The 60,948-nt window shown below is 51.1% G+C and overlaps 2 long non-coding RNA genes across 3 annotated transcripts; one reads left to right on the forward strand and one right to left on the reverse strand.

Annotated features, from left to right (window-relative positions):
• Positions 1-16,834: 16,834 nt before the first annotated feature.
• Positions 16,835-23,188, forward strand: LOC103887508. Its single transcript, XR_004176985.1, has 3 exons — positions 16,835-16,922; positions 17,730-17,771; positions 23,107-23,188. It is a non-coding gene; the product is annotated as an uncharacterized LOC103887508 (long non-coding RNA).
• A 720-nt stretch (positions 23,189-23,908) lies between these two features.
• Positions 23,909-46,662, reverse strand: LOC103887507. 2 transcript variants are annotated; one of them, XR_002524312.2, is made up of 3 exons: positions 35,765-46,662; positions 26,199-33,255; positions 23,909-25,248 (listed from the first exon to the last, which is right to left on the reverse strand). It is a non-coding gene; the product is annotated as an uncharacterized LOC103887507 (long non-coding RNA). The 2 variants fall into 2 exon arrangements; XR_002524311.2 differs by lacking the exon at positions 23,909-25,248 and having other exon boundaries at positions 29,080-29,924; positions 30,843-33,255.
• Positions 46,663-60,948: the final 14,286 nt, after the last annotated feature.

Genomic DNA, 60,948 nt, shown 5'->3' on the forward strand with positions numbered 1-60,948 from the left:
GTAGGGTGGCAAACCAAGCCCCACCCCAATGCCCACCCCTGGTGGCAAGCCAAGCCCCACCCCAGTGCCCACCCCTGGCCCCTGAGCAGCCTCTGGGCCCTTCCTTGGACCCCTGGCTTTCCTCCAAATCCCTGGTTCTGCTTTTTGTTAGATTCCAAGTGGTCCCAAGGACCTCGGTTCCCACTTGTGCCCCACACACACCACACACACCAACTCACTGCTTTGCCAGTGCCTTTCCAATCATGGTCTTGCTGAGCTCCATACCTGGGTGCTCACTACCCACTGTACACCTCCCCTAGAAAGCTGCAGGCATCTCACACATGAGCTGCCCAAGCAGATAAACATTTCTCCCCTCACAAGCCAGCTCCCACCCTCATGTTCCCATCTCTGGATGAGGGGCCCCAGCCACTGTGGCATCCAAACCAGAAACTCTGCTCGTCTCTTCCTCACAACTGCCCCAACCAACCCAGCGTCATCACCGTTTTCAACCAGCCTTTCCTTCATCTCTCAGTTTGTTGTTCTGGCTAGCTCACCATCATCACCACCATCTCCATCATCATCACCACCATCTTACATAGCCATCATCATCCCCACCACCACCCATCATCATTATAACCATCCTCACCACCATCCCACCATCATTATAACTATCATCATCTCCATCATCACCACCATCATTTAATCTTCACCACCGCCATCTTACCATCAGAACATAACCATCGTCATCCCCTCCACCACCATCACCACCATAAATCCCATCCTCACCACCATCCCACCATCAGTATAACTATCATCATTTCCATCACCATCACCACCATCTTATCATCACATAACCATCATCATTCCCACTACCACCATCATTATAACTATCATCATCACCATCATCACCACCACCATCACCATCACCATCACCATCACCACCATCATCTTATCATCACATAACCATCATCATCCCCACCACCACCATTACCATCATCATCATAGCCATCCTCAACACCATCCCATCATCATTATAACTATCACCATCACCATCATCACCACCATCATTATAATCTTCATCACCACCATCTTACTTATTATATAGCGACATTATTCTCGTATTTTACTACTTCATTACTTTCATTTTCATATTATATAAATTTATTCCTTTACGCATTTATTCAATTTATTGCCTTTATTATTACTTACGACATTACGCATTTATTACGCATTACTTATCTCTTTACGACGGATATTATAGTTCCATTTCATTATTTCATTTACTTTATTATTATTATAACATTCACGCATTTATCTCGACATTATATATAATTTATTACGCATTACGATTTAATTTTTATTTACTACTTTATTTACGGCTATATAGTTATTATTACCTCACACATTTATTACTTATTTCATTATTATAATTTATTCTGCCATTTATCTTAATTTATTATTTAGACATTACTCCAATGCATCACTCACCATCACCATCACCATCCCCACCATCTTATCATCACATAACCATCATCATTCCCACCACCACCATCAATACCATAATCATAACCATTTTCACCATCATCCCACCATCATAACTATCATCATCACCATTACAATCAAGATCACCACCATCATTATAATCTACCACCATATTACCATCACATAACTACCACCATCACCATCACGCCAACATCTACTATTACTCACCATCATTCCCACCACGAACATCAACATCATTATCACGATCATCTTTATCAAATTATCTCACCCAATCCTGGCAACTGTACCATCATCACCATCACCATTATTAGTAATTAGCTTCACAGCCAATACCACCCTCACCATTTTAGCACCGCCACAGCCATCATCATCATCACCATCTTCACCACCATCACTATCTTCATCCATATTATTATTGTCCATGCCTCTTCCATCACTGTCTTCATCCATGCTATTATTATCCCTGCCTCTTCCTAGGTCTCCCATCCTCTGTACATGCCCTTGCTCGCCAACCTTCTACCTGGCATAGTGGCTGTTCCTGAATCCCAGACACAGTCATGATCATTATTTTTTGTAACTTCCCTCTCCCCTCAGAGCAAAGGTTAAATACTTTAGCATTTGGCCATTTACCATCTGACTCCAACCTAGTGCTCCAACCTCATCTCCCACCAAGCTCCACCCTTATCCCAACAACACAGAGCTCAGCCCCACCCAACACCTTCATGGACATATCACATCTTTCCCCTGTCTCAGTACATGCTCTTCTCTCAGCCTGAAATTCCCATCCTCTTCTCTGACTTCTGAATCCTACTAATCCCTCAAGGCCCAGATCTTCCCTAACCCCCACACAAGTATCCAGTCACATGAACACTCCCAATAATCTTATGATTGCAATAACAACCCTCCAACCATTAGACAGACAGCATGGTGGTCCATGAACAGCATTGCTCTTCTTGATACCAGCCTTGCCACTGTGCCATCCCAGGGCTGGTCTGGTACAGGGCAGGAGCCTAAAGAGAGTCTGATAAGTTGGGATAGCTGACAAGAACAGAGGCAGGGGAAATGAGAAAGGAATTATTTTTAACCGTGTAATATCAGCCTGTGTATCCTTCAACCAGAGCCCAGCCCACATCCAAATCAGCCATTCCTCTGTATCAAACTCAGAGGACAGAAGAAGCACAGTGCCCACTCTGTGAAAAAAGGAAGACCTCTCTCTCCTGGTTCCTCCTCGAACACAGCCACTTTTACCTGGCCCTCCCAAGTTGTGCTGCAGGAGACAGCAGAGAAGTCATGGCACCCAGAAGCCTAAGCCACGGTGCTGCCTCCCAACGCCTGAGCTCCCCACCTTTGGTGCCATGTCCAGACTATCCAGATGATGGGTGAATCTGTTCACTCACTCACAAACATTTACTGTGCCCCCACTAAGTGCCAGGCTCTGTACCAGGCAGAGGAATTCAACAGAGGTTGACTTGGGCTCATTCTGCTTTTTGAGTTGGATTTGGGGCTGAAGATCAATGTCATCATTTTCCGCCTAGACCTCCCTTCCACTCTGCTCTGAGAATTCACTGTACCCAGTACCACCATGTTTCACTCCTCAGGAAAGGCATCCCTTCGTGATGAAGCAGACCCTTGGAGCAGGCCACTGTCCTCAGTATTCTCAAGTCAGATGACCAGCATTTGCACCCCGGCTCTAGAAAACATCACCTTGCAGCATGACCTTGGGCAGGAGATACGCCCTCTGTGCTCCCTGTTAAAGAAGGGTGGGAGGTTCTTCCCCAAAAGCCAAAAGGGTAGCTTAGCTCCTACATTCCTACACCCAAGGGGTCCAGCTCCCTCCAGCCCAGACTAGTACTGACTGCCACATCTTGGGGGGCCTAGAGCCTAAACAGGGGTGGGCAAGAAAGAATAACACGTCCCTGTAGCCCTGCTTGCAGAGGTCTGACCACCACGTGGGCAGTGAGGGGGCTCCAGCACAGAGGAGGAGGGGTATTGTGACCTTCACCAACCCTACTCCCATTCCACTTTCATGATCTTAGCATGGAGTGCCAGCCAGCCCATCGCAACTTGACGTGGATGCTTCACTCAGCAGGGGCCTCCCCTTTATAAACAAAAGAACTCTTCTCTCCAGAACTTCAGGGCCCAGACAACAGCCAGGTAGCTGTCTTGGGACCTAGAGTCCAGCCCCTTCTAAACATGATACTGCCCTTCAGGGTCACCAAGGGTCCCAGCCTTTTTTGGGCCAAATATGGGGAAGAGACACCAAGTCAAGGGATTTAGGGACAAGTAGACAAAGGCCACCAGCACAGAAAACAGGAACTGGAAAGACAGGTAAATGGAACCTTAAAACAATTACAGCAAAATGGGAAAAGGCCAGGATTGCCCTCATTTAAGGAGACAGAGCATGAAACCAGACTGCCTGGAAATCTGAACTTAGTGTCAGCCACACAGGGCTATAGCACCTATTTGGCAGAGGAGAAACCGAGGGCTAGGAGGGGAGCTTGGTGAAGGCCCTTGGCTGGTGTGATCCAGGGGTTGATCCACTCCAGACAAACTCAGCTCTCAGGCCCACCTCTGAGGAGGCTCCACCAGGGCCAGAGCTGGCCTCTTCACTTCAAAGCATGAGGCTCCTCCTTGAGCCTCTTTGGAGAGCAGGATTGGGGCATGTCCACAGCAGCAGGCCCAGGGACAGGGTAGGACTCTTTCCCCAGGAGGTAGGCCTAGAAGCCCGGCTCCCTGCTCTGAGCACGCCCAGCAGGAGGGGTGGAGGGCCAGAGGCTACAGACACCCCAAGTAGCCACAGGGGCAAACTGTCAGAGTGGGTCCCTATCCTATGCCCACCCAGCCCCACTCTGACCCTGCTCCACTCCCTCCCCTCACTCACCCCACCTCTGCTCACTCACTCTTCCAACCTCTTTTTTTTTTTTTGAGACAAAGTCTCACTCTGTCAACCAGGCTGGCGTGCAGTGGTGCAATCTTGGCTCACTGCAGCTTCTGCTTCCCGGGTTCAAGCAAGTCTCAGGCCTCAGCCTCCTGAGTAGCTGGGATTACAGGCACACACCACCATGCCTGGCTAATTTTTTGTGTTTTTAGTAGAGACAGGGTTTTGCCACGTTGGAAAGGCTAGTCTTGAACTCCTGACCTCTGGTGATCAGCCCATCCTGGCCTCCCAACATGCTGGGATTACAGGCGTGAGCCACCGCATCTGGCCCGTCTTCTTTTCTTTTTTATCACTTCTTGATTTCCCCCAATTCTCCCTGTCCCCCTTCTCTCCCAGAAATCTCTGCTCTCTCAGTTTTTCTCACTCTGCTTACCTCTCCCTCTTTTTCTGTGTGTCTAGGTGTCAGGCTCAATGTTTCTGTCTTTGTCTGTCTTCCTCTCTGAATCGCACTTTCTCTGCATCTCTCTCTCTCTGCCTCCCTCTCTCCGTCTCTTGTGCCCCACACACACCACACACATGAACTCACCCTCCACCTCTGTCCACCTCCCTCCACCTCTGTCCACCTCCCTCCACCTCTGTCTCTATCTGAGGGGTGTGTGGTGTCAAGGCTTCCCCTCTGTGTACATTGCTCAGGACTTTGTCTTTCTGTGTCTGTCTGTCTCTCTCTTATCCCCCACATCGGGTGTGATGTGTGTGTGTGTGTGTGTGCATGCATATGTGTAGTTCGCCTTCTCCATCTTGCCCGTTTCTTCCTCCTACCTACAGTTCCTGTTCCCATCTCTTGGCCCAGCCCACGCGCAGGCCAGCCCTCCAGGGTGCAGACGGCCCAGACAGGCAGCCAGGGGAATGAGCTGTCCCATGTTGCCCTCCAGTGTGTGTTTTTGTTCACCCACGGGTGTTTGTTTACCTCTCACTTGGTGTTGCCTATGCAGTTGAGAGCTCACTTTCATGTTTATTACCTCGTTTGCTCTTGACAGTGACTCTGTGAAGGAGGCAGAGTGGGGAAAGGCAGGAGCTATCACTGCTATCTGGATGCATGGAGAAAGAGAGGCTCAGAGAGCTCAATAGACCATCTAAGGTCACACAGCTGTCAGGGCCATCTTCCCGACAGGAGCATTAGCAAGTATTGATTGGGGCATCTGTGCACTGTGTGTTCCAGCCTCACACAGTGCCCGGCACTGCTCAGCCACCCCCTTATGTGGCTACAATGAGCTGACTGAACCCTGAACTTTTCTGGGCTTGCTCTGACCCAGATTTTTCCAGATCGGCCAAGCTGACTCCAGGATGGGCAGCACCGCAGTCCTAGGCTGTGCCAGTAACCCGAAGCATGGTGATTCCCGGAAGTGAGTCTCTGGGGACCGTAGCCTGGCCCTGTGGAATGGTGAGCGGCAGGAGGTCCCAGGCGGTGCTGATGAGTGCCCCAAGCCCTCTGCACAAAGCAGCCCACAACGGATTGCAACGGGGATCCTTTGTCCTAGACCTGGAGTGCAGCCAGCTGCCCTGCAGCCTGGGAGGGATCTGCACAGTCACTGGGGAGGTGGTGCTTCCGAGGACAGAGCTGCACCTGCTGGGCAGCTCCTCGGGCATCCCACAGCCACCTCCAACACCTCATGTCCCGCCCAAGCTCAGCATCTCCTTCTGCCACCCACTTCTGACCTGCTTTCCCTCCCGGATATCTCTTGGGAAACAAAGACCACCACCACCACCCATCAGCATCCCTGCCAGCAACCTGGAGTCATCCGTGGCTTTCAAAAAACCTTCACCCCTAAGCCAGGTTCTGGACCAAGTCCCAGGAAAGCCACCTGCAACTGGCCTTACTTTCTGAGCATCTTGACATCAGTGAGCTTGCTCTCCTGCCTCTGTTCTCGTGCTCACCAAGTGACCTTCTAATTAGAAATTGAACTTCCTTATAGAATCATCTCCCAGAAGAGAATCTGCTGAGTAGGATGACAAGGCTATTCTACTCAACATAACTCTTGTCATTCTCTTTGTAAATGTACTATTTGGAATTATTTACTAAAAAATAAAATGGACTCTAACAAAATGTCCAAACTTCATAGAGAAATCTGAGGACATTCACTTAACAACAACAACAAGACACGATGATGACCAAGAAAAAACAGGTGTGTGTGACTACACAGCCTTCAAACTCCAAGAAGGCTATGATGAAAGAAGGGGTATGTTCATTTTTGCAGCCTTAAGGCCCACATGTAGACATATTTAAACAGAAGTATTACCTTTCTAAACAGCAGGTAGTGAGCTGCCCGTCACTGGAGGCGTGCAAAACGAAACTGCAAATCTTGGCAGGAATGTTGTAGAGAGGTGTCATTCCTGAGCCTTCCCTCTTTTTTCCACTGTTAACACATTCACTCAATCACAAAGCTTAAATGACTCTTAAATCTACCTGTCCCCTTCCCTCCACACAGCCACCGTCCTGGGCCAACCCTGCATCCCCTCCTGCCTGCTGACAACAGCGTTTCTGAGATGCGCCCTGGCATCCAGCCTCGCTTCCTTCTCCTCACTGTTTCCCACACAGAAGCCAGAATGATGCTCCGGAAACAGGAATAAGTTCACTCTGCTCACCTAACACAAACCCCCACCAGGCCTCCATGGCCCCCGGGTAGAATCTCCACTCCATAGTGTGGCTACCAAGACCCATCTTCCCCCATCTTGACTCCCAGTCCAGGGTATCTTCACCACCCACACCCCCACACATGATGCCCAGCCAGGGGGGAATGCCTGCTGCTGCCCCTTCTCCTCCTGCTTCTCTCTTCCTCCTCCTTCTCCTGCTTCTCTCCTCCTCCTCCTTCTCCTCCTTCTTCTCCTTCTCCTTCTTTTTCTCCCTCCTCCTCTTCCTCTTTCTTCTCCTCCTCCTCTCCACTTTCTCTCTCTCTGCCCAACCCTGCTTCAACTCTCTGGCCCTGCAGGCATTGCCCTTTTGGCCTGGGACACTATCTCCCTGCCATGCCTGCCTGGCTGACTCTTATTTGTCCACCCCATTCAAGCTCCCATCTGCCTGTCAGAAAGCCCTCCTGGGCACCCCACGCACATCCAGCCCAGGGAGGCTCCTGCCCACAGCCCATCTCATGCTGCATCATGCGTGGCTAGTGCCTTCCCCTAGAGAATAAGAACCAGAGGTCAGGGACTGTGATGGCTTCAACACAGCAGGCCCCCTAGCCACAGTGGATGGGATCAGGAAAGCCTGGTGGAAGGCAGAGAATAGGGAAGAAGGCTGCTTCATGCAGGAGGGGATACAAGCCGGGGTGCCAGCTGCCCTTGGGGTCCTGCCTGACCTAGCTTTCTAGGGCTCAGTTCTGACCACAAGGAGGAAGAGGACAGCGTATCAGACAAGGCTGGGGCCCCCCAGATACATTTCTGCTCTGTTATTTGCACTGCTGGCTTCCTAGGGAGCACAACCCCACCACATGCCAGAGGCCAGGCCAGGAGTGGAGCAAGCAGGGACCAGCAGCCGTGGGCCCTGCAGGCCTCAGTGCTCCTGCAGCTTCTCATGCTACCTCAAGGCACAGTCCCCACACACCGAGCTGCTCCTGAGCACCAAGGCCTCCCTGAACCATTTGAAATTCATTGCAGCAAGAGCTGCATTGAGCACCAGATCTGGCTAACACCAGTGCAGAATTTTCAGGGTCTCACATGGATTCTTTATCTGGTTCCTGAGAACCGAGGACACAGAAATGGTTCTCCTTGCTCTCCTTGTGCTGTCAGAGGCAGCCATGTAGGACTGAGAGGAATGGAAAGGTGGGACAGGCAGGCCCCCGGACCATAGCTCCCTACCTGGGCTCCAGACCCTGAGACTTGCAGCAGGAGAAAAATAAAAGCCAGTCCTCCCTCCTCAGCCCCAGTGCACTCTGCTACATCTACCTCCACTAGTTCATGCTTACAATGCGCCAGAACCAGTTTGAAGCATTTTATGTACATCATTTATTCAGTCCGCACAGCAACCCTGAGTGGTGGGCACTAGTGATGGCTTTGTTTGACAGAGGAGAAAGCTGAGGCATGGAGAGACTTGGAAACTGACCCAGAGTCCCACAGATATACATATAGGTCCAGGGTTCAAACACTGCTTCCAGAATATCTCCTGAGCCCCACAGCCAGACATGAAGCCTGCGACCAATGTTGTCCTTCAAACTGGGGCAATGAGTTGCGTTTGTGCCACAGCAGGAAACAGCTTTTTCTGCTGCTCCACTGTGGGATCATCACCTTCCCAGGTGCTGAGAAACTGAGAAAAATATTTCAGACATGGGTGAAGTCAACAGACCAGTAGATGCCATGGAAACCATTCGGGAGCCCTCGTTCTTCAGGAGGAAGGATTAGAAGGAGACTGTCAGAGTGACAAGGGAAGAAGGCAGTGGGTCTGGGCCTAGTCTTAGCTCTGTCACTCAGGTTCACAGCCCACTGAGCCTCAGTTTCTTCCCTTGGAAAATGGGAGGATAAATCAGCCCCACAGTGGAAAAAGAGAGGATTGAAAGAGAAGGAAAAAGATCTTTTTTAAGCATAAAAAGGACTTGGCCCAGGGCCTGACACACGTAGTAGGCCTTCAGTAATGGAGCTTAGGTGTGTATATAAAAGCTAAGCAAACATGCCCCCAAGGAGAGCTGGGGGCTTCAGAGCTGACAAGAGAAGCTGACAGGCCAGCCAGAGGGAAAGGGCAGATCGGGGACCATAGAAAATGTGTACGCCTTGCAAGGGGAGGGGACAAGCCCTCGAGGGACAAAGGCCAGTGTGGCTGTGAGCCCACAGGTCCCCTCTTGGCTCTAAGCCACCTCCGAAGGGTCTTACGAGAGCTCATTCAGCCGGGCGGTTTTATCCTGTGGCAGCTGAGGGAAGGGGCTCGGGTTCCATTATCCTCCACCCCACTCTGAAGTCACAAAGAAAATACAATTTATCTGGATTGTAAATCAGGGGCTGGGGACCGGGGAAGGGAGCAGCCTGAATCACAATTCCCAAGGAACATTTCACAAAATCTGCAGAGAGAAAGTCATTTTCTGCAGCCATGGACTGCCTACAGAAGGAGGAGGCATCCAGAGCTGAAAGTGACTGTTGCAAATATAAAATGCCCCCCAGTACTGGGCAAATGAGGGAACTGGAACCACAGAGTGGAGAAGGGCCTTGCCAGGGTCCCTCGGTGACATTGGTGGCAGAGCTGGACCTAAGTCTGAGGCTCCAAGTTCAGTGCTGCTTCCTCTCACCTGTGCCAGGCAGAAATAAACTCAAGGGTGAGAACCCTACAGCATAGCTCAAGAAGCGAGACTGTGGACTGAGAGAATCCCAGTGCCCCCTTCCCAAAGCTAGGAGCCATGGACCCAAAAATGAGAGGTATCCAGACAGTCCCCTAAGTCCCTGAGGAGTCAAAGCCATCACCACCTTCAGATTTGCTGGGCATTAGAAGACTGTGCTCAGTGGCAGAGAAATAAAGTAGACATCAAACCCCTGGTTCAAAGCCTGCTTCCACCCCTACCGTGAATAGGGGTGAGCCTAGAGTTTACCAATCCAAGCCTCAGTTTCCACATCTGGTAAAGGGGGAGGAGGCTTTTTTTGCTTTGGAAAGTTGTTGGGAAGCTTCATGGGATAACTTGCACCAAAGTGCATCCGTGCCTGGCACCTAGTGGATTCTCAGCCCATGCTTGGGGATACAACAGATCCCTAGTCAATGGTTGTGAAATGCCAAGCAGAGACTGGAAAGTTCTACCGAGTGCTTGAGCAGAGTGTGGTGTCTGGGCCTGGCATCTACCACGGCCTGACTGGGCTCTTTCTCCTGAAGGCCCACATGTGCCCAGGGATGGACATGGCCACTCCAAGAAGAAAGAACAGGGCAGTGGAGGGCAGTGAAACAGGAGGTAGGACACAGTCACCTGTCTAGCTCCACCACTCATCCAGTGCACCCACCTGGGAGAGTTGCTTCCCCACTCTGGGATCACATTTCCCCATTGCAAAATTAAATCTTTTTCTTTCATCCTTTTAAAGTGCCATTGATGCCCTCACATCACTGCTCCTTCCTGAGCCTCAGTTTCCTCCTCTGTGAGATGGGGATGGCATGGCCTTCCACTCGGTGAAGTTCAGGTCCCAGCGTGCTATCGATTTGCTGGGGAACCATGGCACTGTCAGCATGTGTCTTATTATCCCTTTCTTTCTAGATGCCATTCTTAAATATTTCCTCAAAGCTACAGGCAGAGATGCAAGTCAAGCAAGATGAGCCTGCCAAGGAACCGAGGCATCCTCAAGCCACTAGACTTCGGTCATTGACAGACCATGGCTTTGTACCTCTGCTCCCCTGGGGCTCCTGATGCCAGTCGGGCAGGCAGAGCATGACACGGTGTGACCAGTGCTGTGAGGACGGAGATGATGCATCATGGGGAGAACAAAGGATGAGCAGACATTGCCTGTGAGTCCTGCCTGGGGGTCAGGAAGGCTCACCCAAGAGGCCACTGCCACCTCAAGGCCTTGGTGCCAGGCAGTCAATGTCAGTCCACACACTTCCTGAATGCCAGACCCGTTCTCTCACTCCCAGTGGGCATCTCCTTCCACAGGTGCATGGGCACCTCCAGCCTGGCTCATTCTCTTACCATCTGATCCCAACCTGTCTCTCTACCTTCTCCACCTCAGGGGTGACTCTACCACCCACACATCCAGAAACTTGGCTTCCCCCCTTGTCTTATACCACTCCTCACTGAACTGATCCCTAATTGGGGTCCACCCGTTTTCCTAAATTCTCTTTATCCCTCCTTCTTCATGCCCACCTAAACCCTCATTTAGGCCTCCTCGTACACTGGCCTGTTTCCTCCCTAGACTGGGGATTCTGTGAGAGAGGGCACTTTCTCTCTCAGCAGCATATCCCAAAGCCCAGGATATTGGTGCCTGGTAGGTGTTGCTTAAATGTTTCTTAAATAGAATAGATTAGGAAGTCTTCACAGTGGAGGAGACTTCTGGGGGTCATCTGCAAGCCTGAGTAGAAGTTAATCAGTGGACCCAGAGGAATGGAGTGTGGAAATGATGCCCCTGCCTCGTTCCACAGACAGAGAAACCAGTGGGTCAGAGGCTGGGAGGTGTGGCAGAATGAGAAAGTGGTGAGGCCAGGGCAGGGCACCCTGGAGAGGCACTGGGGCCAGATCCTAAAGGGCTTTCAATGCCACATTAAAGAATGTGGTTTGAGGGAGGCTGACTTTATTTGCTTTTCTGTGAGATTTGTCTTTTAGGCAAGGAGCACTCTGACGGCCCTTGAGGAAGACAAATCGTGAGACCAGCCCAACACTTGGCTCCGAAAACCTTGCCCCGGCCTCTCATGAGATCAGATTTCCCTGCTTTGGGCCAAACTCTTTAAAGCACTTTGGCATCGGGCGAAAGATTGTCAAGGCCAAAGGGCTGGCAGGGGCATGTTGGATGGTGCCCAGGGTTATGCTGGTCCTCTGTTCAGTTCCTGCTCTTACGCCCTAACCTGGTGGCTCCTTTGGGGCAAGGATACAGAGCAGAGGTGGCCAACCGGAGTAAAGGGTGGGTTGGGGACCAAGGAGACCACCCTACAGAAGACATCTGTTGCTACAGCTGTGGGTTGGGGGCCACAGCAGTGGGAATGCTCCATTGTTGAAGATGTTTGAAACGTGCTCCTGCTGGAGCAGGCTTCACGTGCTGGGACCCCACCTCCAGGATGTCATGGCAGCCCCCACCCATCCTGCTTCCTGGAGGATGGAACTCCTTCTGGATGCTCAGTAACCAGGGCTTCTCCATTGAATCACTTGGAATGGAGCACATGCAAACTGTGACAGACATCCGGACCATGTTAGTGGCCTCAGTATCCCTTTTTCTCCTCTTTCTCCTCCACCGCCCCAGCTGGACTTAACCTGCAGCACATGCACATAGCAGGGGCCTCCCCTGAGGTCTTGGGCGCACAGTGGCTACACACTATATATAGTCTTTTATTTGGAAATTAGTTGAGTTATTCATTAATGCATACTCATACTCCTCCTTGAAGGTACAGTGACGGCACCATCTCTCCCAGGAATTCTCCCTGGATTCCCCCAGTCGGTGGGGTGCCCCTTCTCTGTGCACTATCCACCCCTGCTCCCGCTCCCCACTTCCCTCTATCAAAGCATCAGCCTCTGCTTTGAAAGAACAGAATGGCAGCGCTGGCTGTGCCCTCACTAGACTGAGTTTCTTCAAAGTGTGCCTCATTCATGGGAGTGCCCTAAGCCTGGGACCAGCCAGGGGCTCAGTCAAGTTCACAAGCCCAGGCAAAGGAGGGTGGGAAGGGTGGTCAGGGGAAAAGAAGCAAGCAGAGGGGTAGGGGGTGATCGCATCAACCAAGGCTTGCATGGAGAAGGGGGTACAGGTCGGGGGTACTCACACTTGCTCACACATCAGAACACCTGGAGGTGCATCCAAGCTCAAAGAACTGGGCCCACTCCATGCTCCTGATTCAAAAGATCTGTGCTGGGGCCCAGGGACAGGCATCTTCAAAAGGTGCTGGGTGATGCTGATGCTGCTGGTGCTGGGACCACACCTTGAAAACCCATCTGGTCTGAATGATGGTGAAGCCAAGAGTAGGAGGAGGATGAAGAAACTAGGAAGAGAAGAGGGCTGGAGCCACGCTGTGCAAGGTATTCAATGGTGGCTCAGAGGAGTCACAGCCACGAGGAGGGACAGTGTCCAAAGGCTGGGAGACGGAGACACCAGCAGCCCCCACCCTGCCCTGACTTTCTTCCCCATATCAGCCAGCTCCCTCCTGGGGCGCTGAAGTCCCCTCCTGTGTGAAAGGCACACAATCCCCGTGCCCAGCCCACCTCCTCGAGAGGCAGGTGTGCCTCGCGGGAAGAACGGCCACGAGAGGGTTTTGCAGGCTGGAAGGCCCTCAGCAGATGTGTGACAGTGATTATTATAATCTCCCCTCCCCCAGATGGCATGGTCCGGGTTGCCCCCTCCTCCGCCTGCCAGGCCCCTCTCAGCGGTCCCTGGGGACATGAAGGGCCCGGCTGCCTCCTGGGGGGCCCCAGCCCAACCTCAGCATGGGCCCAGCCTCCAGCTCACAGGGCCTTTCTTCAGGTGCAAGGACCCAAGTAGCTGTCAGCGGGCAGCTCCTCGGCGGGGCACCTCAGGCGGGCGGGAGGCGGTGGCGGGGGTGGCGCAGCGCAACCAGGGAACAAAGGCCGGCTGGGAGTTGGCAGGGCGCCATCAGGGTTCAATGCACAATGGCCCGGGGGGCTGGCGGCTTCGCTCCTGGCCGGCATTTGCATAATGTCTGGGGCAGGAACAGGTGCCCGGTCAATAGGCGATTGTGAGACTGTTCTGTCAAAAGAGAAGGGGCCTGTATTGAAGGCCAGGCTCGCCTATTGCAATGCAAATAGCATTCAAAGCAGACCAGCCCAGCCCGGACTCCCGGGAGCTCAAGCTTCATGAAAGCCACCGAGCCGGCCCGGCTGCTGCCGCTGCTGGTGCCCGCTTTGTCTGAGGCCAAAGGGTGGCATCAGCAGCGGGGGCTGGGAGCCGCAGCAGGGAGTGAGCAGACTGGTCCACCTATCCAGGAGGGCTTCCTGGAAGAGGAGCTTTTGTCGTTGAACTTGGGCCAAAATATTAGAATGAAGCTCTGCGGCTTCTCTAAAGAGCTCCAGACTAAAGGGGCTACCCCAGCTGGGTGTGCCACAGCGAAATCTGCAAGGGCCTTGCAAGCACCTTGCCAAATCAGTCCCCACTTCTCTTTGCATGGCTCCAAGCCCCAGGATTCTGACTCCTTTCTCAGAGTATATAGTGAGTACTGCGTGCTCACAAAAGACCAGTGCCGCTCTAGTTGCTCCATGTGGATGAACTCATTCAATCCTCACAGCAACCCTGTGAAGTAGGGCGTATCTGTGTTCTCATTTAACAGATGAGGAAACAGAGGCACAGAGAGGTCAAAGGTTGCACAGCTACTATGAGGCAAAGCTGGGGAAAGAACCCAGGAAGGCTGGCTCCAGCAACCATACTCAGCCACCATGCCCAGGCTGCCAATGTGTTCCCTCGATGCTTCATGAAGGAACTCAAGTCCGGAGGGCAGCAACTCCTCCTAGCTGGACCAGAATCCTGCTTCCTGGTTTCCTGCCCTGCCTGGTTCCTACCTCGACATCTGAGAGTACGTCAAAGAGGGAAGGTCTGATGTCCACCTCAGGGATGGGCACACGGAGGTGGCACTGGGTGATAACACTGAGATTACACTTTTTTCCAACACTGAAGACAAGGAAACACGCTTTATCTCACAGAACTATTCCAAATTGTAGGGACTTTTGACTGGCAGCTTTTGTGGGTTCACTGGAAAAGCAAAGGCCTCCGAAGCTGGGTTCAGGTCCTTGCTCTGCCACTTACAAACCAGATGACCTCAGACAACTGACTTCTGTTCTCCAGTTCTCAGTTTCCTCATCTGTGAAATGGAGGGTTATGATAATTTGCATTCCAGGGATGTGGGAAATACATGGCAACAGCTCCTTGAAGTGGTTCTCAGTGGTATCTGTTCCCTTCCCCACACTGGACTCTCTTTGGAAGTGAGAGCCTCAAAAATATTCCACCCCACCCAGTTTCATGCCGAGATGAAGAAGCACAAGCATTTGTGTGGGTGTGAATTTATTAAGTCACTTGCTTGCATTCCATTGACTCTGCAAGATTCTTTTTTTTTTTTTTTTTTAATTTCTTGAAAATTTTCAGGGAACTCCCCAGGGGAGGCCATTATCCACCACACAATGGTTGTGATGCCTGAATTGGATAAGAGGAAACTCCCTACTGTACTGGGACAGGTTGAGGGACTCTCCAAGCTTTTCACCAGGGCCTGGAACCCTGGGCTCCTCTCACCCAAGCAGTCAGAAAACATCAGCGCTCACCCCCTCATCAGTGCACAAGAGCTCTCTTCTCCCAGCCACTCTGCTAGATCAGCAGTGGCTACCTGCAGGCTGTGTTGAGCAGGGTCTGGAGTCGCATCCCGGCACACCAGGAAAGAATGTCATGGTGCTCCAGTGATACCCGCTGGATGCAATGGAGTCAGTGACTTCCGTTACACATTTGTCAGCCTCAATCTAGTGGTGGGGAAATCAAACCCAGAGAAGAGAAATGGTGTTCCCAAAATCACAGGGTGACAATCTCAAAGGTAGAAATAGCTATTTAAAAAAAAAAAAAAAAGGTATTTTCTGAATGTTTTATAATGAACCTGTATTACTTTTGGAATTAAAAAACCAATAAGGTATTTTCAGTTAAAAAAAGTTTTAAACACATCGAAATGACCCTACTATCACCATAAGAAAAAGGGAGGTAAAGGGTGGTTGGGGCAAAGCCATGGTGTTCAAGGTAGGATTTATTCAGGACAGGAATGGCTACGTTTTGAGCAGTGTCAATGCATGCACTTGTACAGTGCTTTACAATTTCCAAACTGCATCTCACCCGCTTATCCAGTTGATCCTCCCCAAAACACTTTGGAGGCAGGAAACATAAGCATTATTTACTCCCACTTTGCACGTGAAAAAAAATAAGGCTGAGAAAGTTGATGTGAGTTACCCAAGGTCACAGGGTGAATGAGTGGTTGAACTGAACTGTGACGCCTGGTGACAGGCTCCGGGAAAAGTTAGGAGGAAGCCCGAGGGAGCTCAGAGGGAGCCTCAAGACTTTCCATTCCATTCCATTCCTAGCCAGCGAGAGTCACAGCATTTGCGGAGGCAGCTGACCTAGAAGTCAGTCCCGCCATAGCCTGTCTGCGGGGACCTGCTGGCGCTGGGAGTGTGGGCCACCCCCAGAGGTAGCCAGAGCATCTTCTGGTTCCCGGGCCCTCCCAACCCCCCTCTGTGACCTCATCAGCTCCCTGCAACACAATGCACCCTTCTTCTCTTCGGCGCACCCCACCCCCAGCTCTTAATTAAACTAGCCGAAGGATACCCTTCACAACAGAGGCCTCAGCAGGGCCTTGTCCCTGAGCTTACCATTGTCCTGCCTTGGCTACCAGGACCCACCCTCCTGGAGGCTCCCGTGAAGCCCCAAGGCCCTGCGTCTGATAGGTCTGACACCTGGACACAAATGGTGAAAACATCAGCAATGTAACAAGAAGAACCCAGAAATCACAAGCCATGTATGTACTTTTTCATGAAAAATCAAATAAACTCATACTCATGGTAAGAAAAGGACGTATGCTATGGAAGAAAGATACAGAGTCCTAGCAAGGGTTTCACACCTGATTCTACCACTGACAAACCAAGTGGCCTTTGGTGAATTGCTGCCTGTGTGACTCTCAGTTTTCACAGTTACAAAATGGGAGTCATAGAAAAATGCAGGTGAAGAAATGACAGGAAAATGCAAACCAAATGACCAGGAAATTAAAAGGCTGGATGTAATTGGAGCCAAATGTATCTCCCCTGGACCCCAGCAAGAGGAAACCTCCTTCTAACTCTTCCTGTTACAGCCTGTTAGAAGTCTGCCAGTGATCTTTGATATGTCCTTAGAAGAGGAAAGCAGGTCATCAGGAAGTCTGCTGCTTCTATTCCAATGAGTAAGTTTCAGAGACGTATGCAGTGACCCCAGCTCTCTTGATGAAGGAGCAGGCAGAGGTTTGCAGTGAGTTGGTGGGAGCTGGCTGATATAAGCAAATCTTATGGTTGCATCCATTGTCCCAACTGGCCATATACTTGAAGTTAAAGGGACACAAGGCTTGGCCACTGGAATCACAATTTCTCACAGAACTATAAGCACGTACAGAGCAGTGTGACTAAAAGGCCCTACATCGTAGGGCTATATTCGGAGCTCAGGCTCAGGAGACAAGCAGACCTGAGTTGAAATCCTGATATCCAAACTTTGAGAGCTTCAACCGTTACATAACTTTCCTGAGCCTCAGTTTTCCCATATGTAACAACTTTCTCCTACCTATTAGAATTATTGAAGATGAAATGAGCAAATGTCAGAAAAGGCAAGGTGGAAAATCAAGCACATTCATTGTTCCCAAACCACTCCCCATGCTGCTTCCAGGAGTTCTTCCTAAAATATAGCCTGACCATGTCCAATCCCTACTTAAAATCCCAATGGCCTCTCACTGCAATGAAATCCAAACTCTTTAACATGATACTTCCCCTGTGTTTCTCACCAGCCACAGTCTTACCAAAACTCCCCCAAACCATGCTCCAACTACACCCAGTCACAGGGTCCACGCTTTCGTCTGGGCACCATCCCCGCAGGTGCTCGCCCTCCCACCCTGTAAGCCCTTCCCAGCCTCTAGCCCCAGCTAAGAGAGCCAAGGAAGGCTTTGCCTTTGATTCTTTCTTTTTTGAAACGTTAATGATATTTATTTATTTATTTTGAATAGGCAGAACATTCACAAGATTCAAAATCCAAAAGATACAAAGAGGTATGTAGTGAAGTGTCCCCTCCTCCCATGCCTCTTGGCCTCCCAGGTCTAGCTTTGCTCCCCAGAAGCAGCCATCGTTCACATGTCTTCAACTTTCCAGAGAGAATCACATAGAAGCACATACATGTGTATACATATATATTCATTTTCTCCACTTTTACACAAATAGTAGCATAATTTAAATTCCATCTCATTGTGTGCCTTGTCCTTTTCACTTAAAAATGCATCTTGGAGCTCAATGCATACATATTAGTGCATAGAGGCACCTCTCATTACCTTTTTGTTTAATGACTGCATAGTGTCGAATTGTACAGATCCACCATAAATTATTTAGCCAACCCCCTAGTGATATTTAAGCCATTCTCAATCTTTGGTGAGACAGAGAATGCTTCATATAATAATCTTGCACCTGTACAGTAATCTTGTACATGTAGAAGTGAGACACATTTCTAGAGGCAGATTTGCTGGGTAGAGAGGCTGAGGACACATATAGTGCCAAGATATTGCCAGACCACCCTCCAGACAAGCTGGGTCCCACTGGTCCCCATAGTATTTACACCACTGCACGCTCCATCCACCCTCCGGAAATATGTGTCTGTCCCACACACTTAGCCACATAATCTTGAGCAATCTGGGGTGGGGGGCGGCATCTCTGTGACGTTTCCATGGACGCTTCTGTCATCATGAGTGAGAGGGAGCCTTTTTTCACACATGATTACTTTGAGAGCCATCTGTATTCCTTTTTTTGTGAGCTATTTGTTCATATCCCTTGCCTGTATTCCTATTAGGTTGTTTATCTTTATTCTTAATGATTCGTAGGGGTTCTTTATTTACCAGGGAAATCAATCTTTTGCTGTGGCTCAAGTTGCAAATATTTTTTGGTCCTTTGTGTAAGGCTTCTTAAAGAAAGTGATACTAAAAGGAATTATGTGCCTCTCCTCTGTGTCAGGTGACTGCTGAATGAATTGAGGGGTAGGTGATTGGTTGGTTGATTGATTGATTGATCGAAATGCATGAATGAATGAATGAATGAGACTTGTCCTGCACAGCTTGTCAGTTAGCCAAACAGCCAAGTCAGAACTGAGCAAATTGATAGAATTGAGCAAATTAATAGAACTGAATCCCACCGGGGCTTAGTAGCCCAGGGGCCTCCCAGAGCCTCCCTCTCCTTCTCTGCCCACCCCAGTCTCCTTCCCTGGACAGACCTTTCCATCAGCCAAAGCTCCACTAGGACAGGAGAGCAGGGCCGCAGCTCCCATTACGGAATTTATCTCTCTTGTCGGCCTGTCAGAAACAGAGAATTTATTGCCTCATTCACTTGTTTCTGGAGACTTTTATGATGGAGGAGTAAGGAAAGGAGTGAAGTGAGGGAGGAAGTGGGGATGGAAGGGATGTGGCCCAGAATATGTAATCTCACAGAGAGAAGCACTTCGGCAAGAGGCCAGACGTGGGCTCCAGGCATCTCTGGTCTCTCTGGCAACTTTGCTGGGCAAAGAGTCACTCACCAGTGTTTGTGGGGTAGAGATTGGGCTTTATCTTGCAGGAGATGAAGGCTTGGCCTCTCCCTAACACTCAAGCTCCTAGTGATCCAGACTGTCCCCTGGGTTCTGTCACACTGGTCTCCTCTCTGCTCAGCCAACAACCAAACATGGCTGACTGAGAACCAGCACTAGCCACACACTTACTCTATGCCTGGCTCTGGGCTGTCACACCACGTGTGTTAGTTCCTGCCCATTTCCTGGTGCGCAATGCAGTCAGGACAGTGAGTATCCCCATTTTATAGGGGATGACTGAGGAATGACACAAAAGACAAAAAACTTGCCCAAGATCACAGCCAGGCTTCAAACTCAAGTAGTCTGGTCCAAAACTCATCTGCTCAGCCACTGCATCCACTGCCCAGCAGACATCCAGCTGGGAGGAGGTTGTGGGGAGAAGAGCTGGGCCATGAGCACGTGTTCCAGGACAAGCTCCCCGATCCGAGGCACTGGGAGAGGCCTCTCTGAAGGATGCTTAGGAATAGCTCTGGAAAGAGGCAGGGAGGGAGGTGAGCACAGAGCCTTCAAGACAGTAGGAAACGCAAGTCCAGCATAGGAAGCATGGGCAGACATGGGCAGGTGTGGACAGGTATGGGCAGGCTTCACATGGGCAGGTGAGGGTGGGTGTGGGCAGGCCAGGTATGGACAGGTGACGGCAAGTGTGGGCAGGCCAGACATGGCAAGCACGGGCAGGTATGGACAGGCACGGCAGGTATGGACAGGTGTGGGCACGTGTGGGCAAGTGTAGGCAGGTGTGGGCAGGTCAAGCATGTGCGGGCATGGGCAGGCATGGCAGGTGTGGGCAGGTGTGGGCAGATGTAGGCAGGTGTGGGCAGATGTAGGCAGGTGTGGGCAGACCCAGCACAAGCCCCACCTCCTCTCTCCCTTGAGTGATGCCCCATCTCAAGGGCAGCTTCATTGACCCTCTCCATTAAGTCTCCACTTTCTTGCTTGTCTGTTCCCTGCATCTCCCATTCAGCATCTCTCCCTCCTTTCACTCATGACACCTCTCCTGCACCTTGTTGCATGCCAGGCACTGCACCAGCCACTGGGAATATGACCATTAATAAGGCCCATGAATAAATCACAGCGTCTTCTAAAGGGAAGAGCAGTTCTAAGTGCTGTAATAAAGTGTGTGTGAATGCAGAGCGGGAGCAATTAAAACTGTCTAGGAGAGGGAGGAAACGCGAGGTTCAAGAAGGCGCTTCTGAGATGCTGGCAGACAATGGCACAAGGGTGACTCCGGCATAACCCACTGCTCTCAGACAGAGCAGACTGTGTTCTGGAGCCTGGGACCTGACTGAGGAACACAGGTGGATTGGCTAGAGCACGAGGGGCCTGGAGGACCCAGGAAGGACTTGGGGCTCCTTCCTCACAACTGGGAGCTTGTGATGGAGACGAGGGGTGTGACGTGGTCAAGCAAGCATGCTAGAAAGACCCCCTTCTAACCCTGGACTCCCTAACTCACCTTACATTTCTTCAGAACCCTAATTACCATCCATATATTTTACTTATTAGGTTGTATTGTATGAAACGGCCATTCTTATAGGTCAAAATGGGAGAATATTGGCAAGCTCATTCAGTTAAACCTATGGTGTTTTGTTTTGTTTTGTTTTGTTTGTTTTGTTTTGTTTTGTTTTGTTTTGAAATGGAGTCTCACTCTGTCACCCAGGCTGGAGTGCAGTGGTGCAATCTCGGCTCACTGCAACCTCCACCTCCCGGGTTCAAATAATTCTCTGCCTCAGCCTCCCCAGTAGCTGGGATTACAGGTTGCTGCCACAATGCCTGGCTAATTTTTGTATTTTTAGTAGAGACGGATTTCACCATCTTGGCCAAGCTGGTCTTGAACTCCTGACCTGTGATCCACCAGCCTCAGCCTCCCAAAGTGCTGGGATTACAGGCGTGAGCCACCACTCCTGGCCAAACCTATGGTTTTATTTATATATATTTTAGATTTATTTGTTATATGTACTTAGTTATATCTTATATCCCTGGAGGCTAGAAGAGTACCTGGCATAGAGTGCCTGCTCAATAAGAATTTGCAGAATAACTGCAGGAATGACCAAGGAGGGACTGGGGAGATGGAATTCCTGTTTAGTCTCTCTTCCTAAACATGGAAGCTCCCACAGGACAGGGATCTTAAACTCAGCCAAAGACAGCAAGACACCTGCCTCCGTTCTTCTTACTTTCTGAGTGGCTCTGAAGTAACCGACTTTTGTAAGCTTTGGTTTCTTCACCAATAAATAGGAGCAAGGGCAGATGCCTCCAGTGTGTGTCATTAGGATCATATCAGAAGTCATGGAAAATGCTCCACATAGAAATAGACAGGCAGTAGGTACACCATCAATGCGATTTCCTTCTTTACATGCTAGACCCAATTTTGCCCTGTTCATACATAAAGATTCACAGCATCAAGTTGTCTTCTTTAATGTGAACATTGACATCCATTGAGTTTGACAAGAGAGAGAATCTACCTATGCCCAGTGAGGTGTGCTCCCATGAGAGCAGGGGACTCTGAGTAAGCCGATGTGGGTCCCATCTGCCTCAGCCCCTCCCTGGATCTGTAGCTCTCAGAAGGTCACTCAGCCTCTCTCCTGGACTTCTGCTTAGCAGAGAGCAGGAGGTGGGCCAGCCCATCTCTAGGTTCTTCCAGCGTATTTGCTTTGGGGAAGCATCCTTTGAAAAGTCCCTGGCCAGGTGCAGTGGCTCACGCCTGTAATCCCAGCACTTTGGGAGGCCAAGGCAGGCAGCTCGCTTGAGCCCAGGAGTTTGAAACCAGCCTGGGCAACATACTGAGACTCCATCTCTACAAAAAAATAAAAAGATTCGCTGGGTGTGGTGGAGTGCACCTGCAGTCCCGGCTACTAGGAAGGCTGAAGCAGGAAGATGGCTTGAGCCCAGGAGTTCAAGGTTGCAGTGAGCCATGATTGTGCCACTGTACTCCAACCTGGGTGACAGAGTGAGATTCTGTCTCTTTAAAAAAGAAAAGAAAAAGCTCTGTGCTGTCTAGAATCTCAGCTTCCATTTGATCCTAGGAGTTGAGGGGCCATGTGCTCACTTGGAGGAAAAAGCAGGGCTGCTGCCTGTAACCCAGCCAGCACCCCACCCCACAGCCTTCCCAATCCACCATTGCCTAGTGGGTGGCTGGCAGGAGTAGTCTCCAGGAGTCTGAGTCCTGCTGGGCTGCCACAGAATCAGCTCCCGGAGCATGCAGACAGAGCCGGCCTCCATCTCAGTGGCACCTCCACCCTTGTGTGCCCTGTAGGTCCCCGATGTTGTGACTGGTTTTGATCCCATGTTTTGACGTAGCCATGTGGATGTGGAGAGACTTTGACTCAGGCTAAAAACCACACATTCTGTTTTCAGCTCTTTTTTTATAGTTACCAAGGAAGGTGTTGAAACGACCACCACCAACTTCCTCTATCCGTCACCTGTACAGCAGCAGTCACCAGGTCCCACTCTTAGGGTGGGACTGGCAATCGTGTGAGAATCAAATGGCAAATGAAATTTTTTTTAAAAGGAGGGAGGGGGCAGGGATGGTGGAGAGTCAAGGAGGGGACAGGGACATTCGTTGGACACATTACCCGGACAAAAAGATCAACAATTTTCATTTTGAATTGGGTACTTGAGTGCAGCCAAATCAAAATGTTCCCCCATCAAAACACCCACCTCTGTGCCTTCCAGGAGACTCACCCTCTAGATTGCAGGCAAGTCTATTGCCTAGTAACCTAGGCACAAAGAAGAGAGGCTTCTTACTAATCCTAGGAGGTGGTTATACTAGTATCACTCCCATTTTACAGATAGAAAGTTGAGGCTCAGAGAGTAGCAGGAACTGCTCAGGATGGCCCGCTGTGCTGGAGGTGGAGGAGATCCAAACCGAAGTTTTTGGATTCCTGGCCCAGGGCATTGCCAGCAGGGGCATCTTCTGGTTTCCCAGGGCAGGGACAGCAATGGCACATGGGGAGAGATGGGGAGCTGGCATCAGTGGAGACAAAGAATGCAGAGAGCCAGAGAAAGTGAAGGAGGCAGCCCCTTGATCTACTCAGTGGCAAATGTGCCCAGATCACCTCCTCCAGCAGGCAGAGCCATCGGGGATGGTGGACAGCCCGCATCTGGCCAGGGGAACATGCACTGGTGACCATAAAGGCAGCTACGGAACCGGAAATCTACCCCAACCGCGCATGTTAAACAACTGGCCCATCCAGCTGTCCATTTGTCAAGGTAATCGTGCTCCTACTGCCCATCAGACAGATTTATTAGGAGCAGCAGCAGGAGCCCATCGGAGCCCAGTCACAGCACCCCCCATCAATCGCAACACAGGGCGGGCGAGAGACAGAATATATGTAAGGTCATTTGGAGATGGAAAAAAATCATTCACAGCACTCCCGAAATAGCCGATCTCCGCTTTGCAGCAATTGCCACCTTCTTGGCCCTAAATCAAATTCTGCTGTGAGAAGCAAACTCAATCTTCTCTCTCCCAAGTTTTGCTTTGTATGAGATCGGCAGTAAATTGGGGTGTGGACAGAAAAAAGGCACCAAAGGTCGCTGGAATCTGGACATGACTGTGCAGCCCTGAGGGCACAGGAAGACAAAGGAAATGAGAGGTGAGAAGAGCACCTGGGTGGGAACAGGGCTGGTGGTGACAGAAGGGTCAGGAGGCCTGGCTCTCTCTAGGATGACAAGTGCAGCGCTGAGTCAGTCCTGAGTGGACACATGAACCCACCAGCAAACCAAACCAACTCCTGACTTCATGAATCTTTCATTCTAGTTAAAGAAAAGACACTCTTGCTGCCTTGTTATATGTAAACAATGAGAGCCCTCGCACTCATGGTGGCTGTTTGTGATGATCACAGCCTGGGGCGCGTTTAAACCCTCCAGGGTGTCAGGAGAGCGCCTGAGATGAAGAGGCTTTTAAACTCCTCCCACAAAGGTTGCCGTTTCTCTACGCTCCACCTTTCCAGCGCTTCTCTGTTCACCTAGTCCCAAGGTTTCTCACTCAGGCACTAATGGCATTCGGGGCTAGATAATTCTTTGCTATGGGGAGCTATCCTGTGTAGGGTAGGATGTTTAGCAGTGTCCCTGGCCTCTATCCACTAAATGCTGGCAGCATCCAGCAGTTGTGACAATGAAAAATGTCATGAGACATTGCCAAATGTCCTCTGAGGAGCAAAACTACCCCCACTGAGAACCACCTCTGCCAGGGGCTCAAACATCTGAGAGAGACCCCTCTCTCTGCAGCCCCAGGCCTCTCTGCTAAGCTCCTACTCATCCCACACGGCCATCTGCCTGCCAGATATTGCCCCCTAGATGGCACCTCAACTGCAGTAAGCCCCATCCATGGTCCCCCCAGCAAACCCCTCCAAGGCACCTTCTCTGACCATGAAACTCGTCTTTGGCAATGGATTCTATCTTTGCCACTTCTTGCCTGGGCAACCCAAAACACAATATATGCAGGTATCTCATCTTAAAAATAACAATAGCAGTAATAATCACCTCCTAGGGCTACAGCAGGAACAAAATCATATTATATAGAAAAAGGCATCTCTGAGATCATTTGTCTGCCGTATGATGAGAGTTTAATAAATGCTTATATAAAAATCTTAAAATAATTAAGTAATCCACATAAAGAGGTTAAAACATGGCCGTGAGACATAAGCCAATGAAATACTGCATTTCAGTATGAGAGATGTCACAGTCACTTGCTGACATACAGATAGTTCAGTAAAAGAATCAGTGAACGGATGAGTGGGTGATCAGAAGCAGTCCTTGATTTCCAGGAAGTGGCGACATTTGCCAGAGAGTGCCTTTCATGTGCCGAACCCACATGGCCCTCCTTGGCATTTGTCTGCTGTCCACCGCAGGTGAGCTTGTGCATAGCAGGTGTTCAGTGAGGCCTTATTGGTTAAACACCAACAAAGAATGCTAATTTTTCTCACATCTATCTGAGAAGGGAGAAGGCGAAAAAGGAGGGAATGTATGTAGGAGTTAAGTGAGAACAGACTTCGAAAGGACCAGACTCCAGGAAATCCTATCCGTCTGCCTGACAGGGGCACTGGAGTCACCAGAGCTTCCGGGCGCAGCAACACTGCTCTCCAGGGACAGTTGGATCTACATGTTTTGCCACTGCCAAGGAACGAGATGGGTGGAATAGAAACCAGCCTATATAAAAACCAATTCTGAGATGTGTTCAGCTCCTTTTACGAAACAAGAATTGTGGTATAACCAACATTGTCCAAAGTAGAAATCCGTAGCTGAGATGCGGACTCTATAGAAAACAACACAGCCCTCCTTGAGGGCACAGCCCAGCAAGAACATTTACTATCATGTAATTTTCCTGGCTGTGTACTTGCTGGAATGGGGTTTAGCCACTCTGGTTTCAAGTCTCTCCTGATAGCCTTCCCTTTGCTGAGTAATTGTAGGCGAGTCCCTTCTCCTCCCTAGGCTATAGCGAGTTACCTTATCTTTAACATGAGTGCTTGGCCTAGATGATTTCAAAATCCTTCCCAGCAATAACATCCTATAGGTTGAATCATCAGCCTGAGGTTTAGTCCCAGGCAGTGGTATGTGGGAGACAGCATGCTCGTGTGTGTGTGTGTGTGTGTGTGTGTGTATTTGCAGTGTCCTTTAACTTGATTGATAGTGTCTCATATCAGATGCCAACAATAAATGCCGACGGTAGAGACTTCACTTCTAGCATCCACTGACTTCAAAACGGGTAAGGACTCTGGGAAAAGCATGACGCCTCAAATATGCATAAATACGCCTGGCAAGCTTTGGAGCCCCTAAGGCCTTTTTTTTTTTCTTTCTGGTAGATATGCTAAATGTGTGCACATAATTGTGTGACAAATATTGCATACAGCTTTGCTTTACAAAAGTCAGGTGTCTCATTTACCCAGGAAAGCTGCTGTGTCTCTAATAAACGAGGCCGCAAGACCAACACTTCTTTTCTGAATAATTATCTTCTGAAGGCTGCATGGACAGACGATAAGAAAATCAAATTAGTCTGAGACAGCAAAAAGGAAAGTAGAGCTAAATACACACAAATATGGCCACTAGAATTACAAGGGAAGTCCTTCTGGGGCGGTGGCCTCTTTGATACTAGGTAAATAACAGGAAAATCTGAAAACCTATTGTTCTCCCCATCCTACAGTTTTTAGGTTTGCTGCTGCCTTATCACTATTAAGGGATTTATTAAATGTAAATCTTAAAAGAGGCTCTACAAGACTTATATCTAAATATTCTCCTATTTCTGTCATTCTTCAGTTGTGTCTGTGTTCTACCCATTCCCACAGTAACCCATCTAAGAAATAAATAAATAAAATGCTGTCATTCCCTTTCTGAAAAATCCCCAGTGACCCTTAGCAGATTGAAGTCCAAATCCCCGAGTGGGGTCTTCAAGGCTCTGCAGGGTCCTCGACTTGCCCCCGCTTTGCTGTCAATCTCCCTTGCACCTTTGCTCCAGGGATGCCGTCGTCTCACCTGAAGGCACACGGAAACTCTCAGCCTCTGCCTCACCCAAGCCTTCGTTCATGCTGGTTCCTTTACCAGGTTGGCCTTGCAGTCCTTTATTTGCCTAAGAAACTCCCACTCCTCTTTAAGACCTTGCTCAAATGTTGAATCCTCGGGAGAACTTTCCCGAATGTCCTCCTTCTCTTCATCAGCAAATATTTGCTGTGAGTCCCCAGCCCCAGGTGTTCATCGCATAGAAATCAGCGGTGAGGGAGACACACTGAGAGACCGGAAACCAGAAGGTGTTACCAAGGAGGCACCAGTCCCCCAGGGCGCAGACCCTGAGTGCAGTGCATGGCACACGGAGGGCGTTCTTAAGCGTCGGTGGAATAAACGCTCCAGGGATGGATGAGTAATCAGCCTGGGACACTGGGAAGCTGTGGGGCCCTCCCAGGAGCCATCAGAAGCAGCCGCAGGTGGGGTCCTCTGCAATGCCACAAGGAATGCCACCCCAACCCGGGCAACTGGTCTGGCTGCTGGCACTGCCAAGGCCCAGGGGAGGATGGGCCCTGAACTGAAGCTGAGCGGGTCAGGGGCTGGCCAAGTGGGTGGAGGCAGAAAGAGCCTGAAGGAGGCATGCCGAGCCTCACCTTTGGGAGACAAGACGGGGTTCCCACACAGCCCCAGGAAGGGGGACCAGGAGGCCAGTCCACATCTCCTAAATGACCAGCAAAAGCTGGGTGGCTTGAAATACCCACCGAGCAGAGGCTCTTTGGCCTGGTTCCCCCGTGGCCGCTCTGGGTGCTGCTGGCACGCAGAGAGCACTCAGTGTATACCAGGTGCATGGTCACGTGGGTTAGCAAGTAGATGAACAAACGCACAAATGAACCAGGCTGTCAGGATTGCAGCACTTGGCTTTTGGTGCCTCCCTCCATTTCCCTTTAAAAGAAAAGGCTCCAAGGACAGTAAGATGAGGGACAGGTGAGAGGGGGACATTAAGAGACACACCAGAGGTCATCTTAGTTTTTCTTCCCTTAGGTCCATTAAGGACAAAGACCCTCTCAGGGTCCTTTCTGACCCTCAGGAGTGGTGTCCCAGCCTAGAATCCCACAGCTACGCCATAAAGGAGTGTCGCATGCTTGCAGGGGGCTGCATTTCTGCGGTTAAGAACATGACCTCTCCCACATCCCCCTCCAAGGTCACATCGTCTGCCTCACCGTGACCCCATTAGCAAGCCTCTGGTGTGTGCCTTGGTTCATGAAATGCTTCTTCTGGTGGGAAAACGCCATTTTTAGATAGACAGATATCAGTAAAATACCCATGACCTAAACCCTGGCTCAGACTAAGGAAGACCCACAAGCTCCATTTCCTAGCACTGGGACATCTCATTCCCCTCTCCTATCCAAGCAGCTGGGGAAAGTTCTGCAGGGGAGTGTGCACACCAGCAGGCAAAAGATGGATTCAGGCAGAGAAGAGGTGAGGCAGAGAAGAAAGTTCAGGAAGAGAAGAGGTGAGGGATTAGGACCAGCCCAGACACCTGACAGAGAGAAAATCTGGCCCTTCCCTCCTGATAGGCAAAGAGAGCCCCACAGTGGCCACAGGATCTGCAGGGAGTCCATGGCACAAGGAGAAGAATTGGGAAAGAATAGAGAAAGCAGTGGGGGTAGACTGAGCATGACTGGGACCCCGGGCTGAGGAGGCTGACTGAATTTAACAGCCCCTGGGAGCCATGGGAGCTGCTGGAGCTGAGGAGGTGCATGGCACGAGCACCGGCTGGACTGCAGGGCAGAGCCTGGAGCAGAAAAGCAGCATGGAGTTGAGCCTGTACCCAAGGCTGGTGAACCCCAGCCTGTTTGGGTGAGTGCTGAGTGCTCCGGGAAGACATCCTACAGATGTGGGACTCCATTGCATCTTTGGAGAGAGATCAGAAAGCAGCCCTTGTAAGCCCCTGCCTGGTCACAGAAGCAAGCAACGCAGTGGGGAAAACATTTGCTTAGGATGCACACAGTCCGGGCTGAAGCACCCCTGGTGTCACGCCAGACTCTCGACTGTGTGGAGGTAAGGGCAGGCTTGGGCCAAAGTCCCAGCATTGAGTCTAACAAAACGCCATGGCAGGGCCTTTATCAATGTTCGTGTAATGGAGAGCCTCCTCTACCTTCCTGAGCCTTGGTCCCTTCTCTTGTAAAAACCCCCATGTTAGGATGATATTTGCAATGCACTTAGAATATGGTAGGAGCTCCACAAGCGGTTTTGTGACTACTTATCTTTCACGGATAAGGAAAGTGATCAGTAGAAAAACTGTGAGAGCGAATGAGCAACTGATCAAAGGTCTAGAGCAATTTTAAAATTTTTGTATATCGTTACTTTCCAAAACTTGCCCATGTCAGTAATTTATTCTGGTGCATCCAGACCACCTGTGGTCAGTATTGAAATTGTCCTCAATAGAGGATTCGGTGGCGTTCCTGGAGTCACATGGCAGGTCAGAGGTGGGCCAAACAACAGATGCCCTGCCTCCCAGCCCAAGACCTGCCCAAGACTTGACCATGTTGTCCCTGGTAAAGAGCGCAGTGACCCAGTGCTGCCAGGCTGTCTTCTCTCAGGCCAGTCCTCCGGGGGATCTGGACAGGAAAGGCTGGAGGCCTGGCACGAAGGTGTGTCTCAGGGGGACTTTGTGCAGAGCTCAAAAGGATGGACCAGCTTGGCCTTGGCTGAGGTTGCTTCCCATTTCTAAGACAGTACAGTGGCCGCTGGTGATGCAAGGACCCTGTGGGCAGCGATGCTGCACTCTGAGTAGCTTCTGGAGCCAGTCTGAAATCTGGAGCGGGAGTTGGGGGGCAGGTACCTCCCTCCAGAGTGTCTGGTATAAGGTAGGGAGGGGTGGCACAACTCAGCCAGACACATTAGGGTTGAGAGGCAGTTTCCAAGTTCAGCCAGCACCTGGAGTGATAAGAAGGGAAACTGAGGCAGGCTCCCTGTCACACAGCTTGAGTCAATATAGCTGACCCCAGCCCTGCAGATTCTGAGCCCAAACTGCCCAACAAATTCCAAACCTGCCTGCTTGTGGGCAGAAGCTCCTGAGGCCTCCCTGCCCTGCTGGGCCTGCCGAGACTCTACATCTCCAGGAAAGGATGGCAGCGGCTGGGACAGGCCGGCACTTCAGAAAGCTGACCTGCCAAAGGAGCCACAGCTCATGCCTCACAGGCCTCACAAAGACCCACGAGCTCACCAGGCAGAGGCTGGGAGGGCGTGAAGTCAAATGCCACTGGTCTCTTTTGATATCATCCTTAAATTCAGCAAACTGTAACCACTGGGGGAAACCGGGTAAAGACCACTCTGTGCTCTCTTTGCAACTTCCTGTGCATCTAAAATTATTTCCAAATGAAAAAATACAAAAACATGACATTGGTTTCAAAACTGACCTCCTCAGCTCCCGATGCCGCCAACCTAGTGATCCTTCAACAACCCCGCCCAGCACCCAAGCAAAGCCCCTGATACAGTGAGGACCTTTTGAGAAGAAACTGCCCCCAGACTTTGCTCTTCTCCTTCCTTCCACCGCCTCTGCTCTGAGTCAGATTTGCATTTCCTTTCACCTTGCATTTGACCCCTTCCTAGTTAGCCGCCGACCTCCACGGTCTCTCTCTACAGTCCACACGCTACCTCGCCACGCCATTGGAAGGCATCTCAACCTCAGCTCTGCTTCAAACCCTCCAAAGGGCCCCATTCCTTTTGGGATAAAGTCCAGCTCCTCAGCAAGCTCTTCAAAGTCCACCCTAATGTGACCTCAATCCACACATCTGTCCAGTTTCATCTCATCACACAAGCCCCACCTCGACAGAACCACAGACTTAGGTACCAGCCCCAACAGACCACCAGACAGTCCTCAAAAATGCTACCCACTTGTCCAGCCTCTCCTCCTCTGCCTAAGCTGTTCCATCCATCTGGTAGACCCTTCCCTGACCACCTCTGTTCGTTAAAATCCACCTCTTCCTTCAGTACTTAGCTCAAATTTCTTTTCTACTGTGACCCCACCCAGGGGAAGCATGCCTTCCCATGGCTCCCAGGTGAAGAACAGGAGAAGGAGAAGCACCTCTGACCTCCTTGTCCATTGGGGCATGTGGCACACATTGGCTGGGCTCTCACTGGTGGGAGTGCCCTGGGGACGAGGACCAGACTTGGCTCATCATTGGCCCATCAGAGATGCTGGATGGATATTTCTGGAATGTATTTGTTGTTGAGGGAAACTCATTCCTCAGTGAAGAGAATCAACATTTGGGTCCCAGAAGAACTGTGCAGTTGTTTTGAAAAGAAGGAGTGGAAACTACTGACCTTCAAAGCAAATTTGAGCTGAGGGTGTGTCTGAAACAAAACACACAAAGGGAGGTGGGGGCCAGGAGGGGCTAGGAAGACCTTCCAGCTTTAGTGTCGCACCCAGGAGAACCTCTTCCCGAGCCAGGAGGAGGTGGAGCTCGGGTGGGGTGGGAGTGCCCCTCCTTCCCTCCCCTTGCGGTCCTGCAGGATGCTGCTGATGTTCCATCGCCTCCCTCTCGGGTGGGTGTGGGGCTGGCTTCCTCTGAGCAGGTTCCCCCTGCAAAGGAAGCCCTGGCGTCCCTGGAGGAAGACAGAAAGTTCGAGTGAGGCTGGATCCAGCCAGGCCAGCAAAATGGTGCCCGCGGCTGCATGGCCACATCGATCCTGTGGGAGAGGGAGGAGAGCTGGCGGGGCCAGGCCTGCTGTGCTCAGCAGGTATCTCGTCTGCTCTCTCCTCGGCCACACCACGCAGCCTTGAGAGAGTCTGTTTGCAATTACCGCTTGTTTTGATTATTAGGTCAGAATATTCATCTCCAAGGGCTTATGATAAAAGGCCAGAGCAGGACGGTATTTCTCGTTCCAGACTAAATCTCCCAGTCTTTGTGTGTGCGTGTGTATTTTTCCCTTTTTCCTTGTTTTACCAATTTATTCAGTTTGATGGCTGCAAGAGGCAACCCCAGAGGCCGTGAAAGCAGTGACCTGGACCACAGGAGGGTAAGGAGCCCCACCCAGTGAGGAGGCCAGCATGGGGCGGGCTTTTGACTCATCCAGAAGGCAGCTGGCTGCTGGAAACAGAGGCTGGTGTCGGGAGAGTCGTAGAAGCCCAAGCCTGGGAGGAACTCTGGATGTCAACCGTCCAACCTTAGCACATACTTTGTTACCTCTGCAGCATCTCCACCAAGTAGTTAGGCAATCTCTGCTCCCATTCCTCCAGGGACAGGGAACTCACTACCTCCTCAGACAACCTGGTTCATTAGACATCAATTCCAGAAAGGAGAATGCATCCTTTCTTGTAAGAGTGGTGAGTCTTTGACCTCTAAGACCTCTCTAGGCAGTATGCCCTGTTTCTTTGACACACTGAGTTGGATATGTACCCAAGCCTCATGATCATCCTGAGTAAATGCAACCCTCCCCACGGGGTCTGAACACCCAGAGAAGCAGGATTCCCACCTCCCTCCTTCCAAACAGCCTGCCTCTCTCTCCACGGAGACGTTGCTGCTTTTTGTCAGATCCAGGTCTGGAGCTGCCAAACTGAAGAAAACGTCCTCACAGGGTGCAGTGCGATGCCCGCCCCTTCCTCCTCTGGAGCCCTCTTCATCTGTACTCACTGCCCAGGCTCCTGAAAATGAGTTCTTCAGGAGTCCTCAGGATGAAGAGAAAAGGGGGAAGAAAAGAGAAAGGAAAGTCACTGTGCTCTCAGCCTCAGAAGAGTCGATGTGGCTTTCTTTGCCTCAAAGGCATGGCGGCCTGACTTCTGGAGGAGGGGGAGACAGAGACAGAGGAGACAGATAGAAACAGAGAGACAAAGACAGATGGAAACAGACAGAGAGAGATCAGGGTCTCCTGTAGACCCCCTGAGCACTTACAAAGATCATTCTCATCCACATCGGTATCACAGCTACTTTGGGAAACAGACACCCATGTGATTTCTATCATGACCATTTTGCAACACTAAAGAAAAAGATGAGGCTGAAAAACACAGAGGCCACCAAGTGAATAAAGGTTGGCACTGGGAAATGAGACAGAGAGGTTCTTTGGGGCAGAGCCTTGTTGGCAGGCACATGGGCTGCCCACAGAGTGGCAAATTTGTTTTAGATGGCGAGATAACATAAACAAAATTATTTCTTGTCCAAACCAGTTCTTTGGGATTGAAAGGGAATACTAGCCACGTTCACGCAGGCCACGGGCACAACCCAGGACCATCCTGGCTAACGGGGACATACGGCTCTGCTGCCACAGAGGCCTCCAGCTCCAGGTCCCCGAGCCAGTCTCTCCTGCTCTGCTGTGCCCACCCCAGAGAGTGATCCAAAGGCAACACCCACCCGGAAGCAGCTCCAAGGACAGTGCAGAGACTTCCTTTCCGCTAGCGCCCACATTCTTCTAGCATGCAGATTGCTCTGTCCAGTTGCCCCCTAGACATCTCCTCCTGGATGGTCCATGGGCCCCATGAGTGAGGCTCCTCTAATGCAGACCTGCAAGGTGCCAGTACCATGTGGGCATCTGCTCTGCCCCACAATGTGTGTGAGGAGCCACAATAAAGGCCAGCTCTCAGCACAGACTTGCAGCTGAGAGCCCAGTCTTGTTCCTTGACCTCCCAGCAGCTCTGGCTGCATAGCTGCTCTCACAGTGTCCACCAGACCCCTGGGAGAACTGGAGATGGAGGTCCATCCCCATTCTCCTCTCTCCTCGCAGACTGATTTGGGGTTGGGCCTGCTCCTGACTTCTCTGAGCAGCCACCTCCTCCACCTCACCTTCATTTGACCCAGGCCTCAGTTTCCACCCTGCCTTGGACTAGGTTTAATCATGTTCACCCATGTTCACCACAGGCTAAACACAGACCGATGTGTCCAAACGGAACCCCAACCCCTCCCAGAACTCATCCTCCGTTTGGGATTCCTGATGTTGGTGAAAGGCCCCAACAGGTATCTGCTCACCGAGTGAGTCCTGTTGGTCCCAGAACCGCAGCTTATGTCCCTGCAATTTACTCGCCTGTCCTCCTGTTCCCTAGGAGAATGATCACACCCTTATCTAGGGGTCACCCTTGCCATTCTTTGACACTGTCTCTTTCCCATGCACTGTGCTTAGTGGGGGTGGCATGGGCCGTGTCAGCCATCGCTTGCTCAAGCCAAAGGCTGGATGAACAAATGACTATCACAAAGCCAACAGGGGCCCAATCTGGAAACTTGGCTGCATTCAATTCCAGTTGTTCCAAAAGATTGGATTGATTTAATAGGAATGCTTCCTAACGTGTGAACAATTATTATTGTTTTAAATTAGCAAGAATAAAATTCCACCATCTTTCTCCTGGAAGCTACTTCCAGAGACGCCAAGCTGTAAATTCACAGCACCCGTGAGGGGCTAGATAAACAGCCAACTGAGCGGCAAGGAAGCTCCGCAACCAAAAACATCTCCAATTCATAGTTTCCCTTACGGCCGAAGAGCCGGGAGGAATTCTTTTCCCTTCTCATTTTAAAAGGGAATCTTCTCATTTGTTCCTACCCTTCCTTCTGGCTTCATAAGAGACACCTGAGGTTGAGCGTGTTTGGCTAACAAAGAGGAACCCACGACATCTGTTGAACTAAGTGAGGCGGCTAGTGGTATCGTCGCAAGAGCCCGCAGCACTGTGTCATTGTGTCATTGTGCAGTTGTGTAGTATGTGCCGCCTCAGTCCCACCCTTCCCTTCCTTCCTGACATCACTGCTGTGACGTTTTTCCAGCCACAAGACCAGGCTTTGCTTCCCAGCCAACGAGGTGAGGCTCACTCCCAGCTCCACCCCATCCATTCCGTGAGCCTGGCCAGCCCTGGCCCCTCTCTGGGCCTCAGTTTCCCCATCTGCCCCATGAGCCCTGGCTGTGAAGGACTCAAATGATAGTGGCCCCTCTGTTTGTGAGACCATGTCAGAGAGTCGCCCCCTAAATTCTTAGCGCTCACTGGAAGAAACAGACCAAGTGCTGAGCAGCAGCCCCCGGCCAGACTGGTCAAACACATCCCAGGACCCCAGGGCAGAAGAAGCAAGTGGGACCATGTGATCCTGATGGCTCTGGAGGTGTGGAGCATGCTGGAGTCATGTTCTGTTGCGGCTTGGCCTTTGGTCATGGCAGCAAATTCCATCCTCACCAAGCACCTTCGCCCACTCAGGGTGTGCCTGAGCTCCATCCATCATTGATTCATCTATCAGATTGTGTTGGCTCCTTTCCACATTCCAGCACCTGAGCCTGATACGGATGCAACAAGGATGAACAAGGCCCCCCTCTGGGTGTGAGGAGTAAGGGGGAGACACAGGAACACGACCAGGTCATGCGAATGCCCTGTGACAAGTAGTAGCCTGAGGCAGCTTCAAGGTGCTAGCAGGTAGAAAGGGTTTGTAACTGAGTCTGGACAAAGAAATCTCAGGCATGGAGTCAGCTGACCTGAGGCTTAGGTGGAGGCTAGGAGCTCCCAGCTGGAGAAGGAGCACCAATTCTTGGCAGAGGGACATGCACACACACCCCCGCCGCCCCCCAGCTGCAGCTTCACTGGTCACTCCTGATCACATTTTTCCTCTGCAAACATTCCCAGCTCATAGACCCATCTCAGTGCCCTCACCTCCCCCACCACCCCAGCTCCCCTGCCCTGTCTTACCCCTCCTCCCCAACGGTCCTTGCTTGGGGTGGGGTAGTCGGGTTGCACATGTGTGTTTGAATATGCTGGCCAGCATTGCTTGTGGTCTCATAATTGAGTCTCCCCAGGAATGGAGAGACGTGAGAACTGAGCTCCTGGAGCTGATGGACCAGAGAGGGGTGGGGCGGGGGAAAGAAGGACCCTGAGAACCAGCCAACTGTGGTGCAGCCCCCAGAGCTCTAGGAAACCAGACGGGAACAGGATTTCCCGAATCAAGGAAGAGTCCAGGCAAGGCAAGAGCGCCCAGGGCTGCTGAGTGTCCTGTCGATGGGAGAGAGGTTGGGCCCTGCCAGCCCTTGGCCACTTCCTCTCCCACTTACCCTGCCCTGAAGGCCAGGACCATGGCTCACAAAGCCGTCATGCTGACCTGGCTGCCCCACCGTGGGAAGAAGTCCCCACTGCGCAGGGCCAGTCCGTGCTGCCTGAATCCTGTTGTCCTCGTCACCTGGCTCCAAGCTTACTGAAACAACAGCTGCTGCTGTCCTCACCCCTCCCCCAGCCCTGTCAGGCCCACCCTCTTCCATTGCCCAAAAGGCCACAGAGGCCACATCATAATGTAGAACAGAATTTTCCTGAACACTGGGGAGTACTGGGAAGCGACGACAGCACGGGGCAGAGTACGGCAGCAGGACACTGACACCTGGCTCCTCTCTCAGGCGTGGCATGTGGCCCAGGCCTTGTCCCCATATCAAGGCGGTGCCTCCATCCCCGCTTTTCTCTGGATCCCTGGAGCCCCAACCCCTCCTTCTTCTTGAACTTCTAGGGGAGAAACGCTAACTTCTGCAGAGAGGGGAGAAGGTAGGGGGGAAGGAGGGAAGGGGAGAAAAGGACCCTGGAAGCTCACACCCATGGATTTTATTTCACCAAATCTTCCCCCAGCAGCATACCTATGATGTCTATCTTACAGGTGAGGAGCTTGAGGCTCAAAGAGGAAGTGGTGGAGTCCGCTATCTCCAGCACTTCATTCCTGGGATATATATTGTCCCAGGGCTTCTGGACTCCAGGCTGCCCCATCACCCGTAGCCAAGGGCCAGAAGCCTGGGAGTGGGGGAACCTCTGAGATCTGGGGCAGCAAGATCTGGGGTCCCGTGTCTCTACCCTTCCAGCTGGCTCCAGCTGGCCGTGACATCTCAGGGAGCTGCCGGCCATGGGTACAGTTAGCTCAGAGAGCTTAACAAATGTTTATAAAACCTTTCATACACAGTTAATGGTCCTTATTAGGACCTGGAAAAGCAGTCACTCCTGCCACATCCCAGCTTTAAGAAGCGTTTTATTATTACATGCCACTCCGCAAATTCACGAGAGAAGTTGTGGCCCATTTGTCAGCGGGGCCGATGCCCGGGGATGCTGTCGAGAAGCCTCTGTCCTGGTGCTGACTGGGCCAGATTTCCGGCTCCACTTGCCCTCCCTGGCACCCCCACATGCCCATCACTCTCAAGCTGCCAGTGCACCAGCTGCCTCCCCTGAAAAGTCCCTCCTTGAGGCTGCTGTGGCCCCAGAACCCTGTGCCTGAGACCTGAGTCAGGCAAGGTCTGGGACGAGGTACCTCCCTGTCCTGGGCAAGGAGGGGAGGCCTTACAAGAAATCCAGATGCCTAGGCCCCAGACCCAAGTCTAAATTATTGACCAGATGCCCAGCTGGTCTGACGACCTATACTTGGGAGCCGCAGTGCCTGAAACATGAGCCTCTGACGCCTGCATGCCAAGCCTAGCTCTGCCCACGACTGTGTGACTTTAGGCAAATCTCTCCAGTTTTCTTCAGTATCCCCACCTGTAGAATGGGCAAATCATATCTACCTCCAAATGGTTTTTGTGAATGTGATACCATTTTATGTGAGCAAAGGGTGTGTCGTGATGACGTGGTCAGACCTGCCTCTGCTATTGGAATGGTGGAATCCCAGCATTCGGAGCCGGAAACCACCGAGGTCTGGGTGAGAAGCAGGCGGTGGAACTAGACAGGGTAATGGTTGCATCACATTGTGGCTGTGTGAATTGCCACTCAATTGTACATTTAAAAATGGTTTACGTTATGTGAATTTTACCTGAAAACAAAAAGCAAAACCAATCAAGTTCCTTTTCACCTTAAAAATGACATGCCTACCAGGCTCTGAGCCTTGGTGTGGCTGTTCCCTCTGCCTGCTCACATTTTGGGGTTCATTGAAAATCATTTCCTCCAGGGATCCTGCCAGGAGGTGCCCCCTAATGCGCTGTGTCCCCATCCCCGGGAGAGGGCAGCACCCTCACTAAACAATAGGCTGGGGGAGGGGGATCCTATCTGCAGTTGTCCCTCATCTGGCACATAGTAAGTGCTCAATATTTGTTCATGGAATGGAAGATTTCACTTTAAATCAGCCCTAGTTTTAGGGACAAAAGCAGGGCAGCCCTGCCCCAGTTGCACAGTTGCACAATTGGTGGAGGAGCCAGGGACCAGGCCTGTTCCACCCCTGGAAGAGGCCCCTGCCTTCCTATTCCCTGTCAGCAGCTTCCCCTGGGTGGGAAGCGCAGCCCAGACATTGAGCCTCTCCTTCCCAGCCATTAGCTAATCTGCTCCCAGCCAGCCAGCATGCCAGGGCCCCTGTCTGCCCTTCCTGTTTCCCCAGGACACTGCTGTTTACATGGTCAAGGGCTTATCACAGACAGGCAGGCAAAGGCCCATACTAGGAAACCTTGTCCCCAGCATCTCCTGACACTCCAAGGTTTTGACTGCTTGAGCCTTTGGCTTCTAGGTGCTCCTGCTGGAAACCGCTCACATGCAGGGCCTCAATTTCCCCATCCCTAACAAAAACAGATGAACAACCACTTATTGATTTAACACCACTGTGGAGTGACGTGGCTAAGGGGTGGGCTTTGTATTCCAAACTCCTGGGTCTGAATTCCAGCTCTGGTCCTCACTGTGTGAAGCTGAGCCAGTGATTTTACTAAGACTGCCTTGTTTCCTCTTCATGAAATGGATATGATTCCAGTACTCACTCTCCAGGTCTGTAGCACTTTGCTGTACCTAGCACTGTGCCCAGAGCACTATAAGCACTTACGGTTGTGAGCTATGACTTTCAGAGGTCCTTCCCTTATCCTCATGACTCAGATCCTTCACTTCCTCCCTTACAAAGTGGAGGAGAGGAGCAATTTTGGGCACTCACCAATGGGTGACTGCAGCCCCTGGTCAACACTGGTCGCCGGAACAGCCAGAATAGCCCTGGCTCTGGCATCTTTCAGCCACTTTGACTTCGGATGCATCATGAAAACAAAAAAGGGAATTTACAGAGGAAGAAACAGAGATCCAGAGAAGACTGAAGCTGCCCTCGCTCACCCAGTTATGCAGAAGTGGCCTGCAGGTGGAAAGAGAATCCACCCCTGGAGTAGGGGTGGGGTCCGGGCTTTGCCTGTGTGGTCTTGGGCCAGTCACTGCCCTCCCTCAGCCTCTGTCCCCCCAGCCATAAAATAGGCACATTAATCCCTACCCAGCCCCAGAAGGCACACAGCGAACATGAGAGAGGAGCTGTGAGCAGCACCCTCAGGCAAGTGGGCAGGACAAGGCACGTGCCAAGTACCAGGTATCATCCTCACTCCAAGGACAGATGCCCAAAGTGATATAACTCCAGCTATGACCTCTCCAGGGACCCGAAGATGAATCACTTGATTGGCAGCTCCATTCGGCTGTCCAGAAGGCATTTCTGAAACAGCCAGACCAAAGTATAACTCTGTCTTTCCACCCAAACCTCCAACTCCTCTCCTGGTGAACGCTACTCCTGCCATCCACCCAGTGGCTCAAGGTCACGATCCTGTATGTTATCTTCAACTACTCTCTTGCCCTCCCCTCCTACACCCATCTTTGCAGCAAGACCTATCAACTCTGCCCTGGAGACACACCCCAAAGCCACCTCTCTCTAAGCCTACTGCCCACAACCAGGGCCTAGCAGCAACCACTGGATCTGGATTGTGCGAGAGGCACCTAACTTCCCTTCCAACTGCAACTCTGGGGCACCCACCTTCCATTACTTTGAAGGGTCATTGGATCCCATCACTTATCTGTTTTAAACCCTCTGAAGTATCCTTATCTGGCTGGAATAAAACATAAGCCCCCTACCTGCCTTACAAAGCCACGCACAATCCAATGGCTGGCTTGGCTCCACCCCTCCCTCTTCCCCCATTTAGGCATACAGCCCTCTTCCTTCCCTCCAGTGGGCCCAGTTCTCTCCCTCCTGTGTCCTCTTCCCCTGGTCTCCATCGTTCAGATCTCAAATTAAAGTGCCCCTCCTCAGAGAGGCCCAACTGCCCCACTGGGTTCCTTATCCACAACTCAGCAATGCATCAGACTCCTTCAGCGCTCTGCAGGGAGATTGCTCCCATCTGCCATTGTGTGCCCGCTTTGTTGTCTCTCTTGCTTCCTACAATACTGAGGGCAAGAAATTTATTACTATGACTCCTTGCTGTGTCCCAGCATGAGCAGAGCCTGGCACATAGAAGGTGCTCAGGAAATATTCACTGACTGAATGAATGAGGGAATGAATGGGTGAATGCAATACAACTTCAAACAGCCTGCCTCAGATACAAAGTTTACCTGAAAAAGGCCTTTTAATCTGCAACTCCTCAGGAGCTAGGACTGGGTCTGACTCACATCTGGGTGCCCACCACAGAGCATGTGGCTTGGTACAGGGCTGGTACTTTGTAAAGATCTGTCCATGATCTATGTAGGCATCTAACAAAGACCATGCCAGGCTTGGGAAATAGTGAGTAGGATGAGCTCTCTGTGCTCTGGGAGCTTGCAACCCAAATGGAGAGACAAAAAGGATCACACAGCAAGCCAATGGCTTAATGGAGATAGATATAAAACGTGCAATGGGATCACAGAATAAGCAAAATACATCAAGTCATAAAGTGACATATACAGTGGAATACCATTTACATAAAAGTTTAACCCTGAACAACAACACTATATGTTGTTTATGAACACAAAAATACATGGTTAAAAAATAAAAACACGTATAAGAAGAAAGGCACCATCTCTGCAGAGGGAGGAAGAGGATTAGAATTGTGGAGGCTACATATGGGGCCACAATCTTATCTATAGTATTTTATTTCTTGAAAAGAAAAATCTGAAATAGATATGGCACAATATTAGGATAAGATAGAGCTCAGTGGGTCATCCATAGTTGTTTGTTATGCTAGTAGTCTATGGGTTTGAAATACTCCAAGATAACTTTGTATTAATGTAACATGACTACAGCAAAAGCCCCCTATCTGTTGAATGAGTCCTTGATGTGTGGGTGACTTAGTGGATGGATAGATGATGGTAAAAAGACAGACGCATGCCTGCCTGGGTGGATGGAAGGATGGATGGCTGGATAGATATATGGATCCATAAAAGCATGGATGGAAGGATGGCATATGGGTGGATGGATAGGTGAATGGATGAGTGGATTCACGAGTGGATGGATCAAATGGATAAGTGGTAGAGATGGTGCCAGCAATTCTCAAAGTTTACCCTACTCCTTCCACATTTGTTGAGTACTTAACCACATGTCAAGCTCTATGCTAGGCCCTGGCATAGTGCATACAGGATTCGAACAAATCCCTTCCCCATAGGAGCTCAAAGCTGGGGCCAAGATTCAGGCCCAATGGGGAGACCGTGTGAAGTGCTACAGTCACAGATGTGTGTCCACAGTGAAATGAGGGACAAACTTTCATAGGGACTTCTCCATAGGGGAAGCAGAGGTTCTTCTGTGTTCTTGAGGGATGGCCTGTTCTTTGGGAGAAAAAAGCAAGCCTGGTGTCCCAGGCAGAGGGATACCTGAACTAGGCAGGGAGGAGTGGGGCAAGGGAGAGTCTGGGCAAGGGCTACTAGCAAAGGAAGCACAGAGGAGGGAATGGAAAGATGAAGCCAGCAAGAGGAATTGAGGCCTGGATTGCCACACTGGGAAGCGAGACTTCACTCTTAGGCCAGATAGGTTAAGTCTGACCAATTGTTAGAGTCTTCTGATTGGACCAGAAAGGGGTTAGGCCAAGGAATCTGAATGGATCCAAGTCTATGCTCACCCTCAGCCAGGCCCCCTACTCCACCCCACTCTCATTACTGGCTCAGAGTGGCTTGGTCCCTATGGGCAGGAGCCCCTTCCATGGTGCCTGCATGTGTTCATTCCATGCTGGGCTCAGCAGCCCCAAGTGCCTGAGTGTGGGTGCCAGGACCTGGCAGGGGAGGGAGGTGGGAAGCCCATGTGCATGTCTGTACACTGACCCTGATGGCAGCACTTTTTTTTTTTCATCTCACCAAACAATTCTCCAACAAGAATCTTTATTGCTCGGCACAAGCTCCCAGCTAACTAGGAGAGCATTTTTCTAATTACATTTCCCTTGAAATACACCCGGGTTTGAGTTAACACCTCTTCAGTCTGCCAAAACCTAAGTCATTTTAAAATTAGTTCTGGAGGTTTTACAAAAACCCCACCGGGATGCAGCATTCCTTTCCCACCAAGTTGTGTACTGAAAACTCTCCCCAGATGCCAAGAGCTGCTTGCCTTGGAGACTATGTGCAGAGGGCCCAGGGAAAGGACCACATCCTGGCCCCACAGGCTCTCCTCTTTCTCAGGTCTGTTGAACAGCCCTTGCAATGCTACAAGATCGATAGAATCATAAATGCATTTTGCCCTAAGCAGTCTTTCTGATACTCTTTAAAAACCATGCGGATGGGAGGGAAATGTGATCCATATGGTTTTGAATCATTAACACTTAAATCGTCAAAACAGAGAGTTTTTTTTCCAGGAGGAATTTCATATCCAGGCACCGTTAGTGGCTCTTTAATAAACTGTTTAAAATTCTGTTGTTCCCCCTAAAACATGCAAGCACATGCCACATATTCAGCACACGTATGCATACCCCACTAACTCTGAGATGGCATTATTGGGAAACACAGCCCATTAAGCACATCTACCCCCAAGATGGATGGGCTAAAAGCCCTCTTGAGGCATCTTCTGAGCACTGGTGGTGAATGAAATGTACTCTGTTCAATTATTCAGGCTGAGGAGTTCCACAGAGCTTTGAGCTCATCTGGACAAGCCCCTTGATCATATGGATGAGAAAGCTGAGGCCCAAAGAAGGTGCAGACTCTTGAAGGGTTGGCAGAAGTCACAGGAGAGTATTTCAGGGTGAGGAAACCACATGGGCAAAGTGCCCACTGCCGTTGCCCCAGGTGCCTATATGATAGGGTGTGAGGTAGGGATCTGGGCAGGAGAGAGAGGCTGGTGACTGGTCATGGAGCACATTCCAGGGCTCCCCAAAGCCTGAGTAATTAAACTCCCTGCTTTAGCCTGCAAGGTTGTGGGAGAGAGGACTATCATTTTCATGAAAAGAAGATCAGATCTTAACTCTTAACACAGTGACAGGGATGGCACAGAATAATAGGGTGATCAGTTAAAAGATCATTGCAGGACCTCTTAGGAGAAATAATGATTACATAGGCTTGAGGCAGAAAGTAGGAGCTAACCTGAAAGATATTTTGGAGATAAAATTGATTGAACTAGGGACCAAATGCATGCAGCCAGTGATGGAGAAAGAGCATCAGGATGGTATTCCTTTCCTATGGTTTCTATTAAAAAAAAATTACCACAAACATAGCAGTTTAAAACATGTAAATTTATTCTCTTACAACTTTCAAGGTCAGAAGTCCAAAATGAGTCTTCCAAAGCTAAAATCAAGTTGTCAGCAGAGCTGGTTCTTTCTGGAGGCTCCAGAGGAGAAACCATTCCTTGTCCCTTCCAGCTTCTGGTGCCTGTCAGCACTCCTGGGCTTGTGGCCACATCACCCCAACCTTTTGCTTCCACTGTTGCACCTCTTACTACTCACTCTAACCCTCCTGCCTCCCTCCTATAAGAACCTTGTGATGACATCAGGCTCTCCTGGATAATCTCCCCATCTCAAAATCCTAAACTGGATCACATCTGCAAAGTTCCAGGGATTTGGATGTCAATATCTGGGGCCTGTAGGCATTATTCTACCTTCCCCAAGAATGAAACCCAGATTTCTGACTTTTGCAACCAAGTGATGCTTTCACCCAAGGATGGAGGAGGTTGGTGGGAAAGATAATTAGCTTGATGTAGTAAACAGTAATTCTAATTAGAAGTCTGGGAGACATCCAGGAGGGGAGCCAGAGTAGGGACTGGTCCATGAGGATCCAGAACACAGGAGGGAAGTGTAATTAGAGAGTGTGATTTTTAGGTCTTGGGTAACATCAACATAGCTGTAATCATAAGATAAAATGAAACTTTATGTATTTCACATTTATTTCCCAGGCCAAAAAGGGCCAAGGCTAAAGAGAGAGAAGGAGGCATTGATCAAGACTGAGGAGGAAGACAGTTGATCCAAGAAAGGGGAGTGGGAGAGTTGCCAGGGTGGGATCACGGAGAAAGGGTACAACATCAGATAGAGGATAGGGTCAAATGGGATAGGTCACTGATGACCTCAAAGCCATTTGAGTAGAGTGGAACCAAGTGGTGGGATTTGCTGAGGTTTGCCACCACATTTCTTGAAGTTCAGACAATGAGAGAGCTTTGTGTGCAGAGGGCAGGGATGTGCAGAGGCTGGTGCTGCAGAAGACAGAGGAACTTACTGCTACAGCCAGGTTCCAGAGGGGTCGGGACAGCACAGGAGGAAGGGAAAGGGGGATATTGGTCCTTCTCTTTTCCCAGGACGAGAGAGAAGAGAAAAGGGAGCATCAATGATCGTTTCCAAGCGTTTGAAGATGGAAAGAAGAGAAGGTCACCTAGATATTATACAAAAACAGGAGACGAGGTCATCAGATGAGAATGGGACTGGAAACAGCTAGAGGTGTTTGTCAGGCTGTGAGAGAGAAGAAAAGTCCCTGGAGTGGCTCCATGCAGAACCCATCTTCCCCTCCCACTACCTCCATGAACCCTCTGACTGGTGGTCCCAGCTCTCACTCCTTTGTACTTTCCAAGTTATGAGGCTGAAAAAAATGGAGCTTCCCTGCTGGCTGGAGCATGATCTCCTCTGCCTTCCTTCTTTGTTCTCCTGTGACAGGGCCCTCAGGTTGAAAAGTAGCAGCTGATTAGACATGAGAGGAGCAGAGGAGGTGGGACCTAAGAGCAGTCACATGTGAACATGAACTTGAACTTGAATGAGAGCCCCTTCCCCCTGCCCTCACCCAGGAACCTCAACCTCAGCCTTCCTCACACTTGCCTTAGCCAGATCTCAGTGCTCTGTGTGATCTTGGCCAACTCCCTCCCCATCTCTGGGCCTCCTGTTGAAATGAGAGAGTTGGAGCATGACCGCTAAGGGCCTTGCAGCCTCCTAAGCACAACCTTGGATGTGGAAGAGCTGTCTGAGTTGCTGCAGGGAGCCCCAGCCTCTTTGGAGAAGGGCCCAGGACTCTGTCATTTCATAAACATGATGCAGTCCTGTTTGGTGCTGCATAGCTGTGGTTTTCTGTTTTCCCCAGCAGTAGCTACAAGGCCTGGGCTGCAGCTGAGACAGCCCAGCAGGGAGTGAGAGGGTGGCAGAGACAGGGCAGGAGAGAGAGTGCTTCTCTGTGCTGCCTCTTCTGCTTGGCTCAGAAAGTGTGCAGAAGGGAGAAAAACATGCAGGCAAGTTAGGCAGACCCTTCCTCCACCTCCACCCACCCATCCCAAAGAAAGTGGTACTTTCTAGCTGCTTTTGTAAAAGAAAAAAACACATTCTCCTGGTTGGCCTTCCTCTGCTTTGGAGTAGACACCAACATGCAGCTCTAGTAAACTTAGCCTTGGGAAGGTTTAGAGGGAGGAAGAGCTCCTCAGGGATGAGATAGGAGTGAATGTGGAAGCCCTTTGCAGAAGCACCAACAGACCTGCTAGACGAGCCTGTTATTTGTGTATACTTCAACCTGCCCAGACCCTCGCTGGGGCCTGGCACACAGTAGGCCCAGATAACCCTGTGCTTATTAAGCCACATAGAATGGAACCTGGGGAGAATACAAGGTCCTCGTTGGGGAGAAGAAATGGCCATGAAGGATGTGGCAATGCAACTGGTGCCCCACTCAGAGCCCCTTGCCTGGACATGAGGATCCATCGCCCAGATGTTGCAGGATGGGGCGTGCAGCCAACAGTACATACTGCACCTTCTCAAGCCAGGGGAGCCGTCTTGTCCAAGGGTGCCTGAAATTTGCCCACCCCTCCAAAGGTCATCTCCCTGCCTATGACTTACTGATGCTGGAGTGTAAGTCCCAGTGCTCTTGCTTCATGATGGGACAGATCTTCAGTGCAATTCCCCTTCCTGAGCTCCCCGTGGGATGAGACGAAGGCTGTACTTTGCACCCCAACTTAGCTCTTTCCCCTCCCCTATCCTGCTTCTCTCACTGTCTCTGGAGAATTCCCCTCAGTGCACCACTTGTATAGGAATCCCTGCTTCAGCTCCTGTTTCTGGTGAACCTGACCTAAGACAGCAAGGAGAGCCTTCTAGGCAAGACCCAGCTTGGGAACAGCCTTTCCTACCTAAAGCTACAGGGGCTACCAAGCTGCTCCCCAGCAGTAGGAGACAGCAGAGACTGTTTTGCAGGGCCACAGTTTATTGGTGCAGCTCTGCACACTCAGGAGGGCTGGTGTGCTGGACCACAGCAGTAGCAGACAAAACCAGAACACAGTCCAGCTCCTAGAAGCCTCAGAGGACATCCAAAGCTGCAAGACACCAAGTTCCATTCCAGCTCAAGCACTGCTGACCAGTTTGGCCTGGTTGGCTGGGGACCAGCTCAGACAGAGATGAGGACTGCAGACAGCCCAGGCCAGAGCATCATAAGGTGAGAAAACTGGAATCCAGGACAAGGGCAGAAGGGCCCTGAGCCCCTCATGGCCAAATACCTTACCAATACCACAAAGCCCTTACCTGGGTAGGATCAGAGCAACAAAACAATACAAAAAATTATAACAAAGGCAAGAGCAATTGTAACAGTAACTGTGATATACATAGCAGGTCAAATGCCAATTCTGGGTAAAGCCTGCTGCTAGCCTATGGCACACAATTGCTTTTATTTAATTCCTCCGCCATAATGCGTAGGTATAATCTCCATTTTAGACAAAATGACACACATGAGTAGCACATATGTGCTTCTGTGCAATCAGGAAAGTACCTATGTCCACATGCAGCTGTTTTAATTGGCTGTTTAAAAATGAGTACAGGCCAGGCACAGTGGCCCACGCCCATAATCCCAGCACTTTAGGAGGCTGAGGAGGGTGGATTACTTGAGCCCAGGAGTTCGAGACCAACCTAGACAGCATGATGAAACAGTCTCTACTAAAAATACAAAAATTAGCTGGGTATAGTGGCGTGCACCTGTAATCCCAGCAACTTAGGAGGCTGAGGCAGGAGAATCACTTGAACCCAGGAGGTGGAGGTTGCAGGGAGCAAAGATTGCACTATTTCACTTCAGCCTGGGTGATGGAGTGCGACTCTGTCTCAAAACAAACAAACAAACAAAAACAGACTGTGCATGTCCAAGGACCTGCTTATTAAGGATGCTGCCTTAGGTGACAGGCAACAGAAAGAAAGCCCCACCACCCTTCCAGATCTGACTCTTCCATGTCTGATTCAAATGTCCTCGCCCTCCCCTGCCACCCCAGCAGCCGCTGCCCTGCAGCCCAGAGCAGGCAGAGTGAGCACCAGGATGTAACCACCCTCCTGCCAGGTCCATCAGATCTGCTTAGCTGCAGCCTCTCCCCTCTCCCAGGAGGTAGCTGAACTGGATTCTAGAGCTGCACCAGGGAACAGCTGCATCAGAAACCAGGGCTGCTTGGCTATTTCCCAATTCCTATTTATGTTGGGAGAAACAAATTCCCCTGAGGCAGTGACCTCTGATGTGCTCCTGTGAGTACAACCATGAGGGTGTCAGGCTAGGGGGACTCAGATGTTTCTGAGGACACCAGACACCTTCAGATATTTCCAGAGCTGCCCACACCCTGTGTCTCCAGGCTGTGAGCTTAGCCCTGAACTCCTTATTCTGAAGGTCCCTTGAGAGATGCTGCTGGTCTGCCTGAAGCTTCTGGGACACCTGGCCTTAGCCCAAGGCTCCTGAGCTCAAGGCACTGAATTTGGGGTCCACAGACCAGGGTACATAGGGTCCTGGTCTCTATGGGAAGCAAGTGCCAAGTCTCTGCAGCTCTGGGGGACACCTGCACTAACCCCAAGGAAAAGTCTCAGTCTCCTCCTCTGTGCATTGGTCAGCATTACAGGTTAGGCTGTGTGACAAATAAGTTCCCACATTGCAGGGCCTTCCCAGGATGCTCTCTCCTCACTCAAATAAAGGTGTGTCCAGGCAGGTTGCCCTCCTTCATTGTGCGGCTTTGATCTCCAAGGCCACTGCAGAGCTGGGGAGAACAGGATGGAGGAAGTACGCATCTCTTAGCTGCCTGGCCTCGGGGGCACATCCAGATTTTGTGGTTCTGAAACTTGCACAATTTGGGGGGCTGCTCCTTCTCCTTCTCCTCCTTCTCCTCCTTCTCCTCCTTCTCCTCCTTCTCCTCCTTCTCCTCCTTCTTCTCCTTCTCCTTCTCCTTTCTTCTTCTTCTTCTTTCTTCTTCTTTCTTCTTCTTCTTCTTGACGGAGTCTTGCTCTGTCGCCTAGGCTGGAGTTCAGTGGCATGATCTCGGCTCACTGCAAGCTCCATCTCCCAGGTTCATGTCATTCTCTTGCCTCAGCCTCCCAAGTAGCTGGGACTACAGGCGCCCGCCACCAGGCCCAGCTAACTTTTTGTGTCATTAGTAGAGACGGGGTTTTACCGTGTTAGTCAGGATGGTCTCCATCTCCTGACCTCATGATCCGCCCACCTCGGCCTCCCAGAGTGCTGGGATTACAGGCATGAGCCACCACACCTGGCCTGGGAGGCCCTTTCTATGAAAAGTTGGAGAAAATTCTAAATGTAAAATGCCCTCTGCAGCTCACACACCACTGTACACAGAAATTATAAATACAAAATATCCATGGCCTCCCAAAGGGAGGGGCTAGAGTAAGTGGGTGCCCTGGAGCCCATGCCCCATTAGCTTCGGGGTAAATGGCCCCTGCTGGACCTGGAAGGGACACGTCCCCATTGCTCACAGTCCACTGACCAGACCAGTCACCTGGGCCCAGTCTCGGCATAGGAGGCTGGGAAGTGTGAGGGAGCCCATGGCTCCTGTGAGCACTAACCACCTCTGGCACAGCACACTGTGCTCAGACAGCTGCGTGACGCAGGGCCACGGAGTGGAGGTGGACGCCCTATGCAAATGTGGAAGAGCAGAAGGAGCATGCCTTGGCCAAAGTACCTCCCAAGGATAGTATGACGGAGGGTGGGGCATGGCAGCTCTACCTAGCCCAGATGTCAGGAGAGTTGGCTCTAGTCCCAAAGCTGTCCTTTCTCAACAGTGAGGACCTCAGTGACTCACTCAACCCTCGTGCACCTCACTGGCCCCATTGCCCATGTATGTAAACTGATCCTGCCCTTCCAAGGTGAAAATAAGGTTGTCTACAAATGCTTTGCAGATATAGCCCAGTGCTGCGCAGCAGTGAGTCACTTTGTGATTCTCTTTAGCAAGGCAGTCTGTCATTCTTCCTTACGGTCACCCAAAATCCGGTAATACCATGTCCCAGATGATCTGCCCATGGCCCTTGGGCCTGCCTCAGGTATGGAGGCAATGGTGAAGGCCCCAGGTTCCTCTTCTGCAGGCTGTCCTTTCTTGCCCCATCTGTATCCCCAGCCCCCAGGAGACAGACCAAGACAAGCAGATCACTCTCAGACACTGCATGAACTTACCAGATCGTCTGGGAGGACTCTAGAATATTCACCCAAGCAGTCCCTATAGGTTAGCTTATCTATCCATCGGTGCTGGAAATGCCTCCAATGGGCACTTGTGGGACAGTCAGAAAGTAACTACTCAGCTATTATTGGCTGCATCCCCACCCCCAAGCTGCCGTAACAGACTGTTTTTAAATAGTCATAGCCCCTAACCCTCTCACTCTAGAAAGTCATACCACATCACATAAACACATCAGAATGCATCCACATCTCATGCAAGTATCATTTACATCTAACTTCATAGGAGCTGGAGTGAGTTGAATTTAACAAGTTGACATGATGTTACGTTATGCACATATTCAATTAAACATTGATTAATTTTGATTTTGCAGTCATTTTGTGAAGTTGATCATTTCATTCTCAGCTATCAAATATTCTTCAAAAGACTGAAATCCATAAGCCCTGGGTTTGAGGTGTACATAGATAAACCAGTCCCTGGACAACCCCCTTCCTGGTGTGAACAGTCAGGCTTTGCTGTCTTTCCAGAGGACGCAGCTGCCGTGGCAACCAACTGTCTATGCCAGCCCCAGCACAGGATGCTCCTGCTTGTCAAGTTGGGGCTTAACCTCTTTCTTGCCCCACATGAGGAGCTGAGGGTCAAGTGAGGGGCCGGGGAACCACGGGAGATACTAGATCCTGTGACCAGAGCAAAGAAGGGGGGAGGAAAGTTGCAGGCAGTAAAGGGATCATCCAGGAGCACAACAAGAACACTGCTTTGACCAAAGTCACAGGCCAGGCATAGCCCTCGGTTCTCTGAGCCTCAGGTTCCCCATCTACAAGCGAGCAAGTGAGGATGGGGAGGGGAGCCCTCTACAGTCTCCTCCTTACTCTACAGATCTAAAGGGCTTCAATGTTACAATGGAATGTTTATTCTGAGACATTCTGCTACAGGACTAATAGGGTCAACACAAGTAAATGGGTATTTTTATCCTGGAAAAGTCATCATGTATGATTCGCAGGTTTGCAAATGGATGGTGGGCACGGGTCTGTGCATTTGCTTGTGACATGTGTGAATCCTGAAGCACAGGTGTACATGGACATTGTGTATCACGCTGTGTCTATATTGCGTAAATGTAGATGTATGTGTTTGTGTCATGTGCATTGTGCATTTGTATGTGTGTGAGTATGTATGTACACACACAGTGAGCCAGGTGAGAAGTGATGGCACTCGTGGATCCTGGCTGTTGCTGTTTACCTGCCTGGTCCGTGCTTCCCCAGAACCCTTTATTTCCTTCTGGAAGGTGTTCCCATTGTAAGCCATCACACTGAGCTGCCGTGCCAGGCACTCAGTGACTCTGCCATTAGGCACCAAATATGTGTGAGTTACACCCTACAAATGTCTTTCCCTCCCTCTTCTTCTCTTGACTCCCACGTAAAACCTGTGAGGTCAGTATTATCTCTCCCATTTTGCAGATGAACCAACTGAGGCTCTGACAGAGACTGATATGTGATAGCAGAAACTGTGGGTGCAAGACCTTCCTGCTGCTCACAGGACAAGTTGAGCGGGTCCTTATGGGTGTGGCTCTACCTTGGACACAGCTTTCTCTGACTTCTTCCCATGGAGATCCAAGATCAGGCAGGAGCCAAGGTCAGCCTGGGGTGCCAGGCAGGGCTGATGGGCAGCAGCTCCGCTCTATAGCTGGTGGGGATGGCATAGAGCCAACGCGTTGGGTAAGTCAGGCTGCCGAGTGCTGCAGACGTGCCGGGTCTCGCCTCAGCCCGCTGCTCCCTGGGATTAGCAGCTGCAGTCATGAAGTCAGGGAGCCATCTCCTCAGAGCAGCTGGGCAGGGCGGGACGGGGCGGGAGTGAGAGAGCCACTCATGGGTGGGAAGAGTTTCGAGTGGCCAGGTGCCAGGCCACCCAGGGTCACTGGTGCTGTCCCCAGGACCTTCCCAAGTTGGGGCACCACTGGTTGACTGAGTCTGATACCACCAGCTGACCTGGCAGCACATCCAGCACCTTGTCCCCTCCTCATGGCACTCCCATGCAGGGGTTTTTATGACTGCTTTGTGGATAAGAAAATTGAAGCCCATGGAAATGAAGTGACTAGCTCTAACATGCACCATGAGTTGGAATCAGCAGAAGACCCAAGCTCTAATTCCAACTACGTCCCAGCGGAGCCCTTAATAAGGTAGTTATTTGGGCATCTACGGTGTGTCAAGAACCACACCAGGTACATTTCAGTAGGATCTCATTACAGACCCAACGACCTAATGAGGTAGACAGCATCACCGCCATTTGGGAAAAAAAAGGAAACAGCCTCAGGGAGGTTAATTTGCTTGCCCAAGGCCACAGAATTAAAAAGTGGCAGAGTTGAATCCAAACTCAGATATGACTGCCTCAATGACCTTCCTAAAATACACATCTGACCAGGCTTGGTCTCTGCTTCCCACTGCTCCCTGGTGTCTCAAGGACCACAGCCTAAAACCCAAGAGCTTTCACCTGGCATTCAAGGTCTTCCACACTCGGGCCCACCTTGCCCTTCCAGCCAATTCCCTCATACTGCTCCTTCTCCAGCTCCCACCCCCTGCAGCCTTGAACATGCTACGTATTTGCAGAACTCTGGCCTGGCAGCACCTGGTCCATGTGCCAGAAATGCCCTTCACCCTCTTCTCTGCCCCTCAAATTCCCATGCCACACAGTGGAATCAGAGAAAGTATTCTAGAGAGGTGACATTTGAGTTAGAGTCAGTTAATCCTGTGGATTCATGAAACAACTTTCACATTCACTACAGCGTGATATTGCTGAGGAGATGCCCGTGTTTATTTGAATATCTGGTCACCAGACTGGGAACACTTTCAGGGTAGGGATGATGAACTGTTTATCACTGTATCTTAGCAACTGACACAAGGTCTGGCCCAGAGCAAGTACTCACCTAGATGATCATGGTGATGGATGGATGGATGGATGGATGGATGGATGGACGGATGGATGGATGGATGGACAGATGCCTTGATTGGAAGATGGATAAATTAACAGAGGGATGGATGAGCTTGGAAGGATGGAAGAAGAAGGAATGGATGAATTATTCATGTCAACAAGCACAAAACTATCCAGCACTGACAGAGTGTATTGAATGCCCTCTCTACTCTAATCTCACCACACTCAGCCAGTGACTTGAGAAGCTTCTCCTGCTTGCATCCTCTACAACTTTTTGTTCTAGGTTGAAAAAGACCTGGCAGGTCCCTCCGGACAAGGGACAGAAAATGTGTCAGATGGGGTGGGAAAAGGACCCCCACCCAGAGTTGCTGAGCTCACATCCTGGAAACCCATGGCTGCACTCTAGGAAGAAGCAGGGCCTGCCCCATCCCCTGAGATAAGCTATGCAGGGAGGAGCCCACAGTTCCATCTTTCCATTAGCTAAAAACTCTTCCATGCCTGACCTCTCCCAGCCCCAAATTCTACTGCCCAAGATAATTGGAGCTGGGCCGGAGCCCAAAGCTGCTTCAGCCCCAAAACCAAAACCACACTGGCTTGAGTAAGAGAGGCCTTCGGCTGAGCATCCAGGAGTGGCTGGGGCAAGAAACTTGACCAGTACTTGGAGACAGCTGGAGGAAGCTGGGCCACCATCGGGGACAGGTTCTGAGAACCAGGGTTCTGAACATGGGGCAATGAATGTGAGTCTCGCTTCAGGAGTACACAGGCTCTTCCTGAGGAGGGGCAATGGTCCCGGCTTCTCATTGGGTTCTACCCCACCCCTCAGCTTCCCCACCCACCCTGCAGCCTCACATCTGCAAGTGAGGCCCTGCCAAGTAAACAGCTGCAGCCCACGCTCCAAGGCTCCCCAAACCCCAGCACTACCCACAACAGCCAAAGCCACATCCCATCCGTCCCCCACCATGGGCCCGAGGGAGGGGAAATGCTCGTTAATCACAGGGAGACAGCTTCCGGGCAGCCTCGAAGACAGGCCTAGGAGACCGGAGCTGGGAGGAAGCTCCCCACAAGGTCTCAAGGGAGGTCAGGGCTCCCACTCTGACCCAACACAGAATTTATCACCAGCCAGTGGCTTGCCTTCCAGGGCCTGGGGGAGTCCTTGAGAGTCAGCCAGCCCTGGCTGTGGGCCTGGGCATCTGGAGAGAAGAGCTGATGTGTCCCTCTGCCATCACACCTGCAAACTGGGGGAAGAGCTCGGGAGCCACCTGTATGCACCACCTAGAGTAAGTCTTCACACTGTGGGAAGGGTTCAGACTGATGCCCACACCCTCGCCCTCCATCCCTAGACCCACAGAAGGGAGAGTCAGTTGTGGTCTTTGGCCCAGTCTGAGTCACTGGCAGATGGGTGTTATTGAGCTAGTGTGGTGTTTTTAAAAGTGATGCATTTGAATGTCTTTGGGTAGGATGTGCAGTCTTCAGTGAGACACACCCATCCCCACCACTCATTCCCATTCATGCCTTACCTGAAACCCACTCCTTCTTATACTTAATTCACCTGCATGGTCTCTTGGGTCAGTTAGGATGGACTAGGTTTTGCTGCAGGAACAGCCAGCCCTTGGATCTCAGCAGCTTAACAAAGCAAATGTCAATTTCTCATTCATGGTATGGGTCAGATCTAGGTTGGCAGGGTCTCTGTGGCACGTCGGCTGACAGAGGCTTCATCCCACTGCGTGCTTCCATAATCCTCAAAGCAGGGGAAGAAACATGGTAAGTAATACTCTGCCCCTAGAGCCTCCACTCAGCAGTAACTCTCTTTGATTCTGCTGCCCTGTCATTGGCCAGAGAAAATCACACGCCACACCCCTCAGAAGGGGCAGGGAATGGTGATCCCACCACGTGCCCAGAAGAAGAAAGAACCAATTGGGATATTTGACCAGCCCTAATGACGACCACACCCAGGGAGGTAATACCTTGCAGCCCCTGGTAGACTGAGTGAGGCTCAGCCCTGCTAACTGCAGACATACAACGGCAGCCAGAGCAGCTTCAAACCCTCCCACGGACACTCCCTGAGCACTGCGGCAGGCCCTGGGAGCAGGCAGTGAGGAGCAGAGCCCAGACCTCATGCTGTAGGAGGAAAACACATCACAACACATGACACCTTCAGCTGAGTTGTGTCCGAGGGGCTGTTAGATGATTAAGTCCTGTGGTGGGGCAGGGAGAGCCACCATCTCCACCATGCTTTCCCTCACCCCCTCGGCAGAGCAGACAGCATTTAGGATGAGCTTGAAGGAAATACAGGTGTCTGTCAAGTGGGTGAGTTGGGGGACGGCGTTAGGAGAGGCTAGTCAGGGGTCTAAGCAAGGAGGGGTCTGGGAAGGACGCGTGGTGTGGAGCAGCCCGTGTGGAGGAGGCCCAGAGGAACAAGAAGGTGAGCTGGAAGGGAGGGCTGGGCTGAGCGAGAGGGAAAGGCCTAAGATGCCTGCGAAGGAGCCTGCTGCTGCTGGATTCTATCCCGGGGCAATCTTGTGAACTCCCTGAGGGAAAAAAATCCAAGCTTTAGAGAGAAAAGATGCCCCACTTTATGTCGTGAAAACTGGGTTCCAGAGAGCTTAGTAATTGCCCCAGTTAACACAGATGGATACTGGTAGAGCTGAGGTTTGAAGTGGAGTCTGTGTGATCTATGAGGACACCCACCAGAATTCAGTCTCTGGATGCTTCATAGCTGCCTTATCTAATTTCCCCAAAACCACACAGAGTATGCATCACTGTCCCTATATCACACACAAGGACCCTGGCGACCAGAGAGGTCATCCAAAACCAAGTGGTTAACAAGCTGGAGGACCTTGGGCAAGGTCGGATTGAGGCCTGGGGTGCCTATCTCTCATGTGAGTGGACCTACGCAGCCCCAGGGGTCGGGGCTCTTGGAGAAGCCATGACAGAGAGGAGAGGGCCAAGAGCAATGGCAGGAGTGAGGGCTGACATCTGCTGGGAGCTGGGTTTCCACCCACCCTGCACAGACCAAGGCCCACCTCCTGATCCTCACCCCGCCTATGGCCAATGGATATGGCCTCATCTTGGAGCAGCTGAGCCCTCTGTGTCCCACAGGGATGCACCCCACTGTGACATCAGAAGCATTTAGGCCTTCAAAGCTGGAGATGGGCCAGATGACTCCGACTTCATAGTGTGACCCTTGAGTAAGTTCCTTATCCTCTCTGAGATCCATCAGCACACCTGAGGAAAGAGAGTCAGAGGTTTCCAGTGCCTCCTCTCCAAGGTCATGGCATTTCCTGGGTCAGCCAGCCTTGAGGGAGACACAGCAAGAGGCAACAGGAGGCAGTTGAGCGGGAGGTGGACAGAGCACAGAGCATCTGGAGGGCTGCAGCAGGCGTCAGACCCCTTCATAGGCAAAGGGAAGGGGACAGAGCCAGTGCTTCTTAAAGCAAATCTCCACCAAGTCCCTCCAGAGTACCAGGCATCTGCTGAGCCCTGGCGGCATCCCCACAAAACTGGGAGGAGGCAGATATCACAGACATGCGCTCTCCTGGTGAAGGAGCCGAGGCTCCCAGAGGATAGAAGTCATGTTCAAGCGGACATGCTAGGACTCAAATCCAGGTTTTCAAACTCCACAGCGCCACCACTTCCCCAGGGGGTAGGGGCAGGACCCCAAGGCCAGGCAGGAACCAGGAGGGGACTCAGGCATGAGGAACTGTCCAAACTCCTGCCTCTGGAATTAGAGAACAAGGCAGAGGCTTTGAGTCTCAGAGCAGGTCCAAATCTCCAAATCCCAGCCAGGCCTGGGGCTCCTGAAATTCCTCATCCTGTCGTCAGCTCAGGGCACGAGGGCTAGCCAGTGAGAAGAGGCTTTGCCCTAGCCAATGAAAAGAGGCTCATTCTCAAAGAGATCTTCTCTCCTCCCAGGAATCTCCACTCTTTGGACAACTGCGCACTCAGAGGGCCCTCCCATGTGGCTTGCACACTGCCAGTGACAGAGGACTCACTCCTTCTGAATGCATTCCACTTGTAATCTCGGTTTTGAGAGAAATATTACCGGGGTAGGGAGGATTATGCTCCATGGGCAAGTGCTGAGATGGTCTCCAAAGCACCTGTCCTCTCCAGCCCTCTTCCCTCAGCTTCCAGATAACCAACACAACACCCAGATTGGAAATCATTATCTACTAAAGATATATGCTCCCAGCAAGTGCTAGATCCCAAGGCTGGCTCGTGATTCCCGTCTGCCTAATTGGAAAATTATCCACTCTCGAGCGCCCTCATTTCTCCAGCATGGGCTGCTCTAGACTTCCACTCTCAGCTCCCCTAAGAAGTTTGACTCAGCCTGTGACCTTGGGCCAATCCTTCCCATCCTCTAGGCCTCAGTGTCCACATCTGTCAAATGGAGGCACAACCTCTAAATGTGTTACCTTCCAACTGGCATAGATCCCTGGACTGTCATCTTCTCAGTGGGTGGAGACAGACCAGGCCAGCTGGGCCCCTGGCTAAGGCAGGGATGGAAGCACAGATCCCAGGCCCATCCTGGTGCCCGTTTCATCAATGCCTGCTTTTGTCTGGAGCTCACAGCAAGCAGGTGAGTTCATTTTCCATTAAGGACAATTATCTCTTCATTTGCATATGCTAAATGTGACATTTAAGGGAGCAGTTCTTCCCCACCCCAAACAGGATAAAAGTCCAATGACAGGCAGACAACCTGCGGTTTGGGGCAGGGGTGTAATTGGCTCTTATTAAGGGAAGATGCAGGGAGATACAGGTTTTGAAATGCAAATGACAGCGTCACTTCTTCCACTGGGGCTGAATGGGGAATGACAGTGCCAGGCTGGGCACTCTTGCCTGCTCAGTATCTGGGCAAAGAACAGGCCTCCTGAACCACAAAAAAACGAGAGATAGAAGCTGGACAGAGAGGGCAGGCACATTCTTTTGGGGATAATGGGACGGACCAGCATATCAGCCTCCCCAGCAGCCCTGCCCCCTGCCTCGGGCTGCCCTCTTATGCCCACTGCCTCTCCTTGTCCTGTCAGAGTCCACCAGACTCCACTCCCTAAAGTAAGGTCTCTTAGCATGTTCCACCCTGGCTCAGAAATCCCCAGTCACAGTTTTAGCTGTAGCTACTGCCAAATTTCAGCCCCACCACAGGGCCAGAAGGCCCTAAGTACCCCACAGCACATTAGGCCTTTGCGAGGCCCTATGCCTGAGATGCTTCTCCTGCTCACCTGCCTGGCAAACTCTCACTCTGACCTCTAACCAGCTCACACAGTGTCTCCTCTCTGAAAACTGCCCCAGTGGCCTCTTTATTCACAGGACTGGACTCCGTGCTGGGTCTGAGAGTCCGTGGAAGCAGGAAAAATTCTGACTCATCTCAATGCAAGTATCTGCTCAGAGCTGGTTCACCAAAGGAGCTCATAAGAATCCATGAGTGCATAAAAGGAAGTATGAGTGGACAGATGGATGGATGGAAAGATGGGAGAGTGAATCGGTGAGTGGATGGATGGATGGGAGGGCGGATGGATGGATGGATGGATGGATGGATGGATGGATGGATGGATGAGAAGATGGTGTACCCTCACTATGAGGCTCCACCCTGCACTTGCCTTGACAATTACGTACAGCACCTCCTATTCTACAGATGGGGAAAGCAAGACTGAGTGAGATAGAGACTCTACCCTCTACTCAAGCAGCAGCACCCAGAACACTGTTCCTGACTCCCCCACTGAAGTTAGATTGTCGTCGCTTGACATCAAACCCTCCACAATGACGGGAGCCTTCCACCTGGCCACCTTCATCACATGGTGGTCCTGGGTCCTGACATGGCCCTGGCCTCCTAGACCCCTTCAGATGCAGCCACTGAATCTGAGGCTGATCTTGAGGATGCTGTTTCCTCTCTCACAGATCACTGACACCCACCTGAATACTCCATAAGCAAAGAAAGTGAGGTCAGAGGCCGTTTCGCAGTCAGGCACTGAAACCCAGGAGACGAAACACCTGTTCATAACCCTTCATTCCCCCAAACACCCAAAGCTGTCCCCTGCTTTGGGGAACCCAGGGACCCAGGGGGAGGGAAGAAGCAGAGAGAGAATAAAGGGGACCCTGGACCCAGTCTGTTCCCCAAACAGTGACCCCAGTCCCCAGCCCTGCCTGCCTTTCTGGAATCACACCTCCTGCCATCTGCCGCCTCTCTCCTCCCCACCACAGCAGGCGCTTGGAGAGCAGACAGAGCAGGGTTCACTCCCATTTTGTTACTCATGATCTGTGAGACCTTGGATGAGTCTTTGAAGCTGTCAGAGGCTCAGATTCCTCATCCATGAGTGGAATGACAGGCCTTTCTCACCTGCTTTCACATCCTATCCATGGGAAAGCTCTGAGCAGGAGGCACGGCCCCAGTCATGCTTTGCTCCCTTCCTTTTTCCTCCCCTTGACCTCTAAGGAGAGAACTCAGAAGGCAAGGACCCTTGCATGAGTGTGCAAAGGGCAAGGATCAGGCCTGAGTCTCTCACTAGCCCCAATCCCCAGCACAGCCTCTACACAGAGAAGGAAGTCAGCAAAAATCATGGGGCGCTTCCGCTCCCCAGACATCTGCCAGAGGCACATTCCATAAAAAGCAGGTGTTTAGGATTCTAAACTCTCAGCAGGACACATTAGGACAAATCCAGAGAGCAGAACAGGCATCCAAGAGAAAAATTTGGGCCTGATGGTGACCTAAGAGCTCCCTTGCTGCCTAATAAGCCAGTGGAATCACTGAATAGAAGGGGCTTCTTATCGTTCCCTCGCTTGACCACACATTAGAGTCACCTGGGAGCCCCTAGGACTCCCAATGTCTGGTTGTTCCCCAAATCAATTCAATCAGAACACTTGAGGGGAGGAACCAGGCATCAGCATGTTTTAGGATCCCCACATGATTCCAATATGCAGCAAACTTTTCGGCCACTGTGTTATAGGACAAGTTAGCGACTGTGGGCAGCCAGCCAAGACTTGACCATGTTCAGAGTACGTTGTTATCCCTCGCCCCATCTGGTCCTCATCTGTCAGCTCCGGGGCCACATTATTACACCCACTGTACAGATGAGGAAAGTGAAACCTAGGATGTTGCCATGTCTCCTAAGACAATCATAGATGGAGCTGCAACTGTTGGGGAAGAGAGCCCAATCTCTGGATCCTCAAAGTTGGGCTCTTCCTACACTGACATAGCCACAGTGTAGTAGGATGACAGGCCTTGGAGATCATCACAAAGAGACCGGGACCCTAACTTCCAGGGACTACCAGGTTCTAAAAACTTCCCAGCCTTTCCTGGGAGGAGGCTTTGATGGTGGTGGGGAGAGCAGAGAAGGAGGGTGCCTGAGGAAGACAGGGAGTGGGGGCTGCAGGCTGGATCCAGGCCAGCATGCTGGGCCAACTCGCGCCTGGTCCTCCATAGGCTCTGGCTCCAACCCAGAAACTTCTCCCCCTCCGACTTCATCCTGTGGTGTGTGAGGGTCTGTTCTGGGGTGGTGAGGCCCAGACATTACCTCTTTATCTGAGTCTTTCCTGACATCCCTCTGATAACAAAGAAGGTGGCTCAACAGGGAGGTTTACCAGGGATTTAAGATTCTTCCTCTAGGTCTGTGTTGGAAACACCAACGTCCACATAAAGCCCAAGGCACCATTAGCAGGGAAATCAGGGGGGCCCACAGCAGCTCTGGGGGCTGGCTTAGCTCCCACCATCCCTCGCAATCTTTGAAGACTGCCAGCAGCCACGTGTCCAGCCCCCAACCCATCCATTTCAGGGAAATGAGAAAAGGCGAGGAGACCAGCCAAGTTACATAGCACAGGATGATGCACTTCTTTGCAGTCACTCAGAGTGGAGTTCAAATCCCAGCTCTGTGGTGCCCTTTTTCTGCGTGACCTTGGACAAGTTGCTTTAACCCCTCCAAGCCTTGGAGCTCTCATGGATAAAGTGGTGGTAATAATGATCCTCATCTCCAGGTAGTTGCAGGACTGGGATTAAATAACATCCGTGCTGGCTGTGGGCCCCTGGATATGTTATTCTGCTTTCCTATGCCTCAGCAAATCCATCTATAAAATGGGAACAACAACGCATATTCATAGAGGTAGGGAGAATGAAATTGATGAAATGAGTCAATCTCCATAAAGTGCTTAGAACAATGTCTGGTGTACCTCAAGGACTCCATCACTGCTCCCTGTTACAGCACTCCTAGCATGAGGCCTGGCACACAGTAGTGCCTTCTGAAGCGCCTGCTTCCTCTCTCCCCTTCCAGGCACTTTTGGGATGTGGCCGAGTGCAGTCAGCTGCCTTCCTCTGATGCCTGGTGCTGGCTCTTGGCCAACTCCTTAAAAAATTGGAAGCAGTGCCCACTTTCTCTTCTCCTTTTTCATAAAGAGATCGCAGAACAGAGGCACTGACCTTGGGCAACCTTGCACTGCAATGTTTTCCAAAAGACAAAACGCTATAAATCACCGTGGGAGAGCGCCGCACACCACCCGCACCCTACCTCCCTTCCACCGCCCAGCCCCACCTAAGCAGGGCTGCTCTTTTCCTCTCTGTTTTTCTAATTTGGAAGATGCCCCAGGCAGAGGGAGCAGTGATACCTGGGCAGGGCACGAGGGCCTCAACGTTCCGGGATAATGAAGAATCGTGGAGACTTTTCCCCAAACTCAAACAACACTTGTTAAGCATAGGCCTGTACCAGACCCCTGGTTGACCATACTGGCCAGCATTTCCTCCCACCCTATTGAAGCTCTGAGGGGTATGGTTCCCAGCATTTCCAGAGGGGAAGCTGAGGGCCAGAGACCTCGACGACTTACAGCTGACCATGAAGAAGA

Source organism: Papio anubis, chromosome 11, assembly GCF_008728515.1.
Source record: "Papio anubis isolate 15944 chromosome 11, Panubis1.0, whole genome shotgun sequence".
Taxonomy (NCBI): Eukaryota; Metazoa; Chordata; class Mammalia; order Primates; family Cercopithecidae; genus Papio; species Papio anubis.